Raw genomic sequence first — 66,555 nt, 5'->3', positions numbered from 1 at the left:
GACAAATGACTCAAACAAATGTGAAGCCGAGGGCGCATGAGGACAGCATAGTAGCAGCAGCCCTAGGTCTGTGGGTTGTAGAGAGGAAAAAAAAACAACTTATGCTATAAAATTGGCACATAAAAAAAAGAGAAAGGTTGGAAAATATTTCAGTTTCATTCAAATTGGAAGAGGTCCTAAGATATTCTATATGGTGCATTTCATTCATAAATGCAATAAACAGAGGCTTTGTATTTGTGAATTTATATTGGTGTTAATGACCTTTTTGTTCTTTTGGTTTTCAGCGACGTGAAAGAAACTTCTCCGCGCTTTCTTCCAAGGGTTTCCTGTACAAATCCATCCCGATAGGATCGTATCTGTCATCATTTGCATGTCCAAAGGAAATTACTTCACAAAACGTTTACATGAATGTATCGAGGGAGGACACACTGGGACAAAGAAGAGCTATCTTTAAAAAAGACCAAGAACACTTCCTGGATTAGCATTCAATACAAACGCAAACTCCTTTGGGGTCACAGGAAATTTGGTATTTCAACAGAAACTCTTACAACTTCAGAATTTAGAAGCTGAGAAACTAATACGATATTATCTTTAAACCAAATGTCAAAAACAAATGACACCTTTTTAATAGCTGTTGATGGAGTCCTGTGGCCCACCTACAACCGGAGCAGCGGTCTAATCGGCCAGATTAAGTGAAAACAGTTGTGTGTGTGTGAGTGTACTCGAGAGTCAAAGGTCAAAGGGACACAGGCCTGGCATCTGTCCCCAGGCACCTATTATCTCATAATCTGCCCACGGGCTGTGGTGCTACCTAAATCAGGGGGTGTAAAGTTTTTCCTCCGTGCGGTGACAGCTCGGGCTCAGTCTGTCAGGCTCAGCTGCACGCTGTCAGCCACATTTGCACGGGTGTTTGGTCGAAATTTTGCTCTGCTTCACCCTCCGCTTCTGCCGAAGTGCACGCGGCCCACAGAGCAGCGGCCCACAGAGCAGCAGCCGCACCTCTGGCCGGCCAGCTGCGGCGCTCGCGGGACTCCTGCCACCCATCCCTGCTCACAGCATCAAAACGAGCAGCAACATTCAGCACATAAAAGCCACCAGACATGGAGTTACGGCCCTGCCGCCATGAAAAGCAGGGGACATGTCAGCTATGACACTAAACACGACAGGCAGACACACAAGTAAATGGAATATCAAAATCTGTCAATAGCTTTCTGTAAAATAAAATTTGCAGTTCCATTTAAAAATTACTTTTTCATTTTAAGGGTCAAGATAAGGAAAAAAGAAATTGTTTTTATTTATAATGGTTGGGGTCAAGCATTTAGTTGCGATGGTAACAGTCAGGGTTAGGGGCTGGGAAATACATTATGTAAATGAGGAACTTCAGAAGTGTGTGTGTGTGTGTGTGTGTGTGTGTGTGAGAGTGAGTGAGTGAGTGAGAAAGAGAGAGAGAGAGCGAGAGAAACAGAAACGTGAGCAGTGATGTTTCTGACTCAGTCTTCAGTGAGAGAGGATCATGCAGCGTATACATTTCCTTTCCCGTCAGCTCCACTTTCATCATCATCATCATCATCATCATCATCTATTTCCTATAAATCCAACCAAGCCAAGCTGAGGAATAATGTCAGCAAACAACTCCACGTTGAGCACAAAGGTGAGTGACTACACCTGTGTGCGCTTTTACGTGTCCACCGTGTCCTTGTCGGTGCTGCTCTTCTTCAACCTCATCATCAACTGGACAATCGTTCGCGAGGAGCGGCTCCGGTGTCACGCCCGCTTCGTGCTGGTCGTCCACCTGCTGGTGTCGGCCCTGGTCTACCTGGGCATGAGCAGCGTCTTCTACTACCAGATCCACCTGGGCGCGCGGCCGGGCCGCACCGCCTGCCTGGTCATGGTCACTATTCTGATCAGCAGCGCCTCCAACATCCTCCTGACGCTCACGGTGATGGCGTTGGACCGTTACTGCGCCGTGTGCCACCCGATGCGCTACACCGCCAGCTGCGCCGCGGGGCACTGGCCCTGGCTGCTTGGCGCGCTCACCTGGCTGGTGGCTTTGGTCATCCCCCTCAGTCTGCTCCTCAAGCCGGACTCCCAAGCCATCGGAGCCGACTATCACGGGGAGTGCGGCCCGGAGCAGCAGAGGAAAGGCGGGCTGCAGAAGGTGATGTTCATTGGTATTTGCACGGTGCTGATACTTTACAGCTACGTGAGGATACTAGTGGAGGGGCGGCGGTTAGGGGTGCTCAATCGGCGCAACCGGGCCGGGTGCAGGACGATAGCCCTGCACGGCACCCAGCTGGCCGTGTACATCCTCCCCAACTTTGTGAACTTCGTGCTCACGGTGCTTTACAATCGGAAGTTCATTCAGGCAGAGACCAAAGAGCTGTCCGCCGTGGTTGTCTTCGCCTTCTTCAGCTTGGCGCAGTGCGTTGCACCAGTAGTTTACGGGTTGCGTAAAGAGGAACTTCTGGAGCAGTTGAGTCACAGGTTCCCCTGCTGTTCCCGATACTTGAAGAGTGTCGTCGGTTGGACTGTGCGAGCCAGCTGGAAACACCCTTTCCACAGAACACGGTACGTCCCGATGGATGCGTCAGTCCGCACGTGTTCCTCCTTGGCCCCCCTAGGCATCACCCTCTAGAATGACTTTATCGGTGGTTAACACATCATTTACCAGTGTAAAGAGCAACCATTGGGTTGCCAGGTTGTGGCATATATGTTAGCGGTGAGTCATTACAACAGTAGCCTAATTAATAAGGAAGGGAGGGTTTCTCACGTTTTAGTTAGTCATCAGGTCTGCAGCTCCACAGTCAGAAATAAAGACTCAGAAGAAGTTAGTAAGTCATCTCCAATCCAGTTCATCGGTCACTGAGAAATGTTTTTTATTTGTTTTTTTTTATCTTACAATAAATTATCAAGTTGGAAGTTAGAAATGTTAATAAATGGCTGATAAATGGGTTGCAGCTCTTCGAGGAGGTCAGAGCTGAAAAGACAACAACTTATCCTAAATTACCAGTGGGTGAAGATATCTATTAGTTGAGATTTCCACACCCAAAGTAACCACGGTCACATGAAATGTCAGAAGACACTGGAAAACCGGGTCACACATAGGAGCCAACTCAACCAAAATAAGCAAAAAAGAAATAGAAGTGTATTTCCAAAAATGTCAAACTATTCCTTCAACCGTTATGGGGTCACAAGTATGTATTTAACCAGAAACCAGAAACCTTCTTTTAATTTTGCGGAGGTTACTGTAGCTCTAGTGAACAGAGTATGCAAAATATTGCAGAGAAGTGCTGAATTCAAGTGTCAAAACGGATGATTTCCCAGGCCACTTGATCGAAAGTAAAATTCATTTGCATACATTTCAACATTACTGTGACTACTGCTACTTCTATGACTAAATGAGTGATTAAACTGGGAATTTGTTGCATTATTTCAAGATGAAACCACTTAGAACAACCTAAAATGTTGCCCTATTAAGTGTTTTTGAAAGTTGAACATTACACATCTGACCACACCACCACAACAGGGGCACAGGAGTGAAGTCCTCAAGCTATGGTGTAATTTCAGGATTTTTTCACTCTCTTTTTTTCCCCTTCAGGGAGCGAACACTGACAGCCCAGACAATCATCTCCCTAGAGGTTCCGCAAGTCCCAGCGGTGGAAGGGGAAACTAGGTCACTGTCAGTCCGGAGTTCCTCACACAACTCACATTCGTGTCAAAGTGATACGAACTATGTCTGATGGGGAAAAAAAGCCGGTCAGTGTCGGCATCCCGACCGGCACAGGAACATGTGGATAAGTGGCTGGTTTTCTCAGCTCGGGCCTGAAAGGAGCTAAAAGGAGTCTCCCTGGGCTTACAATGCCAGTCGGTTAGGAGAAGATTTAGACCAGGATGTGCAGCAACACGGGGACATCAGCGTGTTTATGCTTTGCTCTCTTTTTGACCATTTTGTCTCGTGAGCACACTTCCAGATTCACAGTGGAGCTGCTCCGTGCCCAGCAGCAGAAAACTGCGGTTTCAGAAGAAGGCGGCAGTTCTCTTATCCAGCTGGTCCAGGGATTTAAACCATAAAGACTTCAGGTCGGAGCCCAACTTCTCAGACCTCTGGGCTACAAACAGCCCTGCACCATTTGGGATTGAAAATGGGATTAAAAATGACTGGGATGGAGGACACAGTTTCACATATTGTCTGGTGAATGTTGTTTCTGTGTGTTCTTAACCTTGTGGATATTAAAAATTGTAAGTTCTTGATCCACTTGAATATTTCCAGCGCCCAGAAATCTGCTTATATGGCAGTAAATACTTTGCTTTAAATATTAATACAAAGAAAAATTGAATTTTCTCATGTAAGTTCATGCTCGGGGCAAATAAGTACTTCCTTTTTTTTTTTTTTGTCCTGCAGTCTTTGCTTCCCTGCTGATGTTGTGCGGATGCATGTAGAGTTTTCCTGTTTCAGAGAATTACACATTAAGCATGTTATTTATGACTGAAACCTTTCTCACATTTTCACATGCATGTGACTAAGTAATTAACAGAGAATACTAACAAGAAATGCCTAACTTTAGCAAATTATACGGTGGCGATTACAATAGATTCAGAAGTAGAGTGTTAATAATACATTTAGTTCTGTCTCTTAGATGATATTACATTAGCTGCTTTTAATAATAAAGCAGCATCAATATCAGTGGTGATATTGGATGGCTAGCCCATCCAAACATAAAAAAATCACCACTTACTAGCCCCTCTAAAACTCACAAGTCAAAACCATATATCTCAAAAAATGTCATTTTTACATTTCAGTTTTCTCATGGTGTAAACAAACGAGATAGAATGTGTTTACTGGTGAGCTTCAGAGGTACTGGGTGGCCAATTTTGTTATGTTCAGACAGAGCCAAGCTAGCCGTTTTCCTGTTTCCAGTCTTTATGCTAAGCTAAGCTTACTGTATCCTGGCTTTAGCTTCACAAAGAGAGACCCATGACACTTGTACCGCTATCCATCTTCTCATCTGGCTAACTCATCGAGGAAGTGAATCAACATATTTCTCAAAAAGTTTAGGGCTGCAAAACGAGCTTACTTATTTTCTCGATTAAGCGTGAGTTTTGTCTACACAAAACCACAAATTAGTGACATACATTAGTGTTATAATTTCCAAGAGCTCAAAAATAACATCTTCAAATGTCTTGTTTTGTCCAAGCAACTGTCTAAAAGCCAAAGATATTCAGTTTGCAATCATCCAAAACAGAGCCAAGCAAGAAATCCTCACAATTTGAGAAACTGGAACCAAAGAATACTTGGCATTTTTGCTTGAAAAATTAAAGAAACTATTCATTCGTCGAAGCATTAATCCACTTATTGTCACAACTCCAAAAACGTTGAACTATTCCATTAAATGCAAGTACGCTTATATTTTACACGATACTGAGCTAGGTGAATGGTCCTTAAAGGGACAATGGATCGAAAATTTAAACTCTCTCAAAGCAAAGCCCACTTTTGTTTTAATCTTCCTTTGAATGCTTCCTCACTCTCAATATTTACCACTACATAAAATAAAAAATATACATAATCCGTGGGGACGTTCTATAGGCAAGCAACGGCTGCCATCTTGGTTGATCTGTGGCACAGTTGCTGAGTTTGTCAAGTACTTTTAGTCAGACGGGGCTGACATGTTGGGGAATTTTTAACTTTTTAACCACATAGCTCATGAACCGGAGGCACAGCCCCCATCATCTAACAGTCTCACCCCAACAGCAGCTACACTTGACAAGTCTGCACCTGAAAGCAGGAAATTTCTCCTGTTTGTATTTCACAGCAGCACCTAAGCCTCAGCAGCCATGTGGTGGTAAAGCACTTACTGGCATTCCTGTATCGTGTTGTTTCCCTGGGCTGCAGAAGTGAAAGCAAAGATGCAGATTATAAATAATACAACAGAAATAGGAAGTACGTCTGGAAGGAAATGTGATGAAAATACGTTTTAGATCAGATTTCCTTTTTGCTGAGCTTCAATATTTAGTCAGTCTTTTACAGCTTGCAAAGACTTTTACAGGAAGAAACCAGAAAAAAAAAGTAAATGGAGTTTGGCCTGTTAAAAGCCACATTCATAGATATGATGAGAAAATGTTACAAGAACCTGGACATTACACACACTACACTTGTTCTGCAACTCTGTTCAGGTAAATGCCTGACAAAAGGCGTGTTTAATGACAGTTAAACAGCAGTACAAATAAATCAAATGGATATAGACATCTGATCAGATCAATGGATAATCAGCCAGATGAATAGGTACTTTATTCAAGACAGTGGTGCACGCAATCATATCTAACAGTAGCACTGTTTGCCACAATTCAAGCTATGAGAGGGCAAGAAACTGTGCGGATCCCTTAAGTTTTAACCCAAAGTCTGAGCTGCAAAAAGCAACAATTTCTTAAAACTCTCTGAAAAACCAGGTATGCAGACTGACGGTGAAGTTAATGATGCCTGCTACCTTTTAGCGGAGAAAATAAACACTTACACTTTCGAAACTAATACGTCGGCCATTAGTAAAGAGCAAAGAATGAAGTTGACCTGCACATCTTGGGTTCGACTCAAGTCATTACAGGAACTTCGAACAGCGTCTGTGAAATGGTATCTAAGGCAAAGGTTTTGCTCTTGACATTAATGTTTCTGTGTTGAGCACCGAGTGAGCTTGATCAACATGAAGAAAGGCATTGAAGTACATAAACACCACACCATTTTATATATATATATATACATTTGAACACACTGTAGATAAGTGTACAAATTGAAAGGCATTATCTGTCCTTTAAAATACCTTCTGATATAAATTAAATCACTGAAAACAGTTTAGTTCAAAGCTTCCCGTGTTAACTGGCCTCTTATCTCAAAGTTGCATTGATGTTGTCGTATATAGGTTTAGTCAGATAAAAACACCATGACTTCATATTTCAGCAAATCAAATGATTAGAACTTTCAATCAGCTGCAGTTATGAAGGCTGAGATCAAAAGTAAATGGTGTATTTAAAAGCTCCGTGCCCACATTCAAGACATTCAGTCATCGGTGGTTGTTACATGCTGGTAGTAGGGTTGAATGATTTGTGGAAATACTGTGACTTTTCTCACCTATTGTCCAATTTAAAATTTTTTACTTCATATTCATAACAACTCCAGCTCAAACCAAGACCTCCTGCCCAAGTTAGTCGGAATCAAAAAAATAAATAAATGACGGAAGAACAGGCTCACAAAGACACAATAAAGATAACACAGTGTCACAAACCAGTAAGTTTCAAATTGTTATTCGTGTGTAGAAAAAAAAAAAAAAAAAAAAGGGAATCATTCAGCCCTAGGCCGCAGGTGCAACTCACTACATGAATGCTTAAATCGTACGGAGTGGATAAAAGGGCGCTGCTCAGAAGGTAGAGTGGGTCGTCACAGGGCTACGAGGTTCGACTACCAGCTCCTACTGTCCACAAGACACTGAACCCCAAATTGCTCCTGAAAGTCAGATCAGCACCTGGCATGGTAGCTTGCTGCCGTCGGTGTGTGTGAGTGTGTATGTTAGTGGTTGAATGACAGGCGAATTTTTGTCCAAACGTGCCATAAAAATGTATCCATTATACAAGTTTTACCACTCATGTATGATGGAGCAAAGATGACAATTAAGTTGATGAAGTCGTGTTGACCCAGAACCTGGTGAGAGATGGGGGGGGGGGGTCCATGGGGCATTTAGAAACCCAGAGGGTGAGGAGAAACCACTCCTCCGTTCTCCACCATGGCTGCAGAGATGGACCGCTGGTTCTTGAAGAGCTGTCTGGACTCACTGGAGTGCAGAGTCTTGATGTCGTGCATGACCCTCTCATAGGCCTGAGGGATAAAAGGAGCATTAAAGCAAGTTCAAATGTTTCATCTCCAAAACTGATGAATATAAATTTGTCTGCAAAGTCTCAAAAGAACTTATCTAGAGCTCAAGGAGATATGTTGGGCAGCAAAGCTTGAGACAGGCTCAAAAACAAGAGAGTGAAATCTAGAAAACTCGGGAGTCTGGCATAAATGATTATTCATGAAATTAAACCATTTGAGAAGTGTGGAAGCATTTTGTCTTCAAGACTAGATGGAACATCATGGATAAAGTTGGGGCCGTTTCCCGACTTTGTAAAATGCAATTAATTAATAACGAATTATATGTTAGTTTGAATTAGTATTAACTTGATTTCTTGGAAAAGTGTCAGCTGTACACTAACTGGAATTGTGTGTATTCCAGGTTAAAATCATTGTGATATTTTCAATATCACCCAGACTCATCTATAAACAAGTTATTTTTCTATCTTACTACATACTTAATATAATAACTACCAAACAATTCAGAGTATTAAGCACTAATAATAGTCTGTATGGTTGTCTTACGCAGATGTTTTTCCTCACTTTTATTATATAAAATTCAATCTAAATTCAGGATTCAAATCATTTCACGCATATTTGTCAGTGTGAGTCTTACCTCCATACACCAGGTCTCACACAGAATCTTTTCGTGCTGAGCTGAGGCATGGCCCTGACTCAGAGAGCGTGAAGCCCTGCAGAGCGGAGGAAAGAAAAAACAAGAAATGTCTCTCTAGGCTGCGTGGGAGTGCATGTATGGAAAACATTAAAAGAGAGAAAAAAAAAAAAAAAAGGCAGAAGCGAGAGTAAGTTGGAATGTGCAGCAAGAAACAGGGGGTGTAGGAGTGAAATGGGGAAAGAGGTGGTTAACACCCCCCCCCCCCAAAAAAAAAAAAAAAAAAAAAAACAAAAAAGTCAAAACCTGACAGTTTATTCTCTCATCTGAATGTTTGCGCACCTGGACAGGACAACCACCATGGCGTAAAGGTCGATGGCACAGTCTGCGACTCTTTTCAGGACAAACTGTTCATCTGAAACAGGAAAGTGCTAGTTAAGATGATTTGTCGCAAAATTATCACACTATCACAGAATAAAAATATCTAATGGTAAATACAGAGGACTCATCACCGTTGCCAATGATGTGATACTACATCGTGTGACTTGTGTGGGCAAGTCATAACTCTTCTCTCTTTAGGTACTCAAAAAGAAATCACAAATATCTGAAATGACTCTACATCCAGCCGAACCGCCAAATATGTTCCTGTTGGGGATTTTCTCTGCTGGTTTTTTTTTTTTAATCCAACACTCACAGGATTTTTTTTCTCACCTGCAAGCAAACAAACACTCACCAATGATCTTCTTGCCATGTTTGATAAGCAGCTCCTCAACGATGACTCCGAATTGTTCGATGGCTTTAACTGTCTAGAAAGCAAAAAAAAGAAACACGCACAAAAAAATCTTATATCATACCATATACCATGCCAAAAAAAAAAAAAAAAATTTGTCCTGTCAAACTATTATTTGCCCCTTAAAAAAAAGGGCCTTGAACAGAAACAGTAACATACCAGTTCACCGCTCTGTGCCAGCTCAGGATGTACAGTTCCCTGCAGTGTCAGGCCTGTGCCCAAACCTGCCTTCCTACAAAGACAACAAAAGAAAACAGTGTTACAGCAACGTGACTGCGGAAGTACAAATACATTCACGCGCTGAAACCAACGGCCACGTCGTGAAAACAGCTCAGCAGCATTCAGGACTCCATGAGTGTCTACACGGAATCCGTTCAGCCACAGTGCTGCTGTGAACTTAAGAGGCATATCATGTGCAAGTGGAGCAAGTGAAGCGTGGACAGTTAAACAGCTAAATTTACTAGATTTTTATTAGATGGATGACTGAGACGTGCAGCTGAAACTTGTCCTGCGCACAGTGTGTCTACGGGCCGGGTTATGCGCAAAAAGACACCGTTAGTATGACGTGCTGTTCAAACCACGTCAGGAGGCAAAAGGTGTTTATACCTGACCTGAACAGCCACAAGCAAAGGCAGAGTGAAAAGCCGGCCGTCACAGAGAGGGGCGGGGTGCGGTATTGTTTAAATACAGGAATAACGGCACACATTTTCCTACAGTCTCTCTGGGAGGACATTCATAGTGTTGCACTCGGGTGAAAAGTGCCGGAAATACCGGCTTACTTTTTTTAACCTCCGCTGGCCCAGCCAATCACAGCGTGGCGAGTGTGAGAAATGTCTGATTGTCGGTTACGGAACGTTAAAGAAATGGACGGGGAACTTTTGATTGTTGTAACCGATTGTTGCCGGGACCCACGGCGCAGCGTTAACATAGTAGAGAGCTGCCCGAGCAATATTACAGACTGAACTGGGCCAGTGGCACTTTTCAGCATCTAAGTAATCCTGTGTGTGTAATCCTTCAGAGTTGGGTGCTTTCAGCAATTAAGCTTTAAATGGCAGTGTTGGAGGAGCGAGGAGGACAAAGGGGATAGAGAACCATTGAGAAGAATCGGCTGCATTCAAGTACGGTAGGAGGAAATCCTCTGCCTGCACTGTAACAGCACTCCAACGGAGCATGTCTGGAGACATTAAGTAATCTGCTGTGGGAAGCTTTCAAACCCATTAAATGGAAGAGGGCAGGAAATTCTGATTCTGTGGCAACTTTGTGTCGGTACCACACAAATGTAAGTAAACAACCTTAAAACAAAACAAACACATCAAAATTCTTACGAGGAACTGAATTTAAAATACACCCAAATCCTGTATATGTGACCTTTTTTTTTTTTTTTATACACAGGATAACTACTATGTTAATAAGCCGTTCCTGCACAGATGTCAGTTGCAGATGCAAAGTGGCTTAACAAAGGGTGGAACTGACACTTCGATACTGACAAATCAATAAATTGCATCTATCATGTACTGCAGGGGAAGTCAGCATCATCAGCTATAGCAGTTCCGCACTGTCCCCTAGACAGGATGCGACAGAGAAGAAGTGTGTGTGTGTGTGTGTGTGTGTGTGTGTGTGTGTGTGTGTGTGTGTGTGTGTGTGTGTGTGTGTGTGTGTGTGAGATGCAACCTTTTGGCTCGCTTGGTGATTTCTCCTGCAAGCAGCCCGGCGTTGCCGAGCGGGTTCTTCAGGGCCTTCTGTAAACTCTTCAACTGGTTACCGGCATTCTGGAGGGAAGCAGAGAGGGGCAGGCAGGATACATCAACAAGGGGGGCAATTGATTCAAGGTGCTGAAAACACATTTTCTCAATCAGAGAAGTCGATATTCCTGTGCTCTTCTCACTCGTTTGAAGTGCATGAGATTGTACCAATCAGAAACATCTGATTTACAATTCGACAACCGCTGAGTGGATTGTTTCACCACTGTCACTTGCATGTCATGAAACCACAAACACACACACACACACACACAAAGCCGATTAACGGATATTTTGAGTTGCAAACTCTTCTACCTTTTTTAGTCACAAATCTTTGATGTTTTTCGAAAACATACTTAAGATATGGAGCCAGATTATCAGGGGCTTTATAATATTATATTATATTAATATTATATTATATTTATATATATCTATATCTATATGTCTATATCTATATATATATCTATATGTCTATATCTATATCTATATATATATCTATATATCTATATATATATATATATAGCAAAATACACTGTGGAACAGGCTAACTAAGCTCTTGACTTTCATCAGACTCAAGCTACTCCCACAAAGTTGGTAGTGGAAAAAAAAGGGGTCAATCTAAGACAAGACATTTTATGGCTTATGCATAAAATGTAAAACTGGTGGTAATTTGGGCTACTTTTTGCCCCATTTGGGTGGATGATTTAAGTTATCATTGTCATTCTAAGGAACTGGCCCTTCCTCTCCTCAAAACTGTAGAGAGAGTGACAGAGATGATGTCTGTGTGCCCAGTTCTTTCTTTAAGAAATAGAAGGGACTGACAAGGCACCGACTGTTAGGGAACACATGTCTATCACAGATCCTTGGTGTAAAATAAGAATAAGGAAGTTGCATCTTGATCACACATTTTAAAAGCTACACGATGTAGCCGTATTTCATAAGTCGCGCGGGACGTATTGTTAGAGTTTTAGACAGCAAAGAGAAATCCCTTCGTCTCTACAGAATGTCTGTAATTTTCTGCAGAGACTTTATCAGATCACCAGAGCTGACTCTGAGGAAAAACAATTCATCAAAAGGGGTTTCCTGCTACCTGGAATCCATTGAGGGCCACGAAGAGCCTCAGGATGTCGTTGGTGCCCTCAAAGATTCGGAAAATTCTCAGATCCCGCATCACTCTCTCCACTCCAGAGTCCTGCGGAAAGGGATGCAGATAAATGACGACCTGTGCTGCGGTGCGATTTTAATCATAGCTTACGCACAGAATACCTCATATATGATCTCAGCTTCTCAGCCAAGTTAAAATAAGGTCATGAAAAACTGCAAACAGTAATGAAGACCACCACTACTCTTTTCAAAGTCTTTGATTTCTGCGAGTGCAAAACACTGTTTGTATTTTAGGCAGCAAAGTCGAAACATTCTGTCCAGAAGAGGAGAAATGAAAATGTACAGGGCACACTTCTGACTTACGTTCACTAGTGAAATGAAACCCTGAGTCAAAATGAGCAGAACTGATCAAAGCCTGTTGTATCAGTGTTTTTTCCCCTCTTCCTTTTAGGTAGCCTGTCAACAGTTAACTTGTAGAAACATCAAGGAAGTGGACAAAATTACAGAAACATCTGCACAGCGTATTGATACAACTTAACAGCTTATAATAAGCACTTTGCTTAAGCTTAAAATGTTGAATTTATGTTGAGGTTTTTAGTGAACCCCCTGTGGGATTTTCTGAGTTTGTAAATTTTTCTGTTGTTAAGCTAAATTGCATTAAATTGCACAGGTTATTTTGCCCAACCAAGGCAACTGCTTGCAGAGAACAATTTGCACCAAGGTTGGCCATACTTTTCACTATATTTCACTACACAGTAGCACATCTGTTTAAGATGTGGTCTCCTATGTAGACGTGATTTATTTTAAGAACAGCAACAATACATTTACTGAACTTCGCCCCCATATATTCAGCCTGCTTGTACCGGTCTATTCTTGTGTTCTTTGTTGGGGTTTTTTTGTTTTTGTTTTGTTTTTTCTTTTTGTTTTTTTTTAACCTGAGGGAACCATCAATGCGGTTTCAGTGTTGTCTGAGCAACTATCTGACTCAATACCACGCTCTTACAAGAGAATATATGCTGCCATATATATCATGTGTGTCTTTTTTCAGAAAGCAAGCTGTTGTCGTACCTATGCCAATTAATGTTTAGTAGGAGTTTGAAGCTTATAGCATTTTTATTGCTGGCTGAGGTCATCACCGATGAGTTGATTAAAAGTTTTTAAAAAAATGTTGCTACTGATCCATGCACAGCTAGTGTAGATATAAGCTGTTAAATATGTTTGAGTTCAAGTTACTGCAAATGAAGAAAAGGCAATATGCTAATAGTGTAGTACACAGAGTGATGCGGTAAAGTAGGAAAAAGAGTTTCTGGTACAATCAATAGCACCAGAAATTGAAGAGCATCTGGAAACTAAACTGGGAACTAAAAGGCCTCTTTTGCACATTCCTGTTTAACTTCCCTCCGTAGGTGAAGACGAATGAATACTAAGCAAACAGACCAATAACGGATAGAAAAAAATGAAAGTTTTGTTTGAGACAGAGCCATTTTCTTGTTCTTTGCAGTTAACTGATTCCCGACCATATTGTTTGTTTCAAAGGGGACACACCAAGGTGGAAGTGAAAAAACAAAAATGACTGTCAGCAAAGTATCAGTGATCTGCATAGTGTTTGATCATTTATTGCTGCTACGGTACCTAACTGCATTATATCAACTTGTAAGATGTGTTCACTCGTGATTGTTGCTCCGTAATCACTTTAGGGTTAATAAAAATTCAAAAACAAGTCCACCCACAGTCCTAATGTTGACCCTGCTGGTATATAGTGCTTGCTGATTGTGTGAATGCTGTACACACAATGTAGCAGCACTGCAAACTGTGCCCTAATAGTTTAGGGGTTGGCAAAAATACTATCCCCAGAGCAACTTTGCGGCCAGCAATTATGGCGTAGGAACTATTTAGACTCTTTCCTTGGGGTCAAAATGCCAGTTAAGTTGTTACTTTTCTAAAATGGTTCGAGGGTTTCTGTAAAAGTCCCTGCTATGGAAACACCATTTGACCCAGGAACAATTTGAACCCAGGTTACCGTAGTTGAAACACTAGTAAATCCCAGGATCTACTTAGACCCTGTTTAATCAGTTTAAATGATACCTAGGTTCTGTATACTACTGTATAATCGGGAGGAGGTAGATTTTTTTAGGGCCAGGAAGTATGATGCAGACTATTCTGACCTTGGTTCCTGCAGTCAAAACCCAGGCCAACTTCTTGCTCAAATCCCTGAGTTTCAAAATCAGGGGCTAAAACTTTCATTCCTGCGAATAATTAGCCACCTAAAACAAATGTAACATTGCTCGTTTCAATTGTGAAATTGTTGTTTAATTGATCTGTTGTGTTTGCTTTTTGTGTACACTGCACTGACATATTAAATCCTACAATGGAAAACTAACTAACTGGAATAACTGGACATAACTGGAAAACTCTAAGAGGTGACAACACAAACTGCATGTAGCATGTGTTTTTCACATGATGCAGCCTCTCAATTGTCATCCTGTTTGTATGTAACGGGATAAAGGCTGGGCACTCACCTTCATGAAACCCATGCCGCCCATAACCTGAATGCACTCGTCAGTCACGGTCCATGCCGCTTCCTGTCACAATTGGGGGAAGGGGACACACATGCAAATGAGCTTTGGCGCCGCCAAATTACACAATTATCTTAACTCAGTACACAAGGCCTAAGAAATCTACTTCCCCTACTATCCTGTCTTCACTTTTCCACAGAATAAGGAACATCATAAAAATTGTGCAAGATGTGTTGCTTTCCCAAAAGCGCTGGATCACACAAATGCGTAAGAAGCAATTAACATACATGCAAAGCATAAAACCAGACTACTGCAACATTTTCAAGGTTTCCCTGGTTACCATAACAGATCCTCGTAACAGTCAGCCGGGCAATACGGGAACTATTAGCACCTCTGGTATGCCTGTTAAACCACTGAGACTGCCGTGTTACTAAAGTTCTTACTGAGGCGAAGATCTTGCTGATGGCAGCTTCTATCTGGAATTCAGTCGCTCCGCTGTCCATGTTGCCGCTGATCATGTAGGCCATTGACTGCAAAAAAGACACAGACGATGCAGTGTCAGCGTGGATTTATGACAACTGGTTCATCTGCGCTGCGGGGAATTTTTCTGCAACACTACAACATAATGCAAGGATTACACACTGTGACTACATTAGTTTAACAGTAGTTCAATTTAATGAGATTTCGTGCTCAAAACATCGCTGGCTAAGCGAAGGAGAGCGGTTTTGTCAGGCAGGAAATAAAATCTTTAAAATCCCCTGCTTTATGGTAAGTATAAACCAGCAAAAATTAACGAGAATTAAGATTAGACGGCTGTGTCACAATAGCTGAGATAAACGTGAAACCGCCTGAGGTACAGGCAGAATAACCACTGTGAGGTAGCCTGACCTCAGTGACATACTGCAGCATCGCCATGCGCGCCATCTTCTCCTGGATGGCTCCGTAGTTGTGGATCTTGTTCCCAAACTGGGTTCTGTTGGCTGCATGATCCACCTGTTGAAAAGAGGAAAATGACGCCCACCGTCACACCTTAATTCATAGCTACAGGCTTTATCCTCACCATCTAAAAACAGGCCATTCTTCTTACTGTAACACATGGGAACAAACACATTCTTTTTTCCTTTACACATGCTTCTCCCGCTCAAAAAAAAAAAAAAAAAACCACAGACAGGGATTCCTCGATTTGAACTTTCTCAAAGGTTTCTTTTCTACGGAATTACAATAACGCACAAAAAAAGAAAAATAAAAGGTCATGTTCATTCACAGCATGTGCTTTTTGTAATTCACTTGGATAGAAATGACAATCTAAATACCTAAATAAGAGCTATTTAATTTTAGAATTAATAAGCTAAACTCTGTATAGGGACAAAAGGAAACCGATTTACTGTGAGTGGAGCAGGAAATAACAGAAAAACAACAGTGGGACATTAAGACAGTAATGAGTTTGTGGTGTTTAACTTTCTGTTTGAATGTGAGAAATTTTCTGCTTTTCTATGTTTTACTTTGTTATAATTTGAAGATTTTTTTGATTTCATACTATTGGTCAGACAAGACAAGCTGTCTGAAGCTGTCACTCACAGCTCTGGGAAATAGAAAAATTAGCATTTTTCAATTTTTTTGCACATTGCAGACTAAACACAATGAAGCGACGTTCTTTTACCAATAATCAAATTTATCAATGCAAATGTACTTTCTCTGCTCTACAATACAGAAAGAATTGTTTAAGTTTTTGATGTCATTTTAGCTACATTAACACATTAACAGTGATTAATTAATACACATATGTGTACTAACTACTTTGCAAACGAAAAAGTACAAGGCCCACGGTAAAATTTGTTGCACGTTTTCAGTGTTGGAAAAGAAAAAAACCCTTTTGGTTGACATTTTATCTGATGATACAACTACTGCACAGGTTGGCTCCTGTTTCAAGAATTAGTCTATTGCTTCTGTCATATATTACTCACATATAATACTACTAATATATAGCTACTGCCTGTGCAACAGTATCAGTATTACAAGTTGAATATGAAGAGTTCAAAATGCTCACATTTAAGACAGTTCTCTTTTTATGTACTTGTTATTAAAAAAACTTATTCAATTAAGCTGTTACTGAAAACTACAACATACATATTTGGTTCAATCCAGAAAAATGAAAATGTTTGCGAAAAACAACCGACATGACCAGAGCCCACGTGAAACATCTGCGCTTCTAACCTCAGCAGGAAGTTGCATCGCTGAAACAGGCCATACTCAACTACAAGACGGGGAATTTCCCACAAACCCACAACGAAGGAAATACATGACTTAAAAGAGACACATAGAGAGGCGTAAAGATGTGAGCTCAAGGTACATGTCTAAAATCATAAGAGGAGCTCATTCTCTGCTCTCACAATTCACATTGTTCCCCTTCCTGCCTACATTTATTGTGCTAGAGGCGCCTTACTCACAGCTTTAGCGATGACTCCCTTCATGGTGCCGGAGAGGGCGGCCGCCATGCCAAAGCGGCCGTTGTTCAGGATGTTCATGGCTACCTTGAAACCTCCACCCACTTCACCCAGCACACAGTTGGCTGGCACGCGAACGTTATCAAAGTAGACCTCGGCTGTGTTGGACGCCTTGATGCCCATCTTCTTCTCTGGAGGGCCACTGCGAGTAGGAAGACGGGACAATAGAGATTTAGAGAGTCCGAAAAGAGATTTTTTTTTTTGGGGGGGGGGTGAATGAATAAATAAATAAATAAATAAATAAATAGACAAATTTCAACCTTAAACAGCCACTGATTCATTAACAATAAAAAAAGGTACATTGTATCTGAGAAACTTCACAGTTTGGTGACAAACTGTCAGTAGAGTAAAGAAAAGTGTGCTCACTGTGTCACTCCTCCAAAGCTCCTCTCCACGATGAAGGCCGTGATCTTGTCCTTTGTCTCCCCAGTCTTGGGATCCTTCATGGGTGTCTTGGCGAACACTGTGAAGATCTCAGCCAGGCCTCCATTGCTGACAGAAGAAATTGGTTGTCAGATTAGGAAAGCACACAGGCAGCCTCTAGCCATTACAATGTCTTCCTGGACATGTTATACAGTGCTGCCTCCTTGTGGTGAAAGCAGCAACAATTTGGTTTCTGTATACTTCTGCTGTGTCCTCACCTGATCCAGATCTTGCTTCCACTGAGAGTGTAATATTGCCCGCAGGGGGACTGAACAGCTGTGGTCTTGATAGAGGCAGCATCAGAGCCGCTGGCTGGTTCAGTCAGACAGAAGGCAGCTATGTGCTCACCTGGAGGGACAAACACACACATGAGATGTCAACCACATACAATACACACACACACAACAGAAATGATAACCCAGTTCTGCGTTTGTCCTTCACTGGATTATGTTACTTCTCAATACAACTAGAAGATATTGGTATTTCTGCCTCGGTTGAAGAGCTACATGGATTAGGAGCAAAACATGCAGGAGTACAATAAAGGATAAGACAGGCAATGTCTTCATTTTTTGTTAGTGTCACCAAATCCTGTGAGAAGACAACAACGACATAAACAGAACCTTTGTTTTGTTTGCAGGAAAATGCCACAGGTCACCTTTAAAACTGCATAATTAAAGAGGGACATGGCTCAGGGATAGAAACAACCATGAACTGGATTGTCTGGCTAGGGATCTTTGTCCCTTATTTCTTATAGTCCCTCCTATAGCCTGACTCACACTGGATTTTTTTGAACAATATTGATATTAGAGTGTTTAAATAATCCAATGATGGTATAGTGGCCAAAATAAATTTTCCCAACACAACACACAAGATAAATACACATTTTGATAAGGTCCCCATGAATTCGTTTTTCTTAAATGTACTGGTCCGGACATTTTACAGTTGAAAAATAAACTCACTGCTCTCTGGTGGACAAACTACAGAATGGTGACACTGCTTCACAGCATATCTTTGGCATTTCCGTACTTCCATTTCTTGTCATCTACTGGCTGACATATATGCCAATACCGATATATCTTTGAGTTCTCAAAGCTCCCCTTTATGGAACTCCTTATGATGTTTTGATTTAATGTCCCGTGCTACCTAACATGCTTTTATTCTGGTCTTTGCTTTCAGTGTGTTATTCATTATCTATTTATTTTCAGAAGATTTTCTGCCAGTCTCAACAAACACAGAATATCGCCAGCCTTTTTCCTTTAACAAGCATGTTCTGTCATATGCAGTGCTGCAACTTAAAACTAAATATGCATGTAAATCAAGATACTGCCAGTGCAACGTCAAATGCTGGTCATTATACCTGTGGCGAGCTTAGGCAGGTACTTCTCCTTCTGGGCTGGATTCCCAAAAAGCAGAATGCCCTTGAAGCCAATTGACTGGTGGGCACCCAGAGTGATGCCAATGCCCAGGTCATGACCACCAACGATCTCAACCAACCGGGCATACTGCGAGATGGACGGATATTATCACATTAGACTCGTTGCACCCAGCTGTTTACATAGCTGTCTGACACAATCAGCAACTAGACAATATTTACTAATGTGTGTGTGTTTTAGAGTAAATATTCATAAACCTAATCAAGCAGACGTACCTGTGTGTTTGAGAGGCCGAGGCCACCCAGGTCAGCTGGCACCTGCAGGCCGAAGGCGCCCATCTCCTTCAGGCCCTCCATGGTGTGATCCTCCACCTTCTCCAAGGCGTCGTTCTTGGCAGGATCGTTCACCTCCTGTTCACGGGAAGCAGAAACATGAAAGGTGAGGGGGGATCTAGGAGGGTTTGTAAAGAGGCTGTCAGCACGAGGTCGGACAAATTTATCCATGAGCTCAAAGATGTTCAAACTTACCTCAAAGAATTTGCCGACGGGCCCCACAAGCTCTCGAAGGAACTGCTCCTGCTCCTCATTGAGCACTACGGCAAAGATAAGAGTGATTACGTTGCAACCTTTTAATGAAAATGCTATTCAATGAAATGGAAGCATCTTTTAAAACAGATATTAACATGAATATCCTCCGATTTACCTGAGGGGAAGGGAAACACTTGAGAAGTCGAAATCTGCCCCTTGAAAATGTTGACAGCAAATGATTTGGATTCCTGCGGAAAATTGAGTTAAACATAGTAAAGCTTGTGCTAACACAAACAGGGTATCCAAATGCTGAGTTAACAGTGCCCTTAACTGTCAACTGGCTGTGTAACTGTTGTTTATCCCTGAGGTTCAACAAATCTGTTGAATGCATTTTGAAACATTTGTAAAGCATTTTTTAGGTTTATGTTTGAGAGCATGCAGTCTTCTCTGCCCCTGCCTTTGTTGGCACATCGCTGCCTTTTTTCTTTACTGCCACTTGCCAGTCTGTGGAAAAGTGTGAAACTATTTGCAGGACTGTGTATCGCGTCATCCACGAGCACGCCTCCAAATAAAATGGGAACCCATTCATAAATAACCTTATGTCAAAAGTTCCACAGGGAACCTTTAATTCTGGAAAATTGACTGATAGTGATGTTTAGCAACGAAGGCAAACTGTTACTGTTTAAAAGCCATTTGAAAAAAAATATAAAAGGAATAAAAATTCTCAAATATAATAAGAAATTAACATACGTCAGTGACTGTCTTCTTTTCCACTTTAGTGGCAGCATCACTCCCGACTGCTGCCGGCTTCTCCAGCACCGCCTGAAGAGGAACAGCCGAACAGAGATTGAAAGAGATTAGAGAATGACTGAAAACAGTTCATCAACTTAGCAGAAAAAGCAGGGGAATCCTAAACCGTCTCTGTAAGAAACTGAATCTTGATGTAAAATTAATGAAAATTTTAAAGCACACTGTACAGTGCACATGTTGCCGAAGTAGGCAACACGTCTGAGACAAACCCAGTGTTTCCAAAAAGAGCTTAACTCAGTAAAACAACCGTATTTATGATACCAGTCTGCGTTATTATTGCCTTACGGTGACTGGCATGTTATTTTCAGTTGGGAACACAAAGGTTAATTTTACTGTGCTAGACTAAGCCCTATTATAAATACTAACGATAGGATTTGTTGTTGACATAACTTTGCATTTATTAAAAGTAATTAAAATACAATACCTCTGATTTAATGAGCGTGTGAAGCTGGTCTATATTTATAAAATGAGATAATGAAATGAAAATACTGAAACAATTCAGTCATTGAGCAGTTTGAGAGCCTTAAATTTATATAAATGCCTGTGTATTTATTGGCAACTGACTTAATATTCATTTTTAATGATGCACTAACTTTTTCATCACACATACAGAGCATAACTAGTTTTTCATGTTTGTAGTTGGTGAGAGAGGAGAAGAAAAGTCCCCTGTGATCACCTATACTGTGTTTTAAAGCAGCTGAATCCATTCAGTTGTTCTCATTTACACACTTTTCTTTATCCGAAATAGGATCGAGGTTCATGAATATTTTATTGATCAGGAGTCAATACCAAGCGGCTGAGCTGCAGATAAAAATCATTATTTTATGATCATGACATTGTCAGACAAAATAAACAATAATGCAGGTAAGCAGCTGTGCTGTCGAATTGGCTCTATCGACATCTAAAATGTGTGATCAGAGAAATTAGGAAGCAATATTATTTATTTATTTATTTATTATTATTGTTGTTATTATTATACCATAAGCACAACCACATGTCATATTATTATTATTATTATTATTATTATACGATAGGTACAACCACAACTCATCCATTTCCAGAATCTAAATGAGCTGAAGACATGTCACATTATTCCTGCTTGTAAAACAAGACAAACGTTGGCTAAACCATCTAAGCTATATGATATATGTGGCTGCTGAAGAACATATGCTCCTGAAACATAATAATTGGCTACAAATTATAAAACAAAACAAAAAAAAAATCTTCAGATTTCATATCATCAACCCTTATTACGACTTACTTGTGTTTTATCTATTTAAAAACATGTCTCTAAGTACTTGTACTGTGGCACTAGACAGGGTTTTAATTTGTTAGGTTCAAAAATAAATAAATAAATAAAATACATGACTACTTTACGCGGGAGTGTATCAAATCATTTTGTTAAATCTATTTTTGTCAGTGGTGGATACGCAGCGGCATGAGGCATTTGACAGTCTGTCCTGAGCCCTGTCCTGGACCCTGTCCTGGACAACTGCGGCGTCCCGCACATTCATGGTGTCACCTTTGTAAGCGGGTCATGTGACCAGTCAACTTTCACCCACTTCCAGCGGGAGGGGATGTCAACGTCGTGTCAGCAAGCCAAAGAAATTCGGGCAAACACAAGGCCAACAGACACCATTATAAACATCATCAACACCCGTGAATGCAACGAACCTATCTGTCGACATGCAAATGAACTCGGAACATGTATGATATTGTAGGTTAATGTTATCGTACCTGAGCAGTTTGGCTTGCATACAGACGGGAGTGTTGAATAGCATTCACAGCCCTGGCTCCACCTCTGTAGCCCAAACAAGAAATTATAAGTCATTTTGAACATTGTTTTTGTTTTTTTGTTTTTTTCAAGTAAAAGTATCTCACTTTCGTCAGCAGGTTCAACAATAGCTTTAAAACGTTACCTACCTGGACAGCACGGGAGGAATCCTGAGAATGGTGCCACACAGTGCGGAAGACTGAGTCACTTTACGAAGCAGCATGATTTATGTTTTGTTCTAAAATGAAAGAAAAAAAAAAAAAAGAGATGTTACCGAAATTAGCTAAATGACACACGAAGAAATGATCAAAACAAGGGCGGTTAGCTAACAGTCAAAGTAGTGCCTAGCAGGCAGCTAGGATACGTAACGTTTTGTAACTCGGCCGCTTTCGACTCCTCGCGCGAAAAGCGGGAAAGGAGAGTTAAAATCTCTGGATTCCTTCTATCGAAACCAAGAACAATCCATTTTATCACAAACCTGCACAAGTTGTGTTATAATACGTCCCCTACGTCCGGGTTGCAGCCGACTGTTCCCCCAAATGACTTGATTTTTTTTCCTCCTCTGTTAGCTATGTCACCGCGGTGCTTCGTGGGAATCGTAGTTTTACAGTATCGGGGTGGTCCGAGAGACCTCTCGAAGCAGCGGAACTTAAATGAATACAAGTAAATGAATAAATTCCATTTTTTTAAAAAAATCAGTACAATAAAAAGGACAAAAACTTCAAACCCTTGAAAACAGTGGACAAACCTTTACATATTAACGTGTATGTATTTAGACTTCTGCTATTATAACAATGTAATTACATAAAGAGGCTACCACAAACTTTCGACCTGCATGAAGAACCTTTTCTTTGTGATATTACCCTACTGAAATTCTGAAATAACATTTTGATGGCCAACCAGCTATATAATCAATTTATCTATCCATCTCTCTATATATGTATATTTATATCTAAATCTATCTATTTCTCTATCTATATATATCTAAATAAAAAGCTGGTAGATAAGTGTAAGATCTTACAGATGGTTTAGCCTACCAAAAGAACAGATTGTTACATAAAATCATTATTGTTGTATAAATACCCATATGGTCACACTCACAGTTGCCCTTGACAAATGTGAAATGTTTTGAAATGACAAACATTTTCTTTGATTTTATCCCCATCGCTTTTGCCTCTTATCTGATAAACTCCTGATTGCTGGGCGAGCAGGACTTGAACCCAAGGCAGCCTGCTCTCTTCTCTGATCGCTGAAATGCAGATTTGATGCACTTATTGACGTGAACATAAAATTACTGACATGGATATAAACTTTATAATACGTTCTGCCTGTCAACATAAATGACATGCTCTCAGGATGGATATCTTGGGTGAAGAATCTCCTCAATGGTCTCTCTTGAAACTGTCACAGACAGTGGCGGGGCTCTTTGTTGGGAAACAGTGGTAGCCCTTTTATTCTGACTATTGCAAAATCAGTACCGTACCCTTCTCCTTACTAGGATCTCTGCCCTAGCTGATGGGTCTGCATTTATTTTTACTGTCTGTGCCTTGCAACTGTCTTTGTTCGAGGTCATCTAGAAAAATCTGTAACACAAATTTAAAAAATGAAAATAAAAATGCATTAAATTATTAATATTAGGTTTGACACATTTGTCAGTATTAGCCCCTCATTTATCTGAAATGTATATAAGAAGCTAAAATTATTATCTAAAGATTGATACTGTCATTCAGCGTAATGGATGACACTGTGGTATAACAGAAGTTGCACCAAATGAAGAAAACAGACTGAATGACTCTTCAACACATAATGCAGGCTATCAACTGGCCACCTATATCAAACTATGTACATGACCAATAAAGTTAAGTACAGTTATTCACAACATATACCTATTTTTCTTAAAATCTAACAATATGAGTTGCATCGCCATGAAAGGGTGAAATGATCAAATATTTGAGCGATAAGCTCACCTTGCTGCAGCACCACAGGGGTCTTCAGGGGGTCCTTTTGACAATGTCACAGACTGTCACATGACTATCAGGAAAATGGCTTCTTGATCTTGTTACACTGAATGACCTCTAATGAACTGTATTTGGGTCAAAAGTCACTGAGTCAAGAATTGAGGTGTTGTAAACTTTTGACAGGTAAGCACGCGTGCACACACACACACAAACACACACAGGTATGTACATTCTTGAGTTTCAGTATGTTTCTTACAAAATGTCCATTCATTACACTGCAACTTAAAGCCGATGATTGCAATATCTTTGAGGGTTTCAAAATGAACTACTTTGATTTTTGAAGTAAGGAAAATGGCAGATACTTTGCTCTTATTGGACAACGTTGTTTTTTGTAAAATCTCTTTTCTCCAGAAGCCAACAACATTCTTTTGTAAAAGTCAATCTTAACAGTTTGTTATTACATCTGACATCCAGGAAATTCATGTTGTCAATAAACAACATACCAGTTCTAGATATAATAAGCATCAGGTACAGCCAGATATTATCTGGACAAATTAATCTTAGGGGGGAAATGTAGGTAAAATAGCATAAAATTGAAATATTTGCATTCATGACATGAATAAATGTACTAAGATGCTTTTCACCATTGATGAGATCATATTACATTATAACTGATAAATCTGGGAAAGATTTTAACTCAGCTAAAGATATATATCTATTTATATCTCTATCTATCTCTATCTATCTCTATCTCTATCTATATATATCATTTTAAGACCAGCATACAGTAAGTACAGTATGTCTACTACACACACACACACACACACACAATAACACATAACATACCAATCTGTTTGACTGGTTCTAAGAGAAAGTTCATGTTAACAAACTGACTTCTTTTGAATCTCATCCTAAATAATTAAATCTGAACAATATGTAAGTATCAAATTTATTCTCAAATACACAAACAAAGGTGGCAATATGAAATCAAACAATGTGACACTGTCAATGCCAATCTTTTTGAAATTTTGACTCTTCATTTAGCACCTTAATAGTTGGGTTACACATGATTTATATAGTCACTCATACAAAAATGAAATAGGTGAATAATGCGAGTCAGTAACATAAAAGTATTGGGAGCTGGGGCATTTTGGATCACAGTTACTTAAGATATACACTATGTAATCAAAAAGTACCGCTTTCAGTATCTTATTTTCACCGACTAGTACCGTTAAGCCTCTACAGTCCCATACCAAAAACCATGGTACTCCTCACAATAAGAGTTTATGTAACGACTAGGCCTAGACAGTGATTACTAAACACAAGTTCACCTGACATATTGGGACCTATTTTCTTTTCACATTAGAGCTCGCTGTTCTGTATTATTGCATTTACATACGAGTAGTAGATATATACATTAAAGTTCATTGTCAAACAATGCTGGAACAAAATGAGTTGTTTTACGTACTTGGAGTGTGAAAATGTCTCTAAAAAATGCAAAGAGTAAGGCACTTGATATACACCCTTGTGCCGCCAACGAATCTGGCATGATGATCCAGACATATGTACAGGATTGTATCCTTTTCAAGTACACAGTGTACCTGGCACCCTCTAGTGTTATATTGTGGTCTGTGCTCTTCTTGGATGTCCAGTTCTGAGATAAATGGCTGATTTGAGATGGCGCTTCCCCTCCTAAAATATTATATTTATATTTTAAGAATTGCAAAAACCAGAGTGCTTAGCAGCTCTGATAGGCACTCAAAAAATTTACTGAGAGTTTGCTTTTTGAGAAAAACAAAAAATACCCACTGCAGAGATAGGAAAACAGGACTGGTCTTTGTGGATTTAGGCTTGAAAAAAACGAATGTTGTTTAAGGATTTTAAATGAGAGAAACTAGACTTTGTAGACAAATCTAGTCAGACCATATCCCACGTTAATTATGTTTAAATTGTTTCATATTCTCTTTGTCAATGTTAAACCCTGTTCTCACCAAATTTGTAACAAGTGCGTTCAATCCAATAGGCACTTGTGAGCTCAACAAGCTACCACCAGATCCTTGTCAAAACAAGTGGGAACCGTACACTAACTTCACATGAATGGTCACTCAGCTGCAAGACTGAAAAACTACATGACATCCACAAAGAACTCGCTGGGGTTGCCCATGGCCAGATGGAACGACTGGCGGGATGCAGTCAGCTCTGGGGGTACTGAGCCCAGGTCACGGGTGGGCGGGGCGCCAGGAGGTCCCCCTGGAGTGGAGGAGGGAGGCGGAGGTAAAGCCGGGTGCATGGGGGCTGCAGGCAGCTGCTGCGTGTGAGGAAGAGCATGAGCGGCTGCCATGGCCGGGTGCGGGTGCTGGGGCACCATCATCACCATCATGGGGTTGTAAGGCAGGATACCTGGTGGGTAGGGAGACATGTGGGGTGGTTGGGGCATGCGGTGATGATGTGAGCGCTGGGAGGAGGCGTGGCTGTGCTCACTGGGGGCAGCAGAACCGTGGCCGCGCCGCAAGCTGCTGCGAGTGGAGTATTCTGATTCGCTGCCGCTGCCGGAGCGCGAGTCAGCCCCGCCACCTTCTCCACCCCCGCCAGAGGGAGATTTCTCCCCTCCACCCACGGTGCTGCCGGGACCTTTACTGCCACGACGTCGCTCACCCTCGCTTCTCGTCGATCCACTGCTTCGGCTCCCTGAGGTCAGAAAGAAAATGCTCTTTAAGACTTTTCCCTACTTTCCAGACAGCTGTAGAAATTTAAAAAAAAGCACTCCTTTACTTTAAGACACATGCTGAACCTCAAAGAGCGAAATAATATACGTTATCTGTGGTGGTTTAATATTCCTGCTTTGTGTCTGATTTTCTAACAATGCAGCTTGTGAATGCAACACTCTTGGCAGCTGACTCTTATATCTCAGATGTTTGAGCTTGAAGCTGAGATATCCTGACTTTTAGTCACTAGTATGGTTCCAAAACCACTTGAATCCTACAATTTCCATAATGCAACTCATAGTCTTTTATTAATAAGCCTGATGTTACCATCCAGAGCTACAGAAGACATTATATAACTGTTTAGAAATGTAAACTGAAATGAATGCATAAAACTGGTGGAATTCCCCTTTAAAAACAAACAATGACTACAGAAAAGAAATTACAGAAAGAAATCCAAAAACTGATGGTATGCTTTGAAATGGTCAGCAGTGAAAGCAAATATACATGATTTGTAGTTAGCTTGCTGAGGTATGCAAAACAACCAACGTGGTCCTGTAATGATAAACTAAACCAGTCACTTCAGATTTGCACATGCTTCTCAGCAGGTTGACATCTGATCATTGGCTGCGCTCACCTTCACTGTGCTGACTGCCGGTGCTGCCGGGGGCGTAGCTGTAGCTGGTGAGCTCGTGGTACGGAGGTGGCTGGCTGGAGTAGGGATGTGTAGGGTAGGGCTGATAGGGGAAGGTGTGCATCATGGGCCACGGGGAGGCCCCAGGAAGTGGCAGGGGGGCCAAGGTGTCCTGGTCTGAGGCCCCGCTGGAGCCATCATTGTCATTCAGGGACAGATTGGCCATGTCTGGGTGGTAGTAAGGAGGAAGATGAACAACTGATTAATCTGAAAAATTAAAACTAGTGCTGCAGAAACAAAAAAAAAAGGACATACATGTCATGGCAACTAAACCTGTAATAGCTGCTGCAGCTTGTGGACAGTTTTTGTTTTTTTCCTGCTCGTTATCATGTTTTTTAGAAATTCTAAACTTAGGGATGGCAGGACATTAAAGAAACTCTTCCATAATTGAAATGTCACGTTGGATCCCTACGACCAGAGAAGGCCTGTGTGCCAAATATGATTAAGTAATACATTCAGCAGTTTGATCTGTGTCAGTCTTTGATGTCAGTGTTTTCCAGTAACTCACAGTTCTCACAGTCGCTTAAATCTCCGAATACATAGTAGCACTGCTCAGAGAAGGTGATTTTGTTGACGGTGTGTCGAATGAAGCCAGCCTTCAGCAGGTTGCTGGCGTACTTCCTGGCTTCACGGCGGTCCTGGAATCCCTCGATATGGTGGAACAGCCACTCCACTACGTCTGAGCCTGGATGTGGATGCAGAGACAGGGAGGATAAACTAAGGGAATTCATCCCAAAGGAAATGTTTGCACCAAAGATGCCCAGTGTATATAATAAAATAAAGTTAATGTATTAGCATTTCTACTTACATAGTATAATAAAATAAAAATGGAAATTATTTTTACACACACACACACACACACACACACACACACACACACACACACACACACACACACACACACACACACACAAAAACACGTACACATACCACACATAGTAAGTAAGGGAGTAAAGTCTGTAACCAACATCTTCAAGGAGAATTACCAGCATTACCATTTTAATGACACAATAAACTAAAGCCTCCAAATGACTAAGCTGAATCAATAACACTGACATTCTGAAGAAAAAAAAAAAAAGTTTCACCAAAATGGTATCTTCCTACCTGATCACCTGCAGGCTGCTGGATTTTGGTTATATTAAAAATGAAAATGCATGTCAGACAAAGATCGAGTAAAATCATTGCATACAACCCCAAACTTTTATTTTCATAAAGTAAAAAAATGGGCAAACATGTAGTTTATGTAACTACTCCTTGTGATTCTGCTGCAGGTGATTCCAATTTAACAGATGTTTTCAGTCAAAACAGGCACTCACATTAGTACTTTACGTTTTTTTTTTCCTCCCTCAAGTCACACGGTTTTAATTCTGTGAACATAATGCCTGCCCTGTAAAATCCCATGAGGCACAGAAAGTTTGTGAAACTAATGTCCTCTCTTTTTTGCCTTGTTTCCACTCCTCTTTGTCTTACCAAGGAAAGCATTGGGGATGGTGATTTTAAGCCACATGCGGTCCCTGACCTCCAGACCAGACTCTGGTGAGGCCATGGCCTTAGCAACTGATGCCATGTCAGAATGTAGTGATAAGTTGAAGTCGTCAAAACCTGGAGAAAGAGGGAAGAATACTTCAGGAAATCTGACGAGGAAGAAGTGTAGAAATGCGAGAATATATGAAAGAATGAGAGAAGAAATCAGAACCGCGTCAAAACAAGAAGGCAAGGAATGGAACTTTGAAGAGGAGATGAAAGGCAGGAAAGTAGTAGACATCGTCTATCAAATCACATAACAGCAGCGGACGCAAAGGCAGAGAGACAGATGTGAAAGATGATCCCTGTGCCAATCTCATTACAAGAGAAAGACAGACAGAAACTGTAACAGGAAAAAGATACTTTACAATAATGACCATCACTCAGGCCTAGAACATTGACAGACTAACAAAGAAACTATGCAAGGTATAGAAGTGGATCTAGTTTTATGAGAAGAATGAAAGAGCTTAGAATAAAGAAAGGTCAGTTACAGCACATGGAACGTGAGATGAATATGGAAAGAGGCTCTCACGTTCGGTCTCAGTGACGGAGGAGGAGGAGGTGATGGTGCTGAGGGAGGAGCTGCCTGGGTAGGGAGGGTAAGCCCCGGTCATAGCCACAGAGTGGCTGACCCATGCTGCTGGGTCGATGGGTCGGATCGGTTCATCTACACAGGGAGACAAGAGATTAGAAACGTCTAACTGACCCTGACATCAACAATAGAAAAGCTGGTTTGTCAGCGGGCGTGAGGCAGCCTGTTACTCACTGCGAGGCAGAGTGAAGTAGCCCTGAGGAGAAGGGTCCCAGCACTTAGCCACTGTGAGGATGATGGGCCTGGCAAACACCAAAAGAATAAGAAATAATCATAATTAAAAGTCTATTTACAAAAACATTTCTCTAAAAGCCGTGGTCTGATAATATTCAAAATGAGACAGCAACGACTTACCCTGGCTTGTGTACAATTTCCCTCAGTACCCGCACGGCATCGTCGTTACTCATGTTCTCGAAGTTGATGTCGTTCACCTTGGCAAGAATCACAGCAAAGAAAAAGATTTTACTTAGACACACAAGCACCAACTTCATGTTTTGTGTTTAAAAACATGACATGTCATCTAAATCAATGTTTGTTTTTTTAATTTTAGAGAAAACTGTATACTAACTTAACAGTTGTTTATCTGTTTAAGTGTTTATAAATCTCAGCACACCAGGAGGAATTAAGCACAAGTGCACGACTGAAGCAGCATTGAGCTGTTCCTAAGCTGGGAAAGATCCTGAAAGAGCCTCACATTGTCTCAAAACCAAAAAAAAAAAAAAGGTACACCAGTATTTCCTCAGCAAAGCATTCATCTAAACAGTCATTTCAAAGAAAACTAACAACACTCCTTTTGATTCAGGATTAAGCCGTCATCCCTTCTCACCTGCAGCAGCATGTCACCAGGTTCTATGCGTCCGTCTGCAGCCACAGCTCCTCCCTTCATGATGGAGCCGATGTAGATGCCTCCATCACCCCTTTCATTGCTCTGACCCACAATGCTGATGCCCAAGAAGTTGTACTTCTCTGTATTGTTGAGAAATCAGAATAGTGTTAACACTATGCACACAGAAAGTGTAGCGCAGTAATTGACTTGAAAGTCTATGCTGTAGTACTGATTTAAAAAAGTTTAATATTTTGCAAAGCAATGTATTTAATATTTCCACAGAATTTCCCAGAAATAATGAGGTTCAGAGACAAGAATAGATCAGGAGTTTACAGACCCATGTTAAGTGTGACGGTGATGATATTCAAGGACATTGTAGAGTCCGTCACACTGCTGAAGGAGGAGGCCTAGAGTTGAAAACCACAAAATTGCACCATGAGATTTGCTTACAAATTCACCGACATGCAGATTTTCTCAGAGCAATCTAATCAAGTGGCTCCCCATTAAAAATTCTTGATTCAGCCTAGGGCAATCATGCAAATACATAAGACAAACATGAGAAAATGTAAAGCAAAAAAAAAAAAACCACAAAAAGAAGCTCTCAGGGGGGGTCTATACATACCCTCTCCAGACGTGGAGGGCGCTGTTTCCTGCGTCGACGGTGCCGTTTAAGAAGCCTGGAGGCTGTGCTCTGCTCTGTTGCACTACTGAACCTACAAGTTCAACGGTCAACAGGGTGTGAAAGGTCAGACATAAACCTTTTATAGGCTCGCCTCTGTCTCCCCTTTTGTGTTGCTTTTTATGTCTGAAACCCACCGAGATAATGTGGAAGCTAATTAGGGATTCTTGATAAAGAAAAAATTATTTTCCACTCTTCTTTATCAAATCAACTGTCTAATCCATTGCCCCCCCCCCCGCAACTCCAAGAAATAAAAATAAAAATACAGAGTAAGAAAAGCCAGAGCATTCAACTTGGAAACAGAAAAAGCCTACATATATCAAATTCACATACCACAAAGTCCAGAAACAATCAGATGGAGACAGTTAAATCCTAGTATTATAATTTATTATGACAGCTGGCCAAAGTAAAAACAGTAATCTTCTCTAGAAAAATACTTTAGGAATTGCAGCCAAAATATAAAAATATCAAATGTAATGATAACTGTTTATTGTTGGAGAATGGATGCATGGAAAGGAGAGAATTTTTGATACACAAAGCTCTTTCCCATTACACCTATTATATTTAACTTAAAATGGCATATACAATTTCACGAGAATGAATTCCCTAGCAGAGCCCCTCTCATCTTTTTCAGTTAATCCTCCGCCTCTTATCCATCAATCTCTCACCTGCTCATGGTGTCGTCATCCTCAGAGTCACAGAAGCTGGTCGTTTCCAGCTCGCTGCTCATCACTGTACTGGAGCTCTCGTATCCCGCCAGGTGGCGCTCCAGACGACTCTGGCCATTCATACGAGGCCCTGGGACACCACAGAAGAAGCCCCGAAGACAAGGCGGAAGATACTCACCATGAATTTTAAACTTTTTTTCCATAGATCACAAACATTCCCCACTTCTCAACATTCCTTGATTATATCATGATCTATTAACTGTTTGGATGTTGGGACCATGCCATTTCTTGATGGTAGACCATCATAAAAGGAGCATTTTTCCCCATCACCATTGGATCTTGAGTGAGTGTTTCTCACCATGTTGCTCCATGCTCTCTCTGTGACGAGGTCTCTCTCTCCTAAAAGAAACTACAGACTCTGTTTCGGTCTGGTCGTCCAAAGTCTCCACACTGCCTGTGGCATTGGGACTGTAAAAGAAACAGCAGCAGCACAGTTAGAATTAGAGCGTAACAGGATTTCAGTATTTGAGTTGACTGTTTTTATGTAACAATTTTGCCAAAGTGATAAGCGTGGCTGTTTTTCCAAATATGGTATTCACAAACATAACCAATTAACAATTACTTAAGAGTACTCCACCGATTTAGCACTGCACTCCTACAAAATTGTCAAAATCAGTTTTAAAAAAAAGCAGAATAAGAGATATTGTTTTGTTTTTTTTAAATTCCACACATTCTTCTCCCATGCCAAAATCTGGTGCCTACATTACCCACAGTGCAACTCGACTGCCGACAATTCAGTCACCAATTCAGGTGTGTTATGCTATGCTAGTAGTAGCTAAGATAGCCTCGAGCTGCTAGTGACAAGCAGATGAAGAGCAGTCTACAGACGCCTGCTCAATTAACTGTTTTTTCGCTCCACACCCCCAGATTTTTTTCCCCAAACTTGTCATCTTCAGCAGACATTGCCATCACACTCTGGAGCTACAAAATACTGTGCAACTTTTTTCACATATGCAGTGGTACCCTCCAAGACCTGTAAACAGACCTCGGTGTGTAAAATTGGTGGAGTTCCCATTAAAAGGACTATTATTTTATAATTTTTAAAATTTAAAAAAAAAAAAAAAAAAAAAAAAAAAACTTATGTAAACTTCTAGTGGAATTTTAAAGCATTCACATTATCCAGTAATGCCAACATTATCAACCTAGAGTTTCAAGTTTCATGAGTCAAATTGATTATTTGGCAGCTCAACAATTTGGAATAGATAGATAAAATCCTGCTTTACACTTTTGCACTTTGGTTGAGTTTTGGTTGGTGGTGTGTGGCTTTAAAATGCTTTAATTTCCCTTTGGAGTTCAAGCATATAGTACACATTTTATATAACTTCAGTTTTATTGTTGTGGACAATGTGATCCAGTTACACTTATCATTTCGATGCAGTTTTTGACACACCATAATAAGTTCTGATAATATGAGATCAGATTACACTGTATCCAGAGATTGTCTGAAACTCTCCTGTGGCTAAATCTGCACAGAAAGGGTCAGATGACCTGTTTGCCCTTCAAGTGTGAGCATGACCTCAAATGACGGCTTTGACTTGGTGTGATTTTATTGATGATGACATACAGTATTTATGATGGTGGTTTTGTGGTAGTATGATGTTGCCTGGACTACTTGCAACATCACTGACCACAATGAAAATAAATCTTGGACTTCACCATGTCATCTCTGACATTTCTGCAGTTGTGTGTGATTTATGTCCTCCTTCTCAGACTGTCAAAGTAAACTAAACTAGATTAACTAAAAACATTAACATCAATTCTCGTGCATGTATGAAGTTACCCATCAGCCTGAATTCAGCACCGGACACAATGAGAACTGTTTGTTGTATCTCGGCAACACATTCTGCATGAATGTTGATTTGTTTGTTTTTAAGCAGAGCGTTACAAAAATCCAAAGTCAGCTTTAGAAAATGTTTGCAGTCTGTTCTGTTGATGTGCAGAAATCATCTATTGGTACACTGATGATTCATGATACATTGGTCTAGGTCTAGTTAGCGTTGCTTTTGCCATTGTGTCATGTCACTAAAACCCTCTAGAGAAAGGAACAAGAACAATTCAGAAACCAGGTGACCTCTCCATCACATCCACAGCTGGTAAAAGGCCAATATGCATATAGCAACAGGTAAATGCCCCGGTAAGCCTACATGGGGCAGCATGCACACGTCAACAAAACGTGCTGATTACACAGGTAGACAAAGAAACTGTAGGTTCATGATGATAGCAAGCTGAAAAAAAAAGACTTTTCTTCATCCATCGGTCACAGAGACCCCACAATTCAAAGACTTACATTTAATTTTCCAGCATGAGCAATGGTTTTGATTCAGCTCCAGATACAGCATGGAAAGAAAATAACTAACGCGGTTAATTCTCCACCGCCTGCAAACCGCACATTTAGTGAACTTAAAAAGAAATTGTTTAACTTGAAATTGAATTCAAAAACCATCAGGCCACCGTCCTGAAGCCAAAGCAGACAGACAGGACGAGGTCCAACCATAAGTAATGAATGAGTGCACTGCAGCCGTACTGGGAGGTCGCACTGATGGGTGTGAACTCTATTTGACCCCTAAACCCAACGTAAAGCGGTCCAGAAAACATACTTCTCAAGGAACTAGGGGCTATGATAAGAAGTTAATAAAATCATAAAATAGTTGGTTTTGGACTGTACAGGCCCTGTTGAGATTACAGTAATGGTTTCCTAACTCCGTAGTGGGATCACATGGATGCAACAGACAGTAGTAAAGGATGAAGAAATCATTAAAGTATAGTTATTTCATTCTGAAAATGTATGTGACTAGACTGCCTTGTGCTTTCATTCTTTAAAGCTGCCAGAATCAACATTTTTATATTAGTATTGGATCAAATTACTTTGTCACTAAGAGCAACTCCTTTCACATTACACAAACCCACAGAGAATTATCATCCGACTCTCCCCTCAGCTCTGCGGAGAGTTTCAGTATCTTTCAGCTCATCGTTTCGGTTTTACAGCCCACAACATTACTGATACGGTTCAGTCTCACTGCTCTCATCATCATAATTTTGCATTTCAATGCAAAAGCTCTGATAAACTGGCCAGCATGTAATGGCAGACAGACAAAGTTAGCTACTCGCCAGTGAACATAGTGGAGCATTTAGCAGCTAAAAGGGCCAGATACTTCAGGAGTTGGTGGAAACCAAAACAGAGCTAGAAGGAGTGTGAATATTAGACTTATGTTTATCATATGGACAGAAACACATGAATTCTGATGTAGCTCTGTGTCTGCTGGATGTGTGTAGAGGCAACTTTTTTCTTACAAGTTCTCCATATGAATTTAGTAAGGTGATAATAAATACGTCAGTGTTGTGTATACAGCTTTTTTTCCATATAAATAAAAATCCATTATGTTCAAACCCTTGCCAAATGAGTTCACACAATGCTGATTAAGCATATCAGCGCCAGGTTAATCTCTCTGTATTTCTTAGTATGCTGGAGTTTTACATCTGGTGCCTGTGGCGACATTGCTATGCTGCACAATGGTAGCGATGTGTTTTAAGCCAACCAGCAATGAATGGTTTGCCAGAGCTGAAGTGCGAAGCAAACTTAGTGACCGAGATGGAGTAGGCTACAGCAACTAGGAGTATGGCAGAGCCTTTGGCGGAAAAACCTAGGATCCGTCCAAGAAAAGTTTCTGATGCTCTAGATAAAAAAGAAACTCTGCGTTTAGAGGAAGGATTATAATCTAAAAGAGGAAGCGATCGACATCAAGGACAAACATGGATTACCAATGTTGCGGCTTTTCCTTATGCGAAAGCGCAGAAAGAAGAGAAGGGACTGAGGGCAGATGATCCATTTGTAAAATATTTGGAGTAGGCTATGTAGCTTTCACATTTACTCTTCCTAAATAATGGATTATTGTCTTGGAACTGTGTAAATTTCTCTGTATTCAACACTGTTTGTGTAAGTACTCTCACTGCCAGAAGGAGGAGAGAAGGGTAAAGCACTCCAGGTTTAAGATTTAAAAATCAGGAAAATATAACATGTTTCAACGATGTGTAAGAACATTATAAAATCAGATTGTTATGGTTCAGTGTATTCAAAGAGCTGGTCCCAAAGGTGATCATGCTAATAACAAGGGGCAGCCCCAGTTAAGATCAGGTTTAAATGAGCTGTAGTGTTCTTGTTATTCTTGTTGTAACCTGATGCTGGGAGTGTTTGAGATATTCAGGAAAAGACACAGTATATACACATTACAGCTATGAGAGAAGCACGAGTGTGAACTAAGTTGTAAAGTACTGGCGAAAAATGCAGGTTCTGAGGTTTTTGGCCTTGTGATGCCCCCATCCAGGTAAATATACAGGGCAGTAAGTGTTTTAAATGAGAGTGCGTGCTTTGCTTACTGGAAGGAGGGTGGTCTAGAGTCTCCAATGCCCCCTGTCCTCTCTGCAGGTGGGGGTGGCAGGGGCGGAGGAGGGGGCGAAGGCTGGGTAGTTGTTTCCACAGGAGGAACCACTGCCACTGGAGGCTCTGCTGCTGGAGTGTCTGAAGATACCAACTGAAAAACAAAGCAAAAATAATTCAGACACACAAAAGAGAAGAAAGTATCCAAGGTAAAGGTTTAAAAGAGAAATGAGGAAAAGTAGTGGGAAAAAAGAAAGGAAATATGCAGAGTGGAAAGAATTTGGCACAAAACAAGCAGTACAAATTGAGAGAGGGTAGAGAAAGAAAGGGTGCGAAAACAAGAGGAATGAAGGGAACATTTGGAAAGAGGTGGAGGGTACACGAAGGGAAAACAGGTAAGTTGTCAATTACTTTGACAAACGAACACTGTACTCTTTTTAGATGGATGTCTCAAGGGCATACTGAAACACTATCCCACACTTAACCTGTCTCTCTTCATTATACAACAAAAGTGCCCACAAACGCACACAAACACATACAAGGTAACGCACATCAACAACCGGGATGAATGCCTTGCAGCATCCAATTACATGAACCATTAAGACATACCCAGATTGGGAATAAAATGTAGTTAAAATATGCTGACCAAAAGATGAGAGCTAAAATGTAGGAAAAAAATATTCCGTTAATAACGGAAATATTCAAAATCCCTGCATTTTAAAACCAAATCACTGCAGAACACTTAGAGATGCCTGCATATACATTGTTCATTCCATAACTTTTGGAAGTTTGGTGCATTCACTGAGTTCAGATAAAAGAACTTAGCATTCGCCCGTCAAAACAATTCAACCAAATGGATCCTGTCAGCATCAAAAGAGTGATGGTCACCCTCTTTACTGAGTCACTCCCTGGTTTTCCCTCCCCACTAATGGCTATGTGACTAGGAAACACTCGTCTTCTGGGATCCCTCCATCCGTTTTGGCCTGCAGATCACATATCAGTCCCTGTGGTCTCTGAGCTTTGTTCCCCCTCTCTTTTAAAGCCTTCCCTCGTTCTTATGCACTTAACAGATGCTTAGGCCTCAAACCTACTTATCTGGGCCAAGTCCTCATGTTTTGTCTGCTTTCAAATGTAACCTGCTGGGCGGGATACAACAACTGAGCCTTCTACAAGAGAAGTGGAAAGTATGAAAAAACTGTACATGGCAACACACTGTACTGTAGCTGGTAACAAGCTGTGCTGCTCGTAGCTTGAAAGCTTGAGTATTAGTTAATGCAATCAGAGAAACATTTCCCTTCCTCGTGATTTATTCGGCAAACAGAAAAGCCCTTTTGACTCCATATGTTACGTTTTCAAATAATCACTGTAATGTGCAGATTTGTTGCATTGTGTCATGTATCTGTTGTGAGTCTTAAATCATGTATAAAAACCTCAAAGGCTTAAAAAAAAATGGATGGAGAACTTTCAGAGAAAGTAACAGAAATTGATCTGCTTCACTGCAATCGACAAGGACATTATCATCATTCCCAGTATAAATATAAGAACAATGTAGATATTCTGATTATAGGACTAAAACGTGTACCCCACTTGGCTCTAGTGTTTTGTTGACGTTTGTTTTCCCTCTTCTGTTGTAAGTTATCTTTAAATGTTATGAAGATAAAATTATAAACAGATATATTGAAAAGATAATTACACTTGATTTAAGAAAATTCTTTGTTGCAATGGAATCATATAAAACTAAGAAAGTGCATGACAGTAGATTTAATGAAGGCTGAGGAGAACATTTTTATAGCCCTGCTAAACTTACAGTGCACGCTGTTGGCTATAATGACTCAGACTGTGGCTAAAGCTCCAAGAATATTTTTCTCATAGATCTTTTCTCTAGTCTCTTTCCTCCTGTATAACCTGGCTGGAAAATTCTGTTTCAAGCTGCCCCACTCTTTCCAAAAGATTATTCCCAAGATATTTTCTTAGCAAACGCTCTCCCAAAGCATAAGCCTAAACTACAAAGGAGCATGATGTTTCAATAAGATACACAATTATGCAAATTTAATGACTGAAATCTGAACTTTAATTACTCTATTTTATTGCTGCTCATTAGACAAGATCGTTAGTCTGAGGGAGGTCTGGGGGAATGCACAGGAAAAGAAAAAAGTGGTTTGCCTCTGGCTGATAATTGGCTGACTTTTGAGATAAAAGGCCAAGTCTTGACATTTTCATACAGACGTCAGAGGGAAATTTTTGAAATCAAGACATTTGTGAATTTAGAACAATAGTCACCGGCGAAATCTGGATAGCTCCCAATCCCACTTTTATTAGAAATATGGAGCAGGTTTATTATTTCTTACCCATGACACCACTCTGCCGTTGAAACATGGCAACTTGGCACTATCATCGGAAATCTCTTCTTTCACCACCCTGAAAAACACAGAGACAGAGTGAGCTTTAGAAGGTATAAATTGTTCTGCCCTCATAACATTATGGCATGGTATGTGGTATCTGAATGGTACAGCACAGTGGAGGAATGAGGGAGGAAAACCTATACCAAGGCTTTAGTCTAGTCATAAAGAAAAGGAAACTGCAGGGGAATTAAATGGTTTACATTATTGAAACACTACATAAAAATTATTATGCTACATTAACAACATGGCTGAACTAAATCAAATCAAACTGATTTAACTAGAAAGTAATGTTAACATTAAAAGGGATGGTTGTCAAGTGACATGCAACCTATTTGATTTGAAGCGTTTGTATACTTAAGAAAGAAAGTGTGTAACTGAATCCATCCTTCCAGGTAGGGTTGACCAATAAGGACAAAATCCTCTATCACAGTATATGTAGCTTTACATCACAATATCAATATACATCACAATATAGTACATTTTATGAAAAAAAAAAAAAAAATAGAGAAAATGTTTATAGCTAAAATAATTTTTAGGCTAATCCAGTAAATTTAATACCTGACAAATCGAAGTAATACATCACATTTGATGAAAAATACATATAAAAGTCCAATAATGCCATAAAGTAATCCCTCTCATTGATTTGCAACTTTGTGCAAAATGACCCAATACAATTGGTAATACACAATGACAAAATCTCTGTCACTGACGGTTGACAAATTTATATTGTCCCATGCTGTATCATGATGTTGCCCACCCCAACTGCTGGCTTTTGAACATTTGTACACGTTTTTTCCATTTTATTTTCCACCTCTTTTTTGTGCTAAGTTGAAGAGATTCAACTTTTGTCTCTCAGGTATTTTATTCCTCATGACTTTGATTTCCCCGCGTGGGATCAATAAAGTTTATCTTATCTTAAATATCACTCCACACTGTTATAAGTGGTTTAACTAACCATTAAAAAGCAACCATTCACTCATTGAGCTTCAATCTGCATCATCAAAACAAAATCCACTAGTAATGAAAGTATAATTATATCACTGGGATTATACTCGGATCTAATATTATTACCAAAATACCACCCAAGCCTGAAGGCATGACTCAGCACAGCAGATATCAAAGAAAAGAACAACTAATTTTCTTCTTCTGGCAAGTCAGAGACGCTATGGAATTTCTTCTGTCACAGTGATGAGCTAAACACACACTCTTACTGCATTTGTGACTCCTTGCAAATTACGCAACTATAGACTAAATAAGCATACAAATCCAATACACATGATGACAGTAATCTTTTAGAGACAGCCACTGCCAGAGTTCAGTCTCCACATGACCAAAGCTCCTAAAAGGCACTGCATCCGTCTGGCTATTCTTCCGGCCTCCTTACTCTTCCTCCATGTTTGTCAGAAAGACAAACATTCGGCTCTGGCTGAGTAATTTCCCCCCAGCAGACTGCCACTACATTATTACAGTAGTTTGCCGGGATAGGGGCTCAGCACAAGTGCCACAGAGAGGACACTTGACTGCTCCAAACCCCTTCAAATTTTCTCTTTTTCCAGCTTCATCTGCCAATGTGCCTCCTGTTATGTGTGTGAGACTTGGTCAGGCTCCACCGGGCTTTCGTAAGCAGCTGTTGAGAGCTGGTTTTGTGGGTGAGTGTTAGTATACGGCTAGATTGTTGTGGGCACTGGTGGGGAGCTGTTGCAGGAAGCCTTAGTTTTTTTGGAGCTGTGTGTATTGCTACCGAATGTTAGTTAACAAACAAATATTTCCCTCCATCTGATTTATTTAACTTTTCCTCCTCACACGCTGCAAGAAACTGCATCTAGACAGCAAATGAACAGATTCAACATTCTTCTCCTGAGAGTGTAATTGTCTTCATTCCTCGGCCTTCCAAACAAACAATTGGCCACAGTCAAGTCATTTCACACACACTCTAAAATACCTCTAATAACACACAAACAGCCCTGAAATATGTTGAGTCCTGTTGGATTTACTAAGACCTAAATTCCCCCCACTAACCTTTTTCCCAGTCCATTGCTACCATTAAATTCCTCACACCCAACACAGCATCTCTTTTCTAACAATTAATCTTGCTTACGCAGCTCCCTGAATCCCCTTACTAGCACGTGAACAGAACACAATATCTAATAACTCTGAGTGAACACCACCCCACTCTTTCTCCCCTTCGTTCTCCCTTTGGACAACCCCAGAAACCCAGCAAATGGCCTCCATCCAGCCCCAGGTTCCTTGCACTGGCCCTGGCCTGCTCTGCTCCATGGATCTCCCCCACTGCCACACACAGCTCTGGTCGACAGCTGGCCCCGTACCAGGGCAAATGAAAACACACACTATTACACACTCCTCTCCTGGGTCGGAGAGGGGGGAGAAAAAAACGTCCCTGCTTTGATTGGACAGCTGACTCAGAGCTATGTTTGAAATTTTTTATCTGAACTCAGTTGGAGATATTCAGATGAGAACATGTGATGTGCAATTTAAACTTAAAAACTGGGAATTTTACTGCCATATTCTCTTTGAAAGACTTTCCTTGCTCTGTGGACAGATATTGGCTTGGTTGGCTCTTTTGAGATGAAGACATTGTGCATTTGGAAAAACAGTGACATTGTGTGCTCACTTTCAAGCATTCAGAGTCTAATCGTAATAATGTCCTGTCCAGTTGCACAGGGGAAAGCTCCTAATTTGAGAACTACCTTGGAAATTACACTGGTGATTGTGCTAAGGCTAGTCAAGTTAAAATAACTGAGACCATTAGACTGCCCATAACAACTGCAGATAATAGCTTCACCTGGTAATTTGGTGTACTGGCAGTTGTCAAATTTATTGGGTACACCTAGCTAAAACTAATTCAGTCTAATTCAACAGTCCTGCAACAAATCGTACCCTCATGAAAGTTATAATGTTCAATTTTTGTTGAAACCCTTTACGATAGGTACTGATTCAAATTTATGGTTATTTTGGAGATTTTGTGGTGCTGTTGTGTTTCTGCAATTTAATCTGTCCTAATTAATATAAATAAGGTAGGCATTGGCTATCAGTTAAAACAGTATTGAAACTGAAATGACGAATTGATTAATCCCAGTCAAACCACAGCATTGCTTTCTGCAATTATTGTCGTAATAAATGGTCTAAGTAGTTTTTTGCTACAAATTTTTGGCTATTCTGTTTTTTACCATTGTAAACTTAATCGCTTTTAGTTTTCAACTGTTGATTGAACAAAACAAGTCATTTGAAAACATCACCTCTGAGAATTGAAATGGACTTTATAGGTCAAACAATTAATCAAGCAAATAATCGGCAGATTAATAATATCATGAATTGCAGCCCTAAAAAATATTTCTGTGCAATCAAAGAAGACTCATGCTCAATTTAATTCATTTACACAGAAACTTTGGTAAAAAGTTTACACAGCAATACTCAGTGTAGACTGCAGAAATGTCCTCTTTAGGGCTACAAAGGATTACTTTCACTATCTATTGTTTATTTTTTGTAATGAAATGGTGAATAACAGTCTAATCTGCCAGAAATGTGGCAGAAGCCAAACACATACCCAGAGCCAAAAGTGACATTGCTTAACAGTGTAACCAAGTATCATTTATAAATGACACAGCCCACCTCATTTGGGAAACTACATTTTTATTTGATAAATTAATAAAATGATCAAAATGGTTACCAACGGATCCAAATGAATCATTTCAATAACCCAAAGCCAGATGTAATGTATTTTTAAAAAAAAGGCACTTATCACAAATTTTCTGAAACAAAAATCTCTAGTAGTCAGTTATTGATGATGCTGCTATTAATATTCAAATTATCTGCACCGAGGGGCTGCTCTAGCCTGGCAGCTCAGCAAAGTTTAATGAAAAGGCATCTCATCCATTACATCTTGGTGTTGGAGTTGATATTGCAGCTCCTCTTGGCACGGTCTGTGATGGTGCCATCCAAAGAGGAAAAGAGGCAAATAGCCCAGCCTTAATGCTCATCCAAGACTACAATGCATTTAACAGAAGCCCTACGGGTCCCACTGGGTGAATAAACCACAAACATGCATTCCTCTGCAGGAAAATGCACAGCAGCCACACAAAAAAAAAAAAAAAAAAAAAAAAAAAGATTAATTGATAGAGGAGAGGAGACAGCTCTTTCTGGAGGAGTGGGTTGGGAGAAAGGAGAGAGGACGGGAGGAAGCCAGGGAATGAAAGGATGGCTGGCAGGCCAAAGTGTTAAAGAGGGGAGACAAAACCCTGGCTTCAGTCCCAAAAGAAAGAAAAGGCGAGGATTTCACAAGATGATGGACTGAAGGAGGGAGGGAGAGATGAGGATTAGGGTAAAGAAAAGCAGCAGGGACAGGGAATGCCTCCCATTGTAATGATGATGTTTTCTGAGAAATGTCCCAGCCTACATACCCTTAGTATTTATAGAACCACTTAGATATTCATCAGCAGTCATTATAACTGCAGTTTCTGATTAGGGATGTGTTGGTTGAATGGTGACCTGCCTGGCTTGCTTGATTCAAGTTCATTCTGTGTCTACCATAAGGTGTTCCCAGGGAAAAATATACAACCGCCTCAAGATAAGTTTGCATGACTTTTTGTCACGCAAAAAAAAGCATGCATTTCATTAAACATTGCCTCTCTTCTTTTTAATTAAGCAATCATTGCTGGTGTTAACTTAGGCTAAGTTAACGTTCTTCCACTCAGAAAATAACGACATTTTAAAGGTTTGTTTTCCAACTTTTGTCACATTTATCTTGCATGAGGTGTTTACTCAATATGAGGTGTTGACTAAACATGCATCAGCTTTTATCGTCCCTCATTTTGCATGCAAACCACACCGCTCTTCTCTGCTAAAGGAAGAAAGGGAAAAAAAACCACTGCTGCTCACCCGAAGTCCTGGTCCATAGACTTGAAGAAGAATTTGTAGTTTGGCTTGTTCAAGACCTGTTTAAAATCCAGCAAAGTGATATTTTCGGCAGCAATGGGTATCTTCACCAAATACGGCGTCTCCTCTTCGTCGATATGATAAATTATTTTGGTTTCCGCCATCTCTGCGGTTGGTTTTTTTTTTTTTTTTTTCCCAAGCTGGAAGTTGCCACAAGAAACACACACTAAGAGGCGAGGTAGCGTTAACTTTGTTGGGTAGTTAGCTAGCGGCGGAGCTAGCTAGGTGGCTAACGAGACGGCAGAGGTGAAACGATGATGGCCACTGAGATTTTCAGTCCGAGCCAGAGGACGTAAAGCGTTAAAAACCCTGCTCAAAAGCTCGCTCTCCGACTTCGAAAAACTAAAAACTCGCATTCCCCCGATTACCGAGGGGCGAAGAAAAAAAACGACGGACACGCTACATTCACACGACCTAACTACCAACAACTTTTCCCCCAACAAAAACATACAGGGGAGGGGGTCTAAAAACTTTTCTCCACTTTATGCGAGCCAACGCGGCGTGTGACGTAAACACGCACCCCCCCCTTCCTTTACGCATTCTCCCAGCCATGCACCCCCGTCCCGAGCCCCCAGCATTTTTACAATGACTGTGAAAAATAAGCATTGAAAAATACTTAATACGTGTGTTGTGCTATACACGAATAACCAACACAACATCCACAGCTAATTCACATTAATACACATAGTTTCTCTGCTCTTGTCTGAATGCCTCTTCTGCCCCATTCTTAAATACTTTTCATGGTTTTTATCTATGACGTTATTTGATGGGTATTTACTTCCCATATTATATAATTAGCATTGCTGGATTGTGCTATATTTTTCTTTCACCCTGTAACATCCCCTTTGATAAGTATTAATGGTGTTTACATACGTGATCTAGCTACTCAATCATGTCTGTAAACTCTGAGAGTGCATCATACTTCATTGAGAGCTTTAAAACATTTGTGACTGCAGCCTTCAGTAATGCAGTGAAGTAAAAAATGCAATAGAGTAGACGGGTTAAAGTTGTAAAAGTAAGTACTAATCCCTTAAATTCTATTTAACAATAAAGATGGATTACCAACCTGGCAGAGCGAGTAACTGCCCTGGGGTCCCCAGTGGCCCCCAAAGGTCAATGTTCCTTGTGAGGTAGTTGGTTTGCAGTACTTTAAAGAACTGTGGATTCATTTGGGGATACACGCTAGTAAAACACAATTTCAGCTGAAATAATAAAAGTCTTAAACAAGACAGTTAATAATGAAGGACCTGTCTTAACTGGTTTGGCTAGGGGCCCCGTATCATAAATTACACAGGGCGTATTCCCAAATAATTTTGTGTTTCATCAAATTACAATTAAAATTAAACAAGCACTCAAAAGGGACCCAAAAAAATGTTCGCCAAAGGCATCTCTATCCCCCAGCACAGAGTACAAACAATGAATGAACACATAGATTTCCACACCTGTATCTGTAATTTAATTGTGCAGTTGTGCTCTTGTACATTTGTTCACTACCTCCAATATTAATAGTTTGATTCTCAATCAGATTTACTATGGTCTGCAAAAATAATCAAACAGGGATCGTGAACAGGGTTAAGTAACAAAATCCATAAACATTAACTAGTACAAACAAAAACCATTAACCTTACAATCACTTTGCATCGTTATACTATTAAATGCCATCATTAAAACTAATAAATTATTTAATCAGGTCTATTGTGACCTTTCAGCAAGGTTCATGATCACAACAGCCAAAAGCTGTTATTCACATAAAACGCCATTGTTTTGAATTCCTTATCCACTCAACAGTTTCAGGGGTAAGGAAATTAAATTCCCTATCATAGAAATAAAAACAAATACACACACTCTCTCCCACACACACACACACACACACACACACACACACACACACACACACACACACACACACACACAAACACACACACACACATTTATTTAGCTGCCCCAATTTCCTGTCATTTTCTAAATATACACACCTGCCACAGTGCAAATGTGTTACATAAGCTGGCTTTATTCAGTTTATTTATTAGCAGTACAGTCATCAGCTGTATAATGACATTATTAAACAGTGACAGGGAAAAACTGCAAACAACATGGACCTGAATGATAAAATGACAACACCTCCGAGAGCAGAAGGCAATGTTAAGTTTTTTAAAATAATAAATATTACAGCTATGAGCTCAGTTCACCCATTTCCAAATGAACCACTAGGGGGAACTCTTCATCAGTCTATTATTGGTGAGAGCAGGACAAATGTGCAGTACAGTGAATAAGGCTTGGTAGAAATAGTGGTATTAGAGTTTTCAAAAATCTGATTTTGAGTTGGTCCCACAACTACAGGGCGAGTAGGACCGACAGTGGTCCAAAATATATTCATAAAAATATAACTGAAAAGCAATCTGCATTTTATGTGCCCTAAAATTGAACGTGTCAACCTATGTTTTCTACAGTGGTTTCCTGTAAAGTATATCACGACTTCATAACAAGAGATAAATCCTGTTACCTACTAAAGTTTCCCGTTCAAGAAATGTGGCCCAAACACCACGCCAACCACGCAGGTGATCACAAACAGCACCCAGAAGATGACAGCCAGCAGCTGTACACAGAACAGCGTCTTCTTGCTCTGCTGTATGACCTCCTCTTCACCCACCAGGCCTGGTGCCGTGCCGTATGATCTGTCCGGGTGCATCTGCTGCACCCGCAGGCTGACAGTGGGCAGGATGATGAAGCGGGTTTCCCTGCTGTCGCCCCCCAGGGAGAGTACCACTCTCTGGGTGACTGTGGCCAGGCGAGTTGCCATTGTCACAGGCAGGCGGAAGGCCACGGGGGGCAGCCTGGCCAGGATGCGGGAGTTGCAGGGTAAGGAGAGGGAATCCCCAGTTCCAAGGGGGGTGAGGTGGCGGCACAGGGGGCAGGGGATGGCGGGTGGGCTGTGGGGGTCGGGAGGCTCGCAGCGGCAGAGTTGGATCTTCTGGAGGCACTCAGTGCAAAAAACATGGAGGCACTCCAGCATCCGGGGGCATTTGTTGTACTGGTCGTACTCTTGGTAGCAGATGGGACACTCCACATCCATGGGCTCCCCAAGGGTTGCTGCTGAAGCAGCTGGGTCCCCCTGCTGGGGACCTGGGACAACATCCCCTGTCATGGTGGGAGGGAGGGTGAGTGGAGTTGGCTTGGGAGCTCAGTGATGGCAAGATGCAAGTTGTAGATGAATCTTTAATAGAAGACGGTGAAATCTGGAAAGAGAAAAACAACTTTAAGATCAACTTCAAGTCTACTTCTGTGAGACTATGAGAACTCCAGAAGCTTATGTGGCATTTAAACACCAGCATCTGCTCCCCAGGGATGCTGCTTTGTTTTATGAAGAGATTCCACAGCCCATGAGTCATAGCATTCATCCATTTTACCACTCATACATCCACCATCAAACCCCCCCCCTCATGCACTCACAATCACCTCTGCTCCATGTTGTGTGTGCTTGCCTGCACGACACAGTCAGACCATGTCCAGGAAGTCAGGAAATAAAAAAAAAGCAAAACAACGGACGGGCTGTGTCACTGTGCTGATACTCGCATATGTGTGTGATCAGGCCTTTTTTACAGCAATAATTTAACACGAATGAAATTCCGAAATGAGACAACAACAACAGGCCCTGGGCACATTGAATGAAAGTAAACTGCTGAGCCAAGCAGCCAAAAAATATGTGAGAATCAAATAAATGTTTAGTTAAAGGACTAGTCCCGCATTTTGTGAGCGATCCTTATCGTCTTTCTTGTTGTGTCTCTCGTCACAACAAGTATGCCAAATTAAACCGCAAAATACATTGTTAGTCTGTAACGACCAAGCAACCATTTTCTGATTTGACGCCCCTAACGGCAGAATGACCAACGTTCCAAAAATAAATCTGTTTTATAATGTGACAACACTGTCGTTCAGGTTGGGCTAGGTTTAGGCACAAAAACAACTTAGTAAGAGTTAGGTAAAGTTCATGGTTTGAGTTAAAATAAGTACTTGGTTAAGGTTAGGTGAGCTTTGTCGTCATGGTTACAATAACAACCACTTGGTTATTGTCGTGATCGTAATAGAAACCAAGAATACCTGTCACTAGGAAATAGGAGACGAAAAGCGGTCTCCTATGCTAAAGTCCAACATTTCGCCAGCGGGCTTTGTCACCGAACATCAAAACATGTCGCTTTGGGGCATTTGCTGAAACGACTGATTTTGTTTTTCTCAGGAGGACAGTCTCAAAGATTGATACCACTCTTATACCTCTCCACTCAGTATAAAGACAGCCCAGCCAATTAGCGTATCTTAGCTTATCCTAGCCTGGCTCTCTCTGAAAGTAAAGAAAAACCACCTACTAGCACCTCAAAAGCTCACCAATTAACACAGTATATCTCATGCTAAGCTAAGCTAAGTGGCTGCTGGCTCCAACGTCATCCTGAAAGGCCAGACATGACAGTGGTATCAATTTTCTTATCTAACTCTTAGCGAGAAAGCAAATTAGTGTATTTCACAAAATGACTAACTATTTCTGTAAGTTATACAGACCTGTGATCTGATCCAGTCATGCTGCTCTTCATTTTCACTTGACGCACGACCCACATTTGGAGGTTTAGATTTTGCTTTGCTTTACTGACGCTTTTTTTGTCCCTGTATGTTGCTCACATGGGACAACTACAGGGCAACACATGCTACCTCATGGGGGGATAGTTGCTTAGCAGATGGGGTCTCCTTTGAATTGGTCCATGGCAACTGATTGCCTGAAACCTTTTCTTTCATAAGCAAACTACATATTCATGTAATCGGAGCTAAAATGGTGGTTAAAATATGATTTACAGCAACAATAAGCATTTTGTTTCACTAATAAACATACTATACAGTATCTAATGACACACGAGCTGTGAAAGACAGACACCGGAGCCAGCACTGAATGGTTGCTTTGTAAAAATAAATGAACCCTCTTGTATCTATGTCAGCCGCCAGCTTCAGTGAGATTGAAGCAGAGAGAAACTGGCAGTGCTGCATCATTACACACTAAGACGCAGATAACAGAGCCGCTTACCCACCGCACGAACCCCTTTGATCAGAGCACACTTTGATGCCCACCTCCGACCCCAGTGCTTCCGCTCACACAATTCATACTTCTTCACATGTTGGTGCAGATCTCCTGGCAGAGCGTCTTCCCTCCCTCTTCTGTGCGCACATTAACCACTCAAATATTAATCTTAATGTTCTGTGGCTACGTGTCTAAGCTTGGCTCACTGGTAACCTCCCGTTTTCGCTCCGTCTCACCTGATTTTACCCATCCTCGTCTCACTGTCTGGTCTCCCTTGAGGCTTCTCTGTGGTTTGCTATGCAGTAATTAAACCCTTGGTGATGGGAAGGTAACCAGGACACACGAGACAGAAAATGACAGATTGGAGTCTCTCAATTCCGACAACTCTTACTCTACTTGCATATCATGTTATAATGCTTTCGTCAGCATGTTGGAGCTTTAAAATGTGGATTAGGGTATTATTATCAATATTTTTCTATTTTTAAAATGAGGTGTCTTTGTTAATAATTTAAAAAACATTTTTTACAGACTGAAAAGGATCACTAGTGCATTTTTTTATTCCAGTGGGTGTCAGAAAAACTAGTAAAAGTAAATAAGTTGCAGGGCTAGTCAAGACATGTGCGTTCAGTGGAGTGCAAATGCTGCTATGACGTGTAAACAGGTGAATTATTGACAGATATATAAAGTCACATGAGTCATCGCCCATTGTTCAGTGTAGGCTGCACTTTGATTGAATGAGTTCCTCGTAACCAGCTTGGCCTGTGCAGACTTGCTAGGTGCCTACTGTGCTATTTTTGGTATAATTATTTGTTACACTATCAGACTGACTGAAGTAATGAAAACATAGGGTTGTTAATTTGACTTTCTCTAGGAGATTCCAATGTGTTAACCGTGAGCTCCTCTGTGGTTACTCTAAGGCCGATGCTTTAAGGGTCTCACGAGAACTTTGAGACAGATTTTTCTGCTTTCAGCAAGAAGGTCCTGAAACTAATCGGCCAGAAAAAATGAAGAATGAGAATTACATTGGAAAGTTTTAGAACCACCACATGACACATTTAAATGTTGTGTTTTATCTATTCTAACATTTACAAAGTAAAGCTGAGGTTAATGGCAATGACATTAGATTTGCAGTTATTTAGCCATTAACCCAAGTGTTGGACAATTTGAAATTCTGACCAGATGATGGCACTAGGTGAAATGCCAGGGTAATGATTACAGTTTTCACTGCATAAATGAAAACTTTGACCTGCTGGTGGCGCCAGAAGAAAAGTCAGGGGATCACCTCAGTTGGTAGGATTCATCCTCCGGGGACCATGAATATCTGTACAACATTTCATGGCTATCATATCCTGCAGTTGATGAGATCTTTCAGTCTGGATCGAAGTGGTGGTCCATTCCTAGAGCCACGCCACTAGTAAGGCTAAAAACCCACTGGATTAAAGAAAAAATACATTTTCACGAAGCTACAAACAGGTCAGTTTTTCTTTGCTCATAGAAAGTTGACATTTTGGAGGTACAAGGTTTTCACAGGTGTTTGACAGACATTTGGACTTGACAGTAGAAAAAGGCGCAGGTGATAGTAATAACATTAAAGATGGCTCTGCTCTATTTAAGTGTCCCAGGGAGCCATGACAGTGTGACACTGATCCGGCCTGAACAATACCAGGACCCTAGAAACTGAAGCAGCTACACTGACTTCAGCCGTCATTCATTTTATCACTCACAACTGTGTTACTCATCAATGATTGCGGGCAATGTAACGGCCAAAAGGCCATAAAGGCGGTGGAAAGAAAAAAGTGGCACTATCACATTTGGATTTTTATCCCGTCTTACTACGCTAACTTTCTCTATGAGTGAGGATGAAATGTGTTGCCCTGCTGTGAGGGGCGTGTGGCACCCTCTGCGACCCAAACAATCAATTCAGAAATCTGTTGCGGCCTAAAATCTCTCACTCGAGCTGCCGGAGTTTGCCAACGGTACAGTAAATCACGCAAGCAGCATTTAATTCATCTCATAGCTCCAAACCGAAACAACATTTCACTACAGGTGGATGGACTGAATGAATGAGTAAGTCGTCAATAAGAGAACAAATATCCTGCTGTAACTAAAAGAGTAACTATACAACATTTATTTTTAAAACAAATCACATAAACCTGACCTTGTTTACAGATTAAAGTTAATAACTTCTTGAAGGTTTCACTTCACCCGTACACATTTCGCTTTGAGTACTCTCCTCACTCTTTGGAAATCGTTTCCTTTTTACCGTAATTCAGGTTGAGAAAGCTGTGTTTTTGCTCGGCCACACACCCTAACAGTGAGCAGCAGAAAGGTGGCAAAACCGGGAAGGCGTACAAATCCTTAAGAAAGACCTGTCAGGAGGAGGAGGGTTGTTTGGGAATTACCATGGAGAGGTCTGAGCTGTCCCACGTCATATCTCTCTCCCACACACCCTGACATGTCAGTGAGGGCGAGGAGGGGTGAGGCCTCTGAGAGGAAGCCAGCTTAGATGCAGCAGGGGGAATCCTGAGGAAGGGACAGCCCGATTGTGGTGCCTCAAACACAGGCTTCCTAAAAAAAAAAAGAAAAGAAAAGAATAATAATAAGACGTCAGCACAATTCCTCACTGTGGACGTGTCTGTGTTCCAGTGTCCCTTTGGTTTCATGACATACAGCTTGGTGACTCATAGGTCGTGTTTATTTGGCTCAAACCTGCCGAGACTCTGGCAATCGATCAAAACTTGTGAGTCCCTCCTTCTCCCACCCACTTCCTCACACCCTGAGGTATAAGTCTGGCCGGATGGCTGTTGACTTCACTCGAACCTGGAGGTGCATCGCTGGAAGAAACGAGCCACATCAAAAAGGCGGGATGTATTCGGAGCTAGAGTGCGGAATTTGTTACCGGACCTACAACGCGGGTCGGCGGTGTCCCCGGGAGCTCCACTGCAAACACAGCTTCTGTGAGAGCTGCCTCCTGGCTCTTTCCCGGCCCCTGGCACCCGGCGAGGCGCGCCCGGGAGCTGACAGATTAATCGCCTGCCCGCTGTGCCGACAAACCACATCCGTCTCCGGCGAGGGGACGATGAGAGCCGCGCTCAGGGTGGACCGGTGTGTCCTGGGGCGGCTGCTGGCCGCGGGAGGCCTCGACCGAGAGGAGGAGGAGGAAGACGACGAGCCGGAGGAAGAGGACGGTCGGGCTCCGGACGGCTGCGACGAGGACGACGAGGGAGCGACGCTTCCCGACGCCCGAGGCGAGGAGGGGGGCTCCTCCGCAGGCTCCGGAGGTGGGAAGCTCCGGCGGACGTGGAAGAAGGTTTGGCGGAAGGTTAGCGGGAAGAACCTCCGGCAGAGCGGCGGGGAAAGTAAGTCGACACAGTCGGTGCATAGTCAGTAACTTGTCGTACGAGGGGGAATTGTTCGGGACACAACACAAGGGAGTTCTTAAAGTGAACCATCTGAGAACAGGGTTTGGTGGTGGTGACCACGGTAACAGTAGGTCACGGGCTTTTGGTTTTTCTTTTAAAGCCATAAAGTTGTCAGTGGGGCCGCAGATAGCTCAGTGACATAGTACAAAGTTCGGAATTGCAGTTTCGGGCTCAGCTTATGAGTAAACCGTGCCGCATTTCATAAACATCATCCATGGTGTCGATGGTCCTGCAATAGTCTAGAGCAGAAATCAACAAAGCCGTCGTGTGGACACAACACACGACAGTGTGGGCTTTTATTTTAGAAATAGTGAGTAAAAACAGTTTTTCCTAACGTGTCCTCTTTTCCTTCAGCAGACTGTATGACCAATGATGACTTGAGGAACCTCGCCATGATGTCCTGCTACATGTTTTGACCCGTCGTCAGCCTCAGATAACCTTCACACTGGATACTGTATTTATTTCCAATGGCCCCCCCTCCCAGCATGGACTTGTGGTGATGATGATGATGATGATGATGATGATGTTACCTTTCCGGCCAGATGCATGAGGAAAATGAACAGGGGTGATTCACCAGCTTTTCAGCTTCCTGGCTGCTTGTTGAACTTATGACCACTATGTAGCCGTCGTGCTCAAATGAGCAAAAAAAAAGCTATTTTAGGGCTTTATTAATGCACTAATGTATTTTGATATTTATTCTTTTCATGAATGTATTTATTTTTCAAATATTTGTTACATATTTAAGGAAAAATAAAAGTTAAATTTACTTTGAAGTTTTCTGTGGGTGCATGCTGAGTTTTGGATGGAAATTGGGGTGAGTCAGTGTGTATTATTATTATTATTATTATTGTTATTAAAATGAAATACACTGGTCTAGCTTTGACCTGTGTGTGTGCGCAAAAGCGCAATGCAATAAGAAATTGCATAATGCCAAGGTGTGACTAAAAGCAGACTGTAGAAAGTAAAATTCAAGTCAGAGGTGAAAATCATCCTCGTTTTTAAAGAAAACTAAGGATAAACACATAAACCTGAGGAAAATAATGAAATATTTAAAGAGGCTATTAGTTATTCTGCATGAAATGGGATGAAACAGGACAACAGACAGCTCCAGGAAGTGGGCTACCTGAAACCAGGTGAACAGCATTGCCTCCAATCAGACTCAACCAGCAACAGAGCAGCAAAGCTCCTCAGTGCCACCTTTTTTTCTTTTTTTGACGGGTAATACACACAGATTGACAACACTACTGCAGCTCATTTTAAGAGCTTCTTTTGACAATCGTACGAGCCTTGGAATAAGCTCTCTACCATGTCAGGCAACATCACTCTCTACTCAAGGTAAACCTCACATTTTGCAGCGTTTCGGCAACATTTTTGCACGTGTAACCATACATTGGGAAACGGGGTTTGATTGACACCGTTAGGAAGTGCATGAATTATAGTAATACTCCTTCTGTGTGTTTTGTTTTTTCACTGCAGTCTTCCGTTTGTATCCCTGCTGGTCTGTTCAACTATCATGTTGTTTATCAAGTGTTCAGATGTTGTAAGCGGTGAGTGTACACAGGCCAGTTTCGCAGAGTCAGTGAGCTAATGCTTACCTTTTACTGGAGAATTCATGAGGCATGTGTTGGCTGACTGGGTTAGATGGAAACTAATATGCTTGTTTTTAATGATAGCAGAATGGGGATTTTCTCTGGCATGTCTTTAATTAGACAAGCTTATGCTTTCCCCTGGCAGTGGCATAAAAATGAGATAAAGACCCTGGTTGTGGGAAAATACTAGCAGTTTATGTGAACAAATTTGTAAATCCATTTGATTTCGTGGCACTAATTTTAGGTTAACTCTAATTTAAGGAGTGTATAAAATGAGGGTAAAATATCAAAGAGAAGTTTCAAATATAACAACATTTCATCAAGCAACTCAGCTGCAAAAATTAAACTTGGACTTTAAACTAATACCAGATTTTTCTTCTGATGTCTTAATAGTAGCCAGCATTGTCAAGTGATTTATTTGCCAGCATTATAAGGAAGAAAACATTACTTCTTATTTCCCCATTCTTTCCCACTTTCAGCCAGTCACACAACAACCCAAGCGGAGAACGGAGTGAAGCAAAATATCCTGAGATCACTGTTTACTCCAAACAGCCAACACCGTCCCCTCTCCACTGGTCTGCTGTCAACTGAAACTGGACTCCAACCTGGAACTTATGGTGAAACCGAGAAGAGCAGGGATTCTAGAGAAGCACTGACAATCACTGACCACCAATCAAGCCCTCTGCGTTTTTCAAAAATCAGTTACAATCAAAACAGCCCAGATCGCAGACAGCCCCGAACAGGAATAACCAGCGTGCAGAGAGGTCACAGCACAGGTGGAGTGAGGCCAGCAAGCAGCATTTTCACCGATCACTCTCAGCATAGGGGACAAAGCTTTGGGAGGCCACAGTCCGGTTTAAATTACCAGCCTCTCTCTCAGAAGGTAGCCCAAATTGGAAATTCATATAATTCACAACCACTGATCAATAGAAAATCATCTCAAAAAGAAGCCTGTAGTCCCTTTCATCGAAGCTCTTGTTTTTCACAAGTTTGGGACCCCAAAGAAGCTCAGAAATCCTACAATGAAAGAAACGTTCTCAGAAATAACTCTCCAAAATTGGCAGATAAAACATCTTGGCCATTACAGACTGGTGAATATAGAAGCACTTCACTGCCAAGGGAGCATTACAGTGGCTATAAAGAGACGAATAAGCTCTCTGCGGTCAGAGGACAGAGTACATTTAGTGGGATTCAATCAAACAAATTTCTCAGCTTTGCGAATCAAACTGCCTCTAATGCACCATCAATCAGCAACGGGTTGGACGCCTCTGTTATTAAACGCAACCCCAGCCCAGAAAAAGTGACGACATCCATCACAGATTTCTCCCAGGGGCTGAACACAGTGTCTAGCAGTGAGACACTAAAACACACAAAGGTCCATTCATATCTCTTCAAGGACTCCCAGACCTCGTTTGATACAGTCAATACAGTAACAGGTGGTGGGCCAGAAGCCTCAAGTGGACTGAGCAGTTTTACCACAATGCCACCTAAGCTAAGGCCCTCTGATGTACAAGTTTACAGCAGATTCGCTTCAGGTTTTAAACAATTACACAGAAAAGATCCAGTCAAGGAAGACAATGCCGATCCACTGTATCTTAACACCAATGTGGCCCAGGATGGTAGTCAGACGGGCAGTTTTACCAAATATCAACTCATCTCTAGCACGTATCCTCCCGCTCAGCTCTCTTTGCATCCTGCTTCGGGAAAGGGCAGGACTGTAGAAAGTTATGTCCCTATTGGTCATGCAGCTTCAAAGGACCACTATGCCGCTAGCAGCGAGAGATCTTTTGTAGGAAGCCCAGTAAGTACAACTACAAGAGGGTCATTGCATGGTTACAAACCAGGACGATCCACTAAAAGCATCTATGGCATCAGAGGGTTTAAAAATCCTCTGGGGAAGGACCCATCTATTCTCTCCTCCAGTGAAATGACCAACTCCCGACGATACAGCTTTGACAAAGGAAGGGACTATAAGCTTAACATTAGAAATATAAAGTCAAAGTATAGGTTTGGACAGAGAGGAGGGTCTACTATGACTACTACACCAGCAAAACTGTACAGGACATCCATAGATTATTTGCCATTTTCTTCTGACTCTTTAGATCTAATCCACACCACAACTGTTTCTACTCCAAGGCTGTTCACATCAGGTTTTAATGACGTTCAGCCTGAAAGGGATGCCAGTACGGACAGCAACCCAGATCACAGACAATTCAGAAACTACAAAAGAATATATAGCCTCAAAGGATTTGGCACTCAACCACTTGAGGGAGCCAAAACTTTAGTTAGAGAACCAGACAAGTCTGCTGCACTCCAGCAAGGTTTTGAAATCAGGAGCTCACAGATCTGGCAGCCCGAACGCAGCGGGATTCACAGATGGTACAGTGAAACAGGTGAAAGAGAGCCAGAAACCAGCCATATATACACACACAGGCGGAATGAGCTAAGCAGTGAAGACTTTAAACCACCTATAAAGACTGCTGGAAGCACTGAATCAGTCCCGCACAGCAGATTTATGCCTGACACACACAGAAAGAACCGCAAAATATATACTTCTCCTCTGGGATTTCAGTCGATTCAAAACAAAATTGGGAATGAACATAAGAAATCCCACTGGAAATACGCTGAGCAAAATCCAACTATAGCATCACCAATTCACAGAGTCTCTTCAGCTCGTCTCCGATCAGCAGGGGGCCTCAAAGTTAAATCCAGCCCAACATCTGAGCCAAGAACGCCCAACGAAAACAAACCTGCTGCGATGAAGGCGAGTCTGCTCAACAGTTCCACCAGCAGCACGGTGAGAGGGAAACGCGTGAAAGGAAAACACATTAACAGCAAAAAGCTCAATGAATCTACTTCACTGACCAGTGATAGTGGAAATTTAGCCATTGTCAGGGTGCACAAGCGCCCCGCCGAGTTCAAAGCTGTCACATTTGCTGATGTTCTTGGAAGTGCTTCATTCAGTAGTGTCAGAGCTACAACCCAGGCACCGGTCACAGCCGCTGATAAGGATTATTTTCCAAATAGCGCAGCTATGACCAAGCAGAAAGAAGGGGGGGGTCAATGGACCTTAAACGCAGATGATGGAGTGCATAGTAGGGAAAACACCAGCGGAAATCCTGAAGCAAATGCTGCAGATGAGGTGGAAGATTTCAGTACTGTTGGGGAACAGGAGCTGGGTTTTAAGAGCAGAGAATTTGACAGTGGAATGAAAACATTCGATGCTTTCTTGGATAACGAAGGAAACGGAAGTGGGATCTTTAATCAGTCTGATGTTTTGCCAACTGATACCACAAAGACTCAGGGATTTAGTGAAGATTTGTTAGAGCTAGATTACCTGCGAATATCAACCGGGAACATCTCCTTCAAATCAGTGAAACTGTCCCATGCTGAGAAATGATGGAAACTTGTTGAATTTTTTTTTTTTTTTTTTTTAATTATGTGCAACAAGAACAATTCCAATAAAAGCTGGAAAAGTGCTTGTGATTTTTTTCTTGGGCAAACAATGGCTGTTGAGAATTATATAAAATTACTTAGTAATTTTTGGGATATTTTATACATAAGAGAATTTTTGTTTTATAACAAAGATGATAATTATTCTAATTTGTCTCGAAAACACTATATTAATAATTCTTTTTGAATAGTCTGAGCATTTTGGGACCAGTAACTTCCTGGAGTCTCTGCTGGTTGTCTGGCAACTGGTCCTGGCAAAGAGAAAGTCCACATTTATTTGTCACTATTTTCTGAATATTTATACAATACACAGAGGAATGACATTTACAGTTTAAACAAAGAGATGAAATACAATTAAAATGAAATAAAACAAAGTGCAAACAAAACAAAGTGCAATAATGTGCCTTGTTTCATTAAAAAAAGTAAAAAAAAGATCTAATATGTAAAAATACAAATAAAAGAAATACTAATAACACCTGCTATGGTGAAAAAAGAAGACACTAAAATTGGAAACACAAATAGCGTCATTAGCAGCAGCATAATAGAAGTCACAAGGTTGCAGTGCTCGGCAGGGGACAAAAATAATAATTGTGTTTGTGGGATTACTTGATGATCTTTGATCATTAATTGTTAGTTGCAGTTCTGTAGTCCATACTAAGCATTATCAATCACCAAAGCACCTATTTATTTGTGAAAATAAATGAAATGGCTTTTCAAATACTTTCAGGATATTGCCTCAGCTCTTTGGCCTACTGTTTCATTCAGTGTGGTTAAAAACCACTAATGTGGGAAGACAAACAGATTCCAAGAAATGCTGGGAATCATTTGAAAATACAGAGGTCAAACGTGGCCTTTCTGAGCATAACTTTTCCCTCATTTGGCAAATGATTTGTATATCGTAATGTCAAGTATGAAGAAGAAAAAAGAAGGAAGGTCATACTCGAGGCTTTTTATAAGTTGATTGTATTCCCATTCCCTGTGTCCTCATTCCCAGGCAGGCGGCAGCTATTCACTGCACTGACACAGTTTTTCCATCTCAGCTTGGAGGGGAGGGTTTCACCATGCTGGTCTCTAACAGCTCATTTAACATGCTATGGGAAGGAAAAACTTGAACTTCCCCTTTGTGCGAGGGTCTCTCTCTTACTCCGATGAGCCAATTGTACACACACAAAGAGCAAATTAAAGAAAGCAACTCATTATGTCGTTTGGTCCCAAAGATTTTGGCCACAAAGGAAATACTTTTGGCTGCTATCGCAGGAATATGCTTATCTATACTGTTAACACTAACTGAATTGACTTGAGGCTATGGATGAGCACGCCTACGGTGACCTGATTGTGCATTGACAGCAAAGGCAGGTTCCAGATGTTCCGCTAGATGGCGTCACTCACCCATTTTTATTATCCCACGTGTTGACGTACAGTGGAGCATGTTGCAGTCTTCAAGCTGTGGTGTACTGTTGAGCTACTACACAACTTTAGAGCAAAGGGAATTTACAAAACAAGTGTAAGAGAAAAAGATAAATGGCACAATTATTGTTATGGATTCTGGTCTCTCTAAGCTTAACAAGAAAAAAAACCCACTTTCAATTAAGAGCATACTTGATGTTTTTGCTTTCATCTCTATCAATCAAGCAACCAGGCGTTCTGTTTCGGGGGCACTGGGTCCACACTAAGCCAAGATCACAGCTCCTAACAGGTCCCTTCACACCACCGTACCCCTTCGCCTTTTCCCAGTCAGCCACCTCCACCTAAATACCAGTTCTACGCTTGCCCTCAATCTGCTGCTAGAAGGGGCCTCAAAGTGAGGAGAGGGAGGAGGGGTTGGAGGGATCTGCCAGTCAAAGTTAAACACATTGTACATTGGATTAAGACCCCCCCACCACCACCCTACAAATACCCGTGGAAAGTGGGGCCGTCCACTTTCCCATAGAGCTGAGAGGCTCTAAGGTGATATGATGTTTTTAGGTTTCCCTGTGCTGGCATGTCAAGGCATTGGCCCGCCGGCATCTTCAGTTCCCCTCTTTCTGTGCTGCCTTTTGTGTAGTTGAGTGTTTGTGTGTATGGTTCACACACTCCTTTGTTTTCCTAGTGCGTGTACTCGCCTATAAAAGTGTGTGTGCGTGTCTGTATGTTGATCGTAGACAGTGTGGTGCTCTCTTGCAAACGCCCCCCCCCCCTCAACCTACTGTGAGGGGAATTCTGTACCATGTGTCTGTGGTTTTCAGGGAGCTTTCAAGGAAAATAAAGCACAGAGGCCTCACAGTCACCCCCCACCCCCACCACCACACCCCCAAAACGCCCTCCTCCTTCTTCCCCTTCTCGTTTTCCCTCACTCACTCCCTCACTCACTCACTCCATGTGGCACTTTTTTACAGTTTCAACCTCCCTTTTTCTCAGACCAACCAGCAGCTACGGAGTGACAGAGCTAATTTCGAATGCAGCCTGTAATAAAGACAAATCCACAATCATGGCAAACATTCTCTCATGAGGCGAGAGAGAGAGAGAGAGAGAGGGTGGGTGGTGTGTGTGGTGGCGGGGGGAGGGCACAACAGAGAAAGGCTTTTTGTTTGGCTAAGTACACTATGTGAAAGAGGGGGCAGTGAGGAAAAGAGAGCTGGAAATACATTAGAAAATGGTTGCGTCGGCTGTGGCATTTGTGGATCAGATTACCTCACATGCCATGCAGGGGATGGACCCAACCATCGGAGACGCTCAGTTTGACCATGCGTGTGTGTGTGCGTGAACTAACTTTATTGAGTTTACGGTGATTAAATTTTCCCTAAAACCTATATGGAAGGACTGTGGAAAGGAAAAAAAGAGGGAAGGTTAAGAGGATTAGCAGAAGCATCTTGCAGTATACTGACTTTAATCCGGGTCGTTCTTGGATTGCTCAACATACAGTAGGTTTACCTGAGTTTAAACACCTGTGGCCTCACTTGTGGGATTTACTGTGGGGAAAAACACATAATCTGGCCCTACACATATCTGCAGATACTCCTTTCCGTATCTTAACCCACAATCAGCCGTTATTATATATTTGAATAAGTGCAAATGATGGGAAGGAAGCAATTTCTGAGCATGGAACAGCGCTGACATTAACATTCCCACATCTGCTATGGGAGCGAAAGCTATTTCCGTGTCCTACATCCAGCGAGCTTCCTGTGGTCTTCGCCGTGGCGGAAGTCATAAAGACAGGAGACTTCCTGTATTGCTCACAACATGCAGCAGTATGGACTGTACACGGTCTGTAGGGCCAGGTACAAGCGACATGTAGACCATACAAATAGCACTCCCAGCTCTCTCAGACAGGCCAATACATACATCTGACTAGAGATTTATACCACCACTTTATACCAGTCCTTTTCACAGTTTTGAGACATGTTGTCACTGGGCTCAGATGTGTAAAGCTCCAAAGTGGATCTGAAGCTAAGGTGTTCTTATGAAATCACACATTTGACGGCTTGGTCTCATGTATTATGATACTAACTAAACACACGATGACTATACAGAGACACATTTCGATCCAGTTCAGTATTCCTGCAGGTCATCTTCAGTGCTCAGTTTGATCAAATTTTTTTGGCCTTGGTTCCTGTTGGAACTGTTGCATAATATTGCAGGGCTGTTGCTCCTGAACGTTTAGGCTTGCGACTCCTTAAAATGAAGCAGTGACCACTTGTGACCCCTCATCCTCACAGATTATGCCGGGGTTTCCCAAGACTGACTTTTATCCGAGGCAGGCCACCTCCACATAAGAACTGTATGAAAATCACGAAGGGGGAGAGGGGATCAGAAAGGGTGGAAGGTATTGTAACCTCTCTTTCCGCTGAGGGCGGGGTAGGCTGACTTTTTGTGTAGAGCAGGGGAGGGTCTTTTATTTTTTTCTGGTCTTAAATTTACATTTCAGATTTCCTTTGCAATATAGTCAATAAATACGTAAATAAAGAAAACAACAAAAAGTTCAGCCCCCCCTCTCCACGCCAATACTTTTCGTACAGTCTTTAACGATTAATACACTTTCAGGAAACAAAATTTGACACTGTCTGGGAATAAAACACATAGAAAATGGGACATTTTTATATGAGTTTGACTAAAAATACAAAATATACAAAAAACCTTAGATTATATATTCAACCCAGTCAACAAATCCTCCACTTTCCGGCAAGGTTCATTCTTCACCTTGCACACACTACTATTCCCATTCAACACCCGCTCTGGAGCTTTCAGTCACACAATCTTCATCAGCAGATAGAGCGTGCCCTGTTGTCATGGAAGTGTATTTGTCCAAATTTCATGTGATGTGATTGAAAGCTGCCTTGTGGTTTTATGTGATTAATTCATGACACTGTACAAATATTCCTGTGTCCACCCTGCAGTGTGTCTACATCTGCTGCTGTGTAACCATAAGTGCACCTCATGTAACTCCCACTGTGTTTGGGTTGTATCCACCTTTATACTGAGCTGGAACACAAAGATACACTATCTCTCTCTCTCACATACACACACACACACACACACACACACACACACACACACACACACATAAACACACACACACAATGAGGAGATGATACACCGCCCACTCAGACTCAACAGGTCTACCTGCTGGCCTCTGGCCAGGGCACATTTCTGTGATTGAACTCTGTGTCCTCTTCCCTTGGCTCCCATCCAGTATCCCTCCTCCTACTCCTCCTCCTCCTCTCCTCTCTTTCCCTCTTGTCTTAACTGAAGTTGTTGCCACCACAGTGGAGGGAGGCATTGTCACCGCCTGTCACCACGACAACCAGATGGCAGCTGTGCCCATTCGCCCGCCTCAGCTCCTCCATTCTCTCCTTATCCGAGAGCATTGCTGATAGTCCTCTACATTTCCGTCTTTCTATGTTTGTCCCCACAGCATCGCTGGGAATAAGAATGTGGGTCAGAATCGAGATTCTCTGTCTTCTCATGTGAACCAAAGAATTTAGGTTTAGTGTTAACCAAGCGAGAGTGAAAGCAGCTGTGTGTTTTCACATAGCCTTAGGGTGCATCACAAGGAAAAGTTTTTTCCATGATCAGTACATTCATTCATAAACCTTTACTTTCCTGAAAAAAAGTATCACGAGGAACATACATGATGATGGTCTAAACCTCCACTGAATAGAAGCACTGCTTGTGCAAGTAAGTCATGGGAAAAGGGAAATGTCCCTGCTGAAACTATTAAACTTACAAATCTGAGATCTGGATGAAATCCCCTCGGGACTAAGATGTAAGTGAGCAAAAGGGGGAACAGGAGGTGTAAAGAGAACTAACGGGACAGACAGGCTTCAGTGGCAGTTTCAGTAACCTTTTAGATGTGGGTGTGAGGGCTGCTTCATCTCTCATTAAGGTGCTGCCAGGCTTTTTATCGTCCACACTAACCTTATTTTTAATCAGTAGGGGGAAGTGAGAGCTTTTGCAGGGGAAAGCCTGATCTGTGTGTGTGTGCCTGTGTGTGTGTGTGTGTTCTCATTTCTATTAATTCCTGCTGTGCCTCAGTCGGAGCACAATCACACCCGGCTGAGGTTGAATTACTTGTCCATCTGTGGACAAGGATGACACAAGATCCCATACATGTTAACTCTGACAAGAGAAAAAGGCAGAGATTTATCATGTCGAAAAAAGCTTATTTAATTAAACTGAGTGTTGTGAGCGTGAGAGGGTAGTATCAAAAAAGACTGAGGAGGAGGACCGAGACCTCACCCAGCAAACTCTATGTTGGCCAAATTACTGGTAAGACGAGTGATTAACTCCACTGGCAACCCGCCAACCTTGAGTGCAAATGATCTTATCAATGGGAGTGGTGAATGTGACTAGTTCAGCTAAAAAGCCTTTGTGGACAAAAAGCAGGCTGTTCTCTTTTCCACATTAAAGTGTGACATCTGCGCTGTGGTTGCAGCCTGTGAGTGTGAGTCAAAGACGGCGAGTGTGTGAGGGGCATTAGCCCGTCTGTGAATGTGGCATTTCATGCAGATGTTCACACTTGCCTCAGCTCGTAAATCGTAGCATCTTCCGCTCTTCTTCTCCCCCTCGTAGATCAGTGGCTCTGTTGTTTTTGTCTTAAGCCTGTCACTTTTGAACAACTGTCCCTATTACATCACTCGAAAGGAAACCTAGCAGCCAGTCACAGAAACAAAAGAAACCACAAGTAGTTGTGTTGTTTGACTTTTTTTCCTTTTAGTCTGATTTTTTTTCTCAAGCAACAGAAGTAAAACTGTCTACATCAAATCTCACAATATTCCCATTCAGTAACATTGCTCAGGGGAACAAGAGGAAGAGATAAAACAATTTAGAACAGCAGTAGCACTTTTCCCGCACATTTTATGAATATCTCTACACTCAATGAATGAAATCATGCAGCCACTTACACTGTTGAGCCCCCATTCCTCTGAGCTCTCCAGAAGGAACTTTATTCATGATATATGGCTGTGATCGTCGAGCACTTCGCCACGGGCAGTCAAAGCAAAAAATTTCCATACTGTAGGCAGTTTTGACAGAGAAAACCTGGTTCATTCAAAAGTTCATGAGAGGCTCAGCACTGGAAGGGGGCTCTAAATGGCAGGATAATAATGTCTGCTACTCAGGACTGAAAGCAAGACTGTTTGTGCGCTTTCTTTCTAAACTACAAGTACCTTTAAGCATATCTGTTTTGGCGGAAAACTGCTGAGTTTCAATACAAGAACATCTCCAAAATACATTAGAAACATATCAGATAATCATCATGTGTTTGCCTGCGAGTCTGCTTGAAAGCAAATGTCTTGGATCTACGTGTTGAACCTGGTTTGAAGTCCAATTGTTTTTTTTCCACTCCTGCATTATTAACCACTATTAGGGGCAATTCCAACCACAGATCCCAATCTGCTCGTAATAAAGCTGGATTGTTATGCTCTAGGCCCCCGACAGTCATGTGACCAGAGTGAGAAAGTTCACGAACTTCCCAAGGCAGGTAGACAAACACAAGGACAATTTGGAGCTACGTAGATTCACATGTATTTAGACATTCAGACATTTTGTTGTTGTTGTTTTTCATGGTGGCCTCTTCCTTCTCTTCATGCATTTCTTTATAATGCTCTGGTCAAAGTCAAAGGAAAATTCAAGGTTAAAGCATACGCAAGTCTTCACAATGACCTTTATCTCCAAGAGTCACATTAGCAGACTGCGAGGCGAGATATGTCACAGTTCTTCCCCGCTGTAAAAGACAACAACGGGGGAGCACAAAAGGTTACATTATTAAAACAAAACAAAGCAATACGTCAAGACTTGAGAGCTAAAGGTTACTTCTTGAGGTGCTGTTGGACAGGAGAACGGCTTAGTCTTTTTTTTTTTTCTTTTTCCTTTTTTTTTTTTTTCGTGATTTGGCACTGATGGCCCTGCAACGATTAAGTCCTCCATTACCGACAAAGTGAAACAGTCCAAAACTCCTCCCATTAGGGCCATGGCTGTCAGTCAAGTCATCCGATAGATCATCATCACACCGAACAAAAACACGAACAAGTTATTCTATGAGAACCGTACAGCCAAAAGAGACAAAAATAGACACAAAAATAGACTTGATATATTCTGCTAGGACAGCCCTATTAGTGCTAGCTGCTAAGGCGGGGCAGAGAGAGACAGACAGGCAAACAGGACAGACAGGCACTTAAGTGCTGATGCATAGAGGAGATTAAAGTAAGACCTAAGAAAAAGACATAGAGGAGGGGGGGGGGTAGAAACAGAGCGTCTTAAATAAGGATTTGGGTCAAAGCACTTTCAATTCAACCAGTTTAAAAATTAAAAAGTGTTAAAACTTACTTCTTAAAATGTTTGGTACCTTAATGTATAAAATAAGTGAGAACAAATTAGTAGTTTTCATACTGATAGAATTGAAATAACAACTGACCCCCTTTCTAGCGCTAAAAGCAGTGTGCTGACCGCTACAAAGCTAGCATTAGTATGGCTATAGATAGGGTCTCTATCCTCAGCTTTATGTACCGTATGCTATTTAGCATCCTGAGACGAAGGGGATTAAGTGAGACACAAGTGTCTGGAGATAATAGCACTAATGGGATTGCTTGGCTCTATATCAGTGGTCTCACCCTGAGCTGAAGTCAGCAGGACGGTGAATTAATGTCCTGGCATGATGCTTATATGTTAATCTGACCTAGCTGGCTTTAGCTAGCTAGCAAGATACTGTAATCCCCTGCTACAAGTGCCTTTTGTTTCAAGCCTGTGTGTTTAATACTTTCGGTGTATGGCTCTATCAAAAAGTTAGGAGGGAAAGAAAAGGGAGATTGACAGAATAAAAGCAAAGCGAGGTTATAATGAGCAGTAAGCTAATAGCAGCTATGCTAATATTTCTCACAGTAGACAGGAAGGCCAGCAGATTGCTAGTACCCTTATTATCATTTATGTTAGCAAAAATGCCACGTTCACGTCATAACGGACTTATCGTTTATTACGATATCATTCATATCAACTTATAAGTCTTGATTATGAATGGGGAAACTTCAATTTTTATAAATAACTTGGCTCTCAATTATACAGAAGTGCCTATAATCCATGATAGATGCCTAACATCAGCCAAAGTCCTTCATTCAAGGTAAATAAATCCATATTATATGGATATAGCGTTATATTGACCATGTACAGTATTTTAACTGTCACACAACCAACTCTGTAATCATACAACTGTCCCTTGCAAGTTGTAAACACAGCGATCTGTCCAATCTATGCCATCCATCCTATATGACGTGAAACGCGGCAAAAGCTCACACCAGTGCTACCCACTCTTATCGATATCTTCTGCTGCATTTTTTTGGTAACTACATCAAATTAAGCAGGAAAAAAAAACCCCAAAGCTTCAATAAGTCGAGGCTAAGTTGAAGTTCTTTGTAAAACAGCTACAGTCTGAAAATGAGGCACTTTTTGAGCAGATATATAGTTCTATATATTTTCTTTTTCATACACTTAATAGTCAGCCACCATTGTACTCTTTATGATTAGAGTGTTTCAATTGGAAGAAAAAAAACAAAACAAAACACCTTTCTCCATTTTTTTGTACCCTTCTCTGATTGGCTTTCACTCATGGAATGAGAGCAGCAAATATCTTTTCAAGAATGTCATTTGGCACACATCCCTGTTGGTTTCCACAACCTACGAGATGAAAGCGAAGGAAAAAAAAAAAAAAAGAACCGTTTTCCATCAGTCTCTGTCAAAGTGCTTCAGGGGCGTGTCCGATCCAGCTGCTCCTTCGATGTGATAGGTCGTCACGGAAGGAACCGGCGGGGCTTTGAAGCTCTCTGAGTGGTACCAGATTGTTTCCCCAAGGACGACGCACTGACATCAGCACTCTGGAAGAAAAAAAGACACACACGGAGAAAGGGGAAATGGTTTGGTTAGATGCAAAATAAACAATAACTCCGATATGAAGCAGAAATAAATATTATGACATGCATATACAATGTCTGTTGCTTATCAGGTTAATTATAATATGAAATGGAAGATATCGGTGTCTGCTTATCGGCCCTGGAACACAGTGACCCCACAACGAACAACAGGAATA

The 66,555-nt window shown here is 41.4% G+C and overlaps 7 protein-coding genes across 9 annotated transcripts in view; 3 read left to right on the top strand and 4 right to left on the bottom strand.

The window, feature by feature from the left end:
- The first annotated feature begins 1,449 nt into the window (after positions 1–1,449).
- On the top strand, positions 1,450–4,379 carry zgc:194312 (uncharacterized protein LOC794943 homolog). Its single transcript, XM_040140438.1, has 2 exons — positions 1,450–2,568; positions 3,599–4,379. The coding sequence occupies exons 1-2, from the start codon at positions 1,619–1,621 to the stop codon at positions 3,738–3,740; spliced, it is 1,092 nt and encodes a 363-aa protein (XP_039996372.1). The 5' UTR covers positions 1,450–1,618; the 3' UTR covers positions 3,741–4,379.
- Positions 4,380–7,702: 3,323 nt separating this feature from the next.
- Positions 7,703–22,637, bottom strand: acadvl (acyl-CoA dehydrogenase very long chain). Its single transcript, XM_040141074.1, has 21 exons — positions 22,525–22,637; positions 22,196–22,284; positions 22,010–22,073; positions 20,213–20,284; positions 19,638–19,710; positions 19,463–19,527; positions 19,211–19,345; positions 18,920–19,064; positions 17,781–17,910; positions 17,506–17,631; positions 17,083–17,281; positions 15,524–15,628; positions 15,079–15,165; positions 14,639–14,701; positions 12,106–12,207; positions 10,948–11,045; positions 9,436–9,508; positions 9,220–9,292; positions 8,829–8,901; positions 8,490–8,565; positions 7,703–7,858 (listed from the first exon to the last, which is right to left on the bottom strand). Exons 2-21 carry the CDS (start codon positions 22,267–22,269, stop codon positions 7,721–7,723), a joined length of 1,971 nt encoding a protein of 656 aa, XP_039997008.1. The 5' UTR covers positions 22,270–22,284; positions 22,525–22,637; the 3' UTR covers positions 7,703–7,720.
- Positions 22,638–24,939: 2,302 nt separating this feature from the next.
- dvl2 (dishevelled segment polarity protein 2) lies at positions 24,940–43,583 on the bottom strand. The gene is made up of 15 exons (XM_040141171.1): positions 43,423–43,583; positions 38,473–38,542; positions 36,124–36,278; positions 32,048–32,157; positions 31,690–31,819; positions 30,965–31,055; positions 30,680–30,749; positions 30,343–30,482; positions 29,871–29,947; positions 29,691–29,758; positions 29,457–29,591; positions 28,871–29,002; positions 27,909–28,085; positions 27,344–27,568; positions 24,940–26,692 (listed from the first exon to the last, which is right to left on the bottom strand). Exons 1-15 carry the CDS (start codon positions 43,581–43,583, stop codon positions 26,130–26,132), a joined length of 2,304 nt encoding a protein of 767 aa, XP_039997105.1. The 3' UTR covers positions 24,940–26,129.
- Positions 43,584–45,411: 1,828 nt separating this feature from the next.
- Positions 45,412–51,008, bottom strand: si:ch73-335l21.2 (RING finger domain-containing protein). Its single transcript, XM_040140294.1, has 2 exons — positions 50,941–51,008; positions 45,412–46,715 (listed from the first exon to the last, which is right to left on the bottom strand). The coding sequence occupies exon 2, from the start codon at positions 46,622–46,624 to the stop codon at positions 45,986–45,988; it is 639 nt and encodes a 212-aa protein (XP_039996228.1). The 5' UTR covers positions 46,625–46,715; positions 50,941–51,008; the 3' UTR covers positions 45,412–45,985.
- A 12-nt stretch (positions 51,009–51,020) lies between these two features.
- si:ch73-335l21.4 (E3 ubiquitin-protein ligase-like) lies at positions 51,021–52,726 on the top strand. 2 transcript variants are annotated; one of them, XM_040140296.1, is made up of 2 exons: positions 51,021–51,897; positions 52,318–52,726. In XM_040140296.1, the coding sequence occupies exons 1-2, from the start codon at positions 51,336–51,338 to the stop codon at positions 52,374–52,376; spliced, it is 621 nt and encodes a 206-aa protein (XP_039996230.1). In that variant the 5' UTR covers positions 51,021–51,335; the 3' UTR covers positions 52,377–52,726. The 2 variants fall into 2 exon arrangements, with proteins under 2 accessions (XP_039996230.1, XP_039996229.1); XM_040140295.1 differs by having other exon boundaries at positions 51,042–51,897; positions 52,315–52,726.
- A 343-nt stretch (positions 52,727–53,069) lies between these two features.
- Positions 53,070–57,008, top strand: LOC120797021. Of its 2 annotated transcripts, XM_040140230.1 has the most exons (3): positions 53,070–53,295; positions 53,437–53,507; positions 54,029–57,008. In XM_040140230.1, the coding sequence occupies exons 1-3, from the start codon at positions 53,267–53,269 to the stop codon at positions 56,947–56,949; spliced, it is 3,021 nt and encodes a 1,006-aa protein (XP_039996164.1). In that variant the 5' UTR covers positions 53,070–53,266; the 3' UTR covers positions 56,950–57,008. The 2 variants fall into 2 exon arrangements, with proteins under 2 accessions (XP_039996164.1, XP_039996166.1); XM_040140232.1 differs by lacking the exon at positions 53,437–53,507 and having other exon boundaries at positions 53,096–53,295.
- A 7,196-nt stretch (positions 57,009–64,204) lies between these two features.
- Positions 64,205–66,555, bottom strand: part of si:ch73-335l21.1 (insulin receptor substrate 1-B) — a 45,070-nt gene continuing 42,719 nt past the window's right edge. The window contains 1 exon segment of the mRNA XM_040140985.1: positions 64,205–66,343. Within this exon segment, the coding sequence (XP_039996919.1) occupies positions 66,336–66,343 (8 nt within the window). The 3' untranslated portion in view covers positions 64,205–66,335.

This window comes from Xiphias gladius, chromosome 12 (assembly GCF_016859285.1).
Source record: "Xiphias gladius isolate SHS-SW01 ecotype Sanya breed wild chromosome 12, ASM1685928v1, whole genome shotgun sequence".
Lineage (NCBI taxonomy): Eukaryota > Metazoa > Chordata > Actinopteri > Istiophoriformes > Xiphiidae > Xiphias > Xiphias gladius.
This window is presented reverse-complemented; position numbering and strand designations above follow the sequence as displayed.

Bases quoted from the DNA above. Each gene is read 5' to 3' on its own strand.
- LOC120797021 (XM_040140230.1), top strand. From the start codon at position 53,267: ATGTCAGGCAACATCACTCTCTACTCAAG. The intron at 53,296-53,436 runs GTAAACCTCACA...TTTTCACTGCAG, and splicing joins AACATCACTCTCTACTCAAG to TCTTCCGTTTGTATCCCTGC. The intron at 53,508-54,028 runs GTGAGTGTACAC...TCCCACTTTCAG, and splicing joins GTGTTCAGATGTTGTAAGCG to CCAGTCACACAACAACCCAA.
- acadvl (XM_040141074.1), bottom strand. From the start codon at position 22,269: ATGCTGCTTCGTAAAGTGACTCAGTCTTCCGCACTGTGTGGCACCATT. The intron at 20,285-22,009 runs GTACGATAACAT...GTTCCTCTTCAG, and splicing joins ATGCAAGCCAAACTGCTCAG to GCGGTGCTGGAGAAGCCGGC. The intron at 17,632-17,780 runs GTGAGGACACAG...TTCTTCTGTCAG, and splicing joins GGAAGCAAGATCTGGATCAG to CAATGGAGGCCTGGCTGAGA.
- dvl2 (XM_040141171.1), bottom strand. From the start codon at position 43,583: ATGGCGGAAACCAAAATAATTTATCATATCGACGAAGAGGAGACGCCG. The intron at 29,003-29,456 runs GTGAGAGCCTCT...CTCTTTCTCCAG, and splicing joins CTCCGTCACTGAGACCGAAC to GTTTTGACGACTTCAACTTA. The intron at 28,086-28,870 runs GTAAGACAAAGA...ATCCACATCCAG, and splicing joins CATCCCCAATGCTTTCCTTG to GCTCAGACGTAGTGGAGTGG.
- si:ch73-335l21.4 (XM_040140295.1), top strand. From the start codon at position 51,336: ATGGCTGTTGACTTCACTCGAACCTGGAGGTGCATCGCTGGAAGAAAC. The intron at 51,898-52,314 runs GTAAGTCGACAC...CTTTTCCTTCAG, and splicing joins CCGGCAGAGCGGCGGGGAAA to CAGACTGTATGACCAATGAT.
- si:ch73-335l21.2 (XM_040140294.1), bottom strand. From the start codon at position 46,624: ATGACAGGGGATGTTGTCCCAGGTCCCCAGCAGGGGGACCCAGCTGCT.
- zgc:194312 (XM_040140438.1), top strand. From the start codon at position 1,619: ATGTCAGCAAACAACTCCACGTTGAGCACAAAGGTGAGTGACTACACC. The intron at 2,569-3,598 runs GTACGTCCCGAT...TTTCCCCTTCAG, and splicing joins CACCCTTTCCACAGAACACG to GGAGCGAACACTGACAGCCC.